The sequence below is a fragment of the Ceratotherium simum genome, chromosome 16 (assembly GCF_057802395.1).
Source record: "Ceratotherium simum simum isolate JZ-2026a chromosome 16, ASM5780239v1, whole genome shotgun sequence".
Classification (NCBI taxonomy): domain Eukaryota; kingdom Metazoa; phylum Chordata; class Mammalia; order Perissodactyla; family Rhinocerotidae; genus Ceratotherium; species Ceratotherium simum.
The window spans coordinates 55,688,819-55,756,328 of NC_141915.1; the positions used below are offsets into that span (position 1 = coordinate 55,688,819).

The window sequence follows — 67,510 nt, forward strand, 5'->3', positions numbered from 1 at the left end:
AGGTAGGTGCAGTGACCAGGATGCCAGTAGGGGTCGCAGGTTAGACGAACCCCATGGAGCGTCCGAGGGCAGAATCTCGCATCTTGTTGGCCCCCTTGGCAGCCTGGGGGTGAGGAAAGTGTGGCAGCAGTCAGGAGGCCCGTGTTCTGGGTCTGGACCTTCCTCTCGGCGGGCCTCAGTTTTTCCATCTGTAAAGTGGAGGGAGGTGGCCCAGAACCCCTAGATGGTTGCTAGGCAACTTCCCTGCACTGAGGTCCTGTGGACCTTTCTGACTAATACTGGAGGGAGGAAGCTGTCTTGAACTCCTTTTGGCCGAAGCACTTGGCCCAGCATCCTTAGAGAATGAAACAAAACGACCCCGGGGCCCTTTCCCAGACTTGACTGAGAAAACAGAGCCCATTGTCCTGCAGCTTAAGGGAAAGCCTTACCCCTGGGAGAAAGGAGGGTTCTAAATAAGGCTGCCCCAAGAGCTGTCTGAGTGGTGAGCGAAATGGAGACCCCACTGGGGGTCTCCCAGGGGTGGGCCGGGGCCTTGAGATCAGGGTCATGGGGCCCGGGTGATGGGTGGCAGCCTCCTGGGGTACAGCTTCTGCTCATGTCTGGAGAAGCCCAAGCAGGCCCCAGCGGGAAGGGGGAAAGCGTCGTCCTGCCCTCAGCAGCTGCAGGCCGTGGGGACAGGACTGGAGCCTGGACCACCCTCTTCGCTCAGCTGCTGGAGGCTTTCCTGTCCCAGTTCTTCTGAATCCTCCCTCCCCATCGGCTCCACATTCTGGGCCCAGAGAGAACAGAGTGAAGGCCCAGGGATGATGGAAGGCCCTGCAGAGATGCATGGGGGTGGGGGGGCACACCCAACCAGCCATCCCAGGACCCCCTCCAAGGAACAGGACCAAATCCTCATAGGTACAAAGACTCTCCCCTCTCCCACTCCCACCCTCTTGCTCTCTTCACCCCACCGCCAAATGATTACAAAACAAGACACAGGCATAACAACGATGCAGGACGTTCTCTACAAAAGTTATAATGAGCTTGCGGCGGGGGTGGGGCATTGTACAGTGGTGGGAATCTTGGAGCCCGCCCCACCCCAGCACAGGGAGAACCAGGAGGAGCTGAGGCAGTACATGAACAGGGAACAGCAGAGAAAGGGCAGCACATGGGGCTCCAAGAAGGTCGAGTCGGCACTTGTTGGGGGGCCCCAGGCCCAGACCTGGACAACAGAGAGGACAGGGTGGGCGCAGGGTGGTGTGGCAGGCCACCAAGCCCTCAGAGTGGGCACAGGGACCGCCTCCATCACCCCCCAGCTCTGGGCATGTGTGTGGAAGGGGGCCCACACACACAGACACACCAGAGGGAGGCCTGTGGCATTCTTTGGGGGTTCTCTTTCCTCTGCCCCTCACCAAGGAGGCCCAGCAAGGAGGTGGGAGCTGTGGCAGTGTTCTCAGTGGGAGCTGATGGGGGTCCACTACTGACAGAGGAGGAAGGGCACATCTGCGTGGGGGTGTGTATGTGTGCAGGCTCCTGAGTTACTCACCCACATCTGTGATCTCTGTCTGACTGGAGAGCTCTGAGGACACATGTCTGAGGACCCTCTGGGGCTGGCCTCTCCCCTGGTCTCACCACCATCACAGAGCAAGGACACATGCTGAGCTCTTGCTCACCCACTATCCATGCTGAACCATTCAGTGCCCACCTCTTCCAGACCTCAAGAGAAATCCACCAACCAACCCCAACACAGATACACATACACAGAGCCCTGGGGATCTGGGGACAACCTGCAGTTTAGACTGTCCACATCCTCAGGCTCGCCCAGTATCCACGTGGCAGGACTTGCCTATAGTAGGCTGGACACAGCCACGCCTGGTCTCCACCCGTCTCTCCACCCTTCTCGGGCCTGGGAGACTCTGAGGCAGTTGGCAGATGCCTTCTCCAGCCCAGAGCACGCCTGCCGGGCCTGGGGGCCATAATACTGCAGCCAGTTGCTCTAGCACCTTGCATCTATTGCCCTGACCCTCTAGGGTCCTGGGGAGGGCCAGCTGCACAGCCGAGTAGGGGGAGGGTAGAAGAGGACAGGGTGGGGAGGGCAGATTCAGGCTGGGTCCCGCCCCCCAGGTGAGCCCAGAAGGGCACCAATCACCCCCACCCCAGCACAGCCTGGCACTCCAACTCCCAGGCATGGCCAGTGGGAGAAGGAAAAGGGGGCTGGCCGTGCTCAGGGCAGGGGTGGGGACTAAAGTCAGGGCATTTGGCAGAAGAGTCTAGTGGCGAACCTCCCCTCTGAGGTGTATGGGCAGAGGGGAAGCAGCCCAAACTCTTCCCTTCACAAAAATGTAGGAAATGAGCAAGTCTCCAGTCTGAGCACACAACAGGATCCTCAGAGGAGGGGTGGGAAGAGACAATGGCCCCCGGGACAGGCTGTGCCGGTGTATGTGTGCCACATACACACTCTCATCAGCTCTAATGGGCACATCGTCTAGTCCCCAAGGCCCCAGGGCCCTGCCCTTCCTCTGGGGCTGGCCTTCCGTGAATGCACATGTCCTTTAGGGCCACTGAGATGGGAGTGGCTCAGGGGCTTCAAGAGCCCTCAGAATTGATGTTCCAGGACGCTCTCTTGTCCTGCAGGGTGCCTCCAGGCCACACCTTCTGCTGCAGGGTGTGGACAGGCTTTCAAGGGAGACAATCCATGTGGTCCTTGCTCCTGGGGAGGGGCTGGGGGGCTGCAGAGCTGGCGACTGTGAGGACCTCATGGCCCCACTGTGGGTTGTGGCAACTTGCAATTCATTTTGGTCCAGGGAGAGGAACCCCTGGTTATCTGCGGAGAAAGAGACAAAAACAGACCTCAGATAAAAAGGCCTTCAAGACATCATTTTAAACCAGGCCCGTTTTGACAACTGACCTTCTCTAGGTAGGGTGATGGTCAGGGATGGGGATACTGGCCTAGGGGTGCCCTCCCCATCCCCCAAACTCTTAACCAGACTGCCTCCCCACACCCACCCCTGCCTGGCCATGCAGGGTAAAGGCCATCAATACCGAAAGGGGGCTGCAGCATTTGCTGGGCTTGTGGGATGCCCTGAGGGAGGGTCAGGGCAAGGATGGGCCAACAGCACAGCCAATGTGGCAAGAGCCTTGAGCTTCCCACAATGGGTTCTTAAAACTGACAACTCTGGGGGCCAGCCCAGTGGCATAGCGGTTACATGCACGCGGTCTGCTGCTGGCAGCCCGGGTTTGGATCCCGGGCGTGCACCAATGCACCGCTTGTCAGGCCATGCTGTGGCGGCGTCTCACGTAAAGTGAAAGAAGATGGGCACAGATGTTAGCCCAGGGCCAGTCTTCCTCAGCAAAAAAGAGGAGGATTGGCACTGGATGTTAGCCCAGGGCCAATCTTCCTCAGCAAAAAGAGGAAGACTGGCACGGATGTTAGCTCAGGGCTGATCTTCGTCACAAAAAGAAAGACAAAAAGTGACAACTCTGCCCTCCAAGGCCACTATAGGCCCTGTTGAGAGTATTTGCTCATGTTCCTGGTTACAGGGTTCAGAGACCAGAAGCTAAAATATCTGCCTTGAGGGCTTGGGCAACTGGGGAGACAGCTGGCTGCCACACCCCCCATACCATGGGAGTCACCTTGTCCCCAGGCTCTAGAGGCACTCAGACCAGGGATCCAGCGCAGCTCTGCACAGAGCAGCAGGACCTTGGGTGAGCTACTCTAACCTCGGAACCTCCACTTGCTCACCTGTAAAATGGGGACGATACAGCCCCTGCACATGAAAATTGGGGAGGATTAGATGAGAGGACACGAGCAAGGGCATCTCTGGTACCCGAGAGCTGGGAGGGCTCAAAACATCCTGGCTGTGATTACTGCTATGACTGTATCTCACCCACACTAAAACACCTATTTTTCCACATTTTGATATCGCCAAAATCGAGTAGCATTTTACATTAGCAATGTAAACTGACAGCTTCTTTTTCCCACCTGGGGGTAAATAAAATAAGTGGGGCCTCTGGTAATTGATGGCGACTTAGATTTTATGAAATACGGTATTATCCCCCCTCCCACTCCTGAAAAGGCAGATCCCCACCCCACCCCCCAGCCCCTGCCCCAGGGCCTTCCAACCCCTATCTTCCCATCCCCCCCAGGCTCTGGGGACTCACAACTCTGTGTCCTCCAGGGCGGGCGGCCGCTCCAGCGCCTGTCTCCGCCTCCGCACGGCCCCCATGATCTTCTTGCGGGGCCCCAGGGGGACGCTGATGCTGCGGAGGTCGAGGTCGGAGCACAGCATCAGCGCCTCGAGGTCGATCTTCTCCTGCCGCAGGAGAGAGGCGAAGTCCTCCATGTGCAGGGAGGCCAGGAAGGTCTCCAGCGGGCTTGTCTCGGGCTCCAGGTCCTCATCCAGGCCCAAGTCCAGCTCGTCCCAGGGCAGCTCCTCCCCGCAGCTGCGGTCCTGCAGGCTGTTGGCACTGCCCAGGCTGTCGTCGTCCAGGCTGGGGGAGCTCTGCAGCCGACCCCGCGGCGTGCCCGCGCCGTCCACCGCCGCGTCCTCGCGGCCCAGCCCGTGCAGCCCGCTGCTCAAGTAGTTCCTGCGGAACACCATGGTGCCCAGGCCGGGGCGTGTAAACAGGGAGTCGTGGCCTGAGTCGGTGCTGACCTCCGAGTGGGCAGGTTCGACCGCCAGTGTGGCACGGGAGACGCTGTCCTCGTCGGACAGGAACATGTCCCGGAGCGGGGAGCGGCCCCACTCCTTGGGGTTGGCGTAGGTGCCCTGGCGCACGAACATCACGTCGCTGCCCAGCTGCAGCCCCGAGAGCGAGCGCACGCTCTTGCGGCCGTCCTCGGAGATCTTGAAGGTGCCCTCGCCACCCTGCTTGCGCCGCTCCAGCTTCCGCTGGATCTTGGTTTTGCCCCTGGCCGTGCCGTGCAGCGTGGCCTGCGAGTAGGGCAGCTGGCTGCCCAGCGCCAGATGCTGCAGCCGGCGGCTCAGGGAGCTGGACGTGAGGCTGGAGAAGCTGAGCGTGTCCGACCGCTCGGCCAGCTCGCGCCGGTAGCGCCGCTCCATGCGCTCGTGGTGTTTGCGCTGCATCTTGGCGCACTCGCGGATGCGCCGCTCCGCCTCGCGGAAGGCCTTGTCCTTCAGCTTGCCCACCAGCTTGGGGTTGAGGCTGCTCTGCTTGGCCGCGATGGAGTCCAGGTAGCGCACGCACTCCATGTGGCCCTTCATGGCGGCCATGTCCAGCGGCGTGTGGTAGTCGTTGTCCAGGCACCAGATGTTGGCCCCGAAGGACACCAGGAAGGAGAGGCAGTGCAGGTGGCCATTGGAAGCTGCCAGGTGCAGGGGAGTGTTGCCCCAGATGTCACACTTGTCCGGGTCACCTCTGCAGGGAGTACACGCGGGGAGAGGTGATGAGCCTTCGCAAGCTGGGGCAGGCAGTTGGCAGTGGCAGCAGGGGTGGGGAACTCCCAGCCTGGTTGAGCTTCCCACAGGCACACCAGAGGGAGCCGAGGGCCTGAGACCCCTCCTCTGACCCCGGGACACAGGCAGCCCTGAGCCACCAGACGGACCTAGAGTGAGCCCTGGGGAAAAATGGCCCCGGGCACGCAGGGGGTGGGGCGACAGAGAAGGCGGGGCAAGGGCGGGGCCTTCCCCAAGAGAACTGAGGGCTGGGAATGTCAGGGGATAAATATTTGATGCCCAGAGAGAAAGGAGTGAATTATTAATGGAGCCCAGCGGGGAGCTGGCCCAGAGAGGTGGTGGGCTAGGGCCGAGTCTGGGTCTCTAGGCAGGCGTGGTGGTGAGTGTGGCTACGTGTGCAGGAGTGACTGTAAAAGAGGACGAGAGGGTGGTGTATGCTGGGCCTGAGCCCTGGGTGAGTGTGTGTGAGGGTATGTGCCTGCGTGTCAGCGGGCACTGCCATGTCTGCAGGGAGCAGGGCCAGGCCTGGCAAGGCCGCGTGTGAGAGCAGGTGTCGGGTCTTGGCCTGGGCGAGGAGGGGAGTGTGGGGGCAGCCAGGACTGGTGGAGAGGAGGAGGGAAGTCTGAAACCTGGGCCCAGCCACCTTCCCCTCCTGGGGCTGCCCCATCTTTGGGAGCCCTGTGAGGCAGGCATGCTTGCGCCTGTCCAGTGCACCCACCCAGCCCCTCCAACACCCTTCCCAGCAGACTGTGCCCCCCTTGAGCATGCTCTGCTGGCTCCTCCAAGCTCTCCCCTCCCTCAGGGGCCTAGCTCAGTGCCTCTGCCCAGCGCTAATGAGGCCATGAGGCCACCCCGCAGGGCTGGAGGAAGAATCACCCCCTTGTCTCAACAGCTCCCCCCACAACCCCCTTTTCTCTTCCTCTACTGGTCGCTAAATGCAGCAGGACAACGTAGGAAGGAGCTACTCAGCATCTGACCCACACCCCATCAAACACCAACCCTTGCCCTCTGTAGGAGGTGGGGGATTTGGTGGTCCAAGGGGGCACCCTCTTCCCCTCCTCCGATGAATCTCTCTGAAGGGGGACAGGATGGCACAATCACTATGTGCCCTCTTGGCATGGGTAGGGGCCCGTCTTGGCCTCTTGGAACATGGCTCACCTGCCTGGTCTTAGGGGCTGCTCCCACCTGCTGCTGGAGGGAGGGCAAGGGGGGGTCCCCACCCACCACATGCTCCGGCCACAGGCCAGCGCCTGGCACCAGGGCCAGCTGGGCCCCTTCCCCTCCACCATGATTTCCCAGGGCCTGAGATGTTCATATTAACCCTCCTGGGACATCTCTTCCACTCCTTTTCCCTGTCCAGGCCACCCTGGTGTCCAGTTCAACCAGATTTCTCTTCATAAAACTGCTGGGGCTGGGGGAGTTGTGCACAGTGTCATTCAGCCCCGGGAAGCCCATTTCAGCGGCCCTGGACCCTGCATTCCTCAACTGCTACCTCCAAACCCCTTCCCTGGCCCTGACACCTGGGCTCTACCCACTCCTCCCCCCAGACAACTCCAAAGGGAGGGTGTGGGAGCCTGCAGTAGGGCAGAGGCACAGAGGGAGTTAATGGGATGGCTGAACCCAGTGACATTTGGTACTGTGGACATACCCATCAATCCCAGGAATGAGCGGGGAGAGAGCTGTGTGACAGCCAGCCTGTGGGGAGGGGTGGGTGCTGGCTGGGAGAGCACTTTGACCCCCAGGCTGCTGGGTGGGCAGTGAAGAGCCTCTCCTTTCCTAGCCCCACTCTGGCTGCAGATCCTCACTCTGCTCCTCACTCTTGCTTCTAGGTGCCCCTCACCGAGGAGACCTCTCCCACCTTCCCCTCACTCTGCAGCACACCGGCAATCATGGATCCCCAAATCCCTGTCCCTCCTCTCCCAGCCCCACATCCAGGTCACCAGTGTCACCGCCTCAGCTTGTGTCCCCCTCCCACGACTGCCAAGCTCCAAGGTCCCATCTTAGGGTCTGTCTGTAGGGAAGAGGGCGGCTGGTGGGTTGGAGGGAGATGCCGTGGGGGTCGGGGCGTTTCAGGGGCCTGGAGCCACCCAGAGACTCTCTTCCCTCTCCCCTGCTGGGCTTGGTGGGGGCAATGGGGGGTACTCACCCACGGCTCACGATGAGGCGCAGCGACTCCAGGTTGCCGTGGTAGGCAGCCCAGAGTGTCGGGGTCATGCCATCCTCATCCGGGGCGTTCAGCTCCTTCCTGGTGGCCTCTTTGAGGAGCTCCAGGTAGCCGTCCCGGGCCGCCCGGTGGTACTGGTCATTCATGGCTCCTGACTTGGACGGGGAGAGCAGGGGGCTCGGGGAAATGCCCCCCGCGGGGGAGATCGGCGGGGTTAGAGCTGAGGCATGGGGTTGGGGAGGGGCCCGGTCAGGGGCCGGGGCGGCCAGCCCCTGCTGCCGCAGAAAGACGATGCAGAGCTCCACAGCCGCCGCTACTAGGACATCTGAGCCGCTCAGCCAGCGGGCGGGGGCGGCGGGGGGGGTGGGGTGGGAATCTCCTGCTGCCCAGGGAACCGCCCCCGGGCTGCCCCTGGGTCCTAAACACCCTGCTCCCAAGCGCACAGAGATGACCCCCTCGAGGCCTCTCTCTCTCTCCAAAAGTGCCCACCCCAGGGCCCCGCCCCATGAGGGCCAGTCTGAAGACAGTCCAGGGTCTGCCCCGGCGCTGCGGCTCCCGATGTCTCCACTGGTCAAGGGAACGGGCCAAGGGCTGGAGAGGGGTGTCTGAGGGCAGTCCTTACTGGCAGTAAGGACCCGTAAGGACCAGTGAGGACCCAGCAAGGACCCCTGACAGTGGGCCTAAGAGGGATATGAGGACTGAACGCCAGACAGCGAGTAGGACGCGGCTGTCCTGGCGGCCACCTGCTCGCGCAGGGTGTGCAAGCCGCGCTCCAGCAGGGGGCGCAAGAAGACCGGGAGCGGACTCGGCGCGCCGCTTGGGAACTTCGTACCCAAGCCCACCTTAGCAGCGTCCAGTGGAGCAGAGGACAGGGGGGAGGGATAGAGAAAGAGGGAACTTCGGTCACTGTGAGAGAGCCGGGGAAAGGGGCACTAGGGTTCCCGATGTTGGGGCAGCAACAGAGGAGCACAAAGGTATAGGACGCTCCGGGGCTGGGAGCGCGTCGGGCGCCGGCGAGCCCTTGGGGTGTCTATTGAGCATTAGCTCTCGGGGCTCTGGGCGGATTGGATCGCGGGAAGCCAGGGCGTGGTGGGCGCTGGGGTAGGGTGCCCTCTGGGTGCCGCAGTGCGGGGCCGCGCCCGAGCCTGGCCGCGCTAGGTGACGGGGCGGCGAGGGAGGGGGCGCCTCTTAACGGGTAAATATAAATCTCACCTTATCTGGCTCCCGCCCGCTCTTCCCTAAATTCAGCTCGGAGAAAAGATGGATCATGTGAGTGGGACTGAGAGGTTTATGGAGCTGGGCTCCCGCGGCTGTAAATCACCCTGCCCTCCCCGGTATAAAGCGCCTGTCCAGCCCGGCGTGGGAGAGAGGAGACGCTTGCCGCCCTCTGACCTCCAGCTCAGCGCGGGCTCCCGGCCTAGTCAGGTGGGTGCCCCGGGCCAGACGGCGGACAGGTCGGGGTATTGGGGACCTTGGACGGGGTCCGACGGGGCTGCCGCCGCTTCTCCTATTCTCCCGTCGGGGGCAAGACCCGCATGGTGGCTTTTCTCTTCCCTTTCAGCGCTTCCTCCACCCCCCGCAGCCCCCTCCCTCCGAGTTAGGAACTCCCCGTCCCCAAATCTAGGGAGAAGACCCCGAAGGCTGACCTGGGGTCCTGTCCACTCCTCCTCCACAGTGACCTCACCAACCTCCTCCAGTCGCCACTGCCATGTCCGAGGAGCCGGCCACGGGCCCCCAGAAGAGCCCGCCGGCGCCGCGGGCAGGGCCCCGCGAGGTGTGGAAGAAGGGCGGCCGCCTGCTGTCGGTGCTGCTGGCCGTGAACGTGCTGCTCCTCGCCTGCACGCTCATCAGCGGCGGCGCCTTCAACAAGGTGGCGGTGTATGACACCGACGTGTTCGCGCTGCTCACCACCATGATGCTGCTGGCCATGCTCTGGATTCTCTTCTATGTCTTCCGCACCGTGCGCTGCCCCGACGCCGTCCCCTACCGGGACGCGCACGCCGGCCCCATCTGGCTCCGAGGTGCCCGGGGAGGTGGGGGCGGAGGTGGGGTGAACCAGGCAGGGAGCTGGAGGCTGGAACTCTTAGATGATTGAATTGCTAAGTGCAAGTCAAAGTAGAGAGGTGAGAAGTCGCCTACCACCCCACCCGACTCCGGAGGACTATGTGGCTGAGGGTGAGGTGGGCTGCAGTTGGAGAAGAGGAAGGGAGAGAGTTTTGGAGGAGGGATAAAGAGAGGGATGGAGGGGAACTTCTTTGCCCTGTCTAAAGACTGAAAAAGGGTGGTATGAGAGAGCCTTTGATGGAGAGCTGAAAACAGATGACAGCCAGGCTGAAAAAGCCCATCTAGGGCCCTTCCCTTGATCTGTTCAGCCCCAAAGAGATGGGGGCTCAATAGGACATCCATTCATCCACCCACTCAATCATATACTCCTCTTTTCATCCACCAATTCATCTTTCAATCCATCCATTCACCCATCCACCTATCCATCCATCCGCCTATCCATTCATCCATCATCCACCTATCCATCCATCCATCCATCGGTCCACTCATCCTCCCACCTACCCCATTCATCCATCCATCCGCCATCCACCCATCTAGCCATCCATTCTCAGATCTATAGGCCTCCTCCTGTCTCTCTGATTCACCCCGCAACCCTCATTCCCAGGTGGGCTGGTGCTGTTTGGGATCTGCACTCTCATCATGGATGTCTTCAAGACCGGCTACTACTCTAGTTTCTTTGAGTGCCAGTCGGCCATCAAGATCCTCCACCCTCTCATCCAGGCTGTGTTTGTCATCATCCAGGTGGGTGGGAAGAGTGTCCTTGAGTGCTTTGGAAAGGTGGCAACAGCTGGCATGGACTCAGGAGACCTGAGCTCCCCTCCTCTTCTACCCCAAGCAAACAAACAAAGTGGGGATAGGACTATAGTGTCGATCATGTGAGTCCATAAATCTGGAAGCACTTGGTAATAAAGTAATATCCAAATGAGAGCTCCCACTTAGCGGCCCTGCGATTTCATTTCAACCTTAGCAGTGCCAGTAGTTAACACCTAGGAGGTGTGAGTTGTGTGTCTGCCCTGTCTCCTAGAACCTGGCCTGCCCTCCCTGGGCGCCAGGGCATTAGAGGGCATTAGTCTCAGCCCCAGACATGGCTGTGGGCACAGCCAGTTTGGCCTCACCCATGGCCCCTATGTATTTGTTCAGGACATAGGGTATCCAGTACCTGGGATTTTTCAAACAAGTTCAAATATGTTTTTTTTCCATCTGTTGCATAAATAACACTGAAAGATCCTCTGATGGAGCTGAGGCAGGACTGATCTTACATAGGACCGGGACAGACCCCAGCCCTGTATCATGACCAGAATGACCACATGTATAGTTCCCTCTCCTGAGATATCACCCCGCTGCCAGGTTTCCACAACTCAACACATCTATGACTTTGGTTTTAATCTCAAATTTTATGGGTTTGAAGACTACTCAGGCAAAATGAAAATATAAATATTCCCACATCAACAAATATCATAGCAAGGATTTGTTGGTGGCCAGATGAGAGTGAGTCCTTGCAGGGCAGCAGAGGATGAAGATGTTGCCAAAGAGAGGTGAGGAGTCACCAGAGATTATTTCTACCTTGGACAAGACCTAGCCTGAGGCTGGCCATGCTCCCAGGAACAAATAACTAGGCAATCAAAACTCTACTTGACTGCCACTCCACAAAAAACAAAAAGCACCAAGACCAGAGAGTTTACAGGTGACACTTTGCCGACTTTTAGAAAACAGAGTACTATTTTATACGAATTATTCCATAGAATAGAAAGAGAGAAAACTTGCCATTTCATTTTGTAAAGCTCAGATAACCTTGATAATTTAGTATGAGGAGTCTTGAGTTAGAACACAATGCCGGGCATGGACATGGGCCCTCCGGAGTTTCGCCTGTCTGCAGAGTAAGTGACCTCACCATTGTCTCTCAACACAGACTTACTTTCTCTGGGTCTCCGCTAAAGACTGTATTCACATCCACCTGGATCTGACCCGGTGAGTGCCTGTTCCACAGCTCCATGTCCGTGATGCCACTGCTCACCCTGCACGAGAGATGAGGGCAGGGGTCCTCTTTTTGCCCTCTGGGTGAGGTTTCAGCCAAGACCCCCTTGTTTTGTCAACCTGATTTCCACCACCCCGTGCTGTGTGTGTGTTGTGTGTGTGCCCACATACACCTGCATGTGCTTTGATGGGATGGCTCGTGTAGTGCACTATACGTCCTTTCCTCTAGGAGAGGGAGCAGCAGCAGCCTGAGCCCCTGGACACCACCTGGTATCCAGGGTGGCATCCCAGCCAGGCTAAGTGTTCCTTCCAAACTCAGCTTCCCTGTGCACACAGGGCCCGACTGCTTTCTTGCATCTCAACACCGTCCTCCAGTATAGCTCCCCAATTCTCCACCTTGCCAGGGACCCAAGATAAGCCGGACTCTCATTGGCCTCTTTGCTCTCCCTCCTCAAACAGGTGTGGTCTCATGTTCACACTCGCCACCAATCTGGCCATCTGGATGGCAGCCGTGGTGGATGAATCTGTGCACCAGGCCCATTCCTCCACCAGTTCTGCCAGCAACACCAGCCACACCCGCCTCGCTTCTGACCGTGAGTCCTCACTTGGGATTGATCTTGGCCCCATGACTCCCGGGCCTCAGGCTGGGTGCTCTGTGGATTTGTAGAGTCAGTCTCCTGTGCCCTCACAAGAGAGGAAAGCCTCCTCCTGCTCCAGGCTCTGATTCTGAAGAAATTTAGGTGTAGGTGACCCAGGAGGAAGAGTATCGGGGGCGTCATCTCATCCTGAGGATGCAGCCTTGGTTCCACTGTCCAGGTCTCCATCCCACACCCCATCCCGGAAGGGACTTGGGCTCCAGGATGAAAGGGCAAGGATGATCAAGGTGGAGAGAGGGGAAGGGAGGCAGCATGGTGGCTCGATGGTGGAAGCATGGGATCAGACAGGAGAGCCTGGCAAGCAGAAGCTAGAAATAATAATCATGATGACAATAGTGACAATTTATTGAGCTCTATGTGTCAGGCGCTGTGCTAAGTGTCTTAAACACTCTATCTTACTTAACCCTCACAACTTCCCTATGAGATGTGTACTATTTATATTCTCATTTTACACATGAAGAAACTAAGGCAGAGAGAGGTTGAGTAGTTTGCCCAAGGTTACAGAGCTTGAAATTGGAGAACTGGAATCCATCTTTGCTTTTAACCAATATGCTATACTGAGGAAGAATGGGGTCCACAGTCCCCCTGGTCCTAGTTTTCTGGACTTCTCTAGGGCCCCCCACTAGCTAGGACAAGACTAGATGACTAAGTCCATCTGGACTTGGTCTGAAGACACACACACCCCCAGTATGGGCGAGTCCTGGAACGGAAAGCATGAGCCCAGCCCTCTGGGAGACCCCAGCCCAGCAGGACTGATAAAGGGTCACCTTGCACACACAGAAGGTCTCTGAGGATGGTTGAAACCAACCTGGGGAGGCGGACAACTTAACGTGCTGGGGCCACAGAGGTGCAGAGGGGCATGCTGGAGCAGTACCTGCCCCGGGGTTGGGAGTTAGGTCATTTGCCTTAGCTCTGCCATTATAACACACTTTACCTCATTGAGCCTCAGTTTCTTCATCTGCAAAACCAGCTGGGATAGTCTGTGGATCAAAAGAAATGTTTGCCAAGGTCCAAGGCAACCCACAAAGTGCACTCTGGTGCAGGACAAGATTCCCATCAGTGTGGTGTGAACTGAAGTGACAGGAGGCCATGGTTGAGACCTCAGCAGCAGCCGCTTTCTGGGCTGAGTCAGATGCTGGGGAGAGCTGCGAGGAAGCTTGAATTTTCAGGGGTTCCCAAGAGGGCTGCCTTCTGTCAGGACCAGAGCTTCGCCTATCTCCGGGAGCCTGAGGTCATTACTGGGAGGAGGGATGGGGAGTGTTTTCCTGAAGGAATGGAATGAGATGAAGTGGGCAGTGCTGCAGTTCAGATTTTTTTTTTATGGCTATTGTTGTTTTTACTGGCTATTGTTTACCCACGTGTCCCACAATCTCTGGCATACAGTAGATGCTCAGTAAAAACTTATGGCATGGATGAATGTGCCAGGCCTGTGTAGGCAAATGGGATACAGTGATGAATAGGGCAGACAGAGACCGTGCCCTTACAAGGGTCACAGTCTAGGGGTGAGGTTCTTCAGATGGGGCACCTCCAAGAAGGCGAGAGGGCAGTGCATCTCTGTGCCTCTCTCTCCACAGCAGAGCGTGCGGACAGCCACGTTGGAGGAGACTGCTCGTGCGACACAGCCGTCTGCCAGATCTTCCAGCAGGGCTACTTCTACCTGTATCCCTTCAACATCGAGTACAGCCTCTTTGCCTCCACCATGCTCTATGTCATGTGGAAGAATGTGGGCAGGCTGCTGGCCTCCTCTACCCATGGCCACAGCCACACCCCATCCCGGCTCGGCCTCTTCCGGGAGACCTTTATTGCCGGCCCAGTCCTGGGCCTGATGCTCTTCATAGTAGGGCTGGCCGTCTTCATTATCTATGAGGTCCAAGTGAGTGGGGAGGAGGGCAGCACCCAGCAGGCCCTGGTCATGTACTACAGCTTCAACATTGTCTGTCTGGGGCTCATGACCTTGGTCAGCCTGAGTGGCTCAATCATCTACCGTTTTGACCGCCGGGCCATGGACCACCATAAGAACCCCACGCGCACCCTGGATGTGGCCCTGCTGATGGGTGCCGCCCTGGGCCAGTACGCCATCTCCTACTACTCCATCGTGGCCGTGGTAGCAGGCACGCCCAGGGACCTGCTGGGGGCGCTCAACTTAGCCTATGCTCTGCTCATGATTGCCCAGCACATCTTCCAGAATGTGTTCATCATCGAGAGCCTCCACCGGGGCCCGCCTGGGGCCGATTCTCATGATACGCCCCCCAAGGAGCCCTGCCATGGCCTCACCTTTGCCAACCTGGATGCCCTCCACACCTTGCCCTCCTGCCCACCCACCCCCAGGTTGGCTGGCTCCAGCCCAGCAGGCCCTCCAGAAGCAGTGGCCATCATCTCGGCCCCCAAGGGGCACTGGAGAAGCCGGTGCCTGAAGGACATTTCTCTTTTTCTCCTGCTCTGCAACATCATTGTGAGTAACTGGGGGGAGATGGGAGTGGGCTGGGAGGAAGAGAAGGCCAAGGAAAGGTGCTCTTTCAGGTTTATTCACTTGGTCTTCTCTGTCTTGCCCCCAGCCCACTCGAGAATCTTACAGCTCTCTAGGAAAGGAGCAAGTTCAGAGAGGGTCAGGTACAGCCCCCGAGCAAAGAGCATCTCAGGGCACACAGAGAGAGTGAAATCCCAGCGTTCTGGCATCTAGGCAGTGGATGGAGCTGGAGGGGTCCCAGGGAATGCTGACATGGGGGCTGGGCGGAGGTGAGAGGGAGCTGTGAGAGCTGATGTGGAGGGCGGGGGCCCTCACCCCGGGTGGGAGGTGTGACAGCTCCTGGGAACTTGTGACCAGCCTGCTTCTTAGAATAATTGGAGCAGCACCAGGAAGCAGCAGAGACCAGCTCACCAGTAAGTGTGAGCAGTCTGTTAGCAGAGTAGAGCGGCGGGCTGGCAGGGAAGGGGAGCAGCCACAACAGCGGCCCCCTCCCCGGTGATTCAGCAAAGCCCCTTAAAAGAGAAACTCCTCTGTATAGCAACAGACTTCATCCAACATAGACCTGGCCTTCTGCCCAGGCCCGGCCTACAGCCTGGGAGTCACCTTTGGGGAGGCTGTTTTTGCTCCAGGTATCAGGAGTCCTGGATCAACTGCAACTCCTTCTTTTTATAGGACAGAAACAGGCTCAGAGAGGGGCTGTGATGTGCCCAAGGATGCAGTTAATTAGGGGTGGGGAGGGTGAGGCTAGCCTATAGCCTTTTTTCTTTGCCCACACCCCACACCGGAACCTTTTGAGCTCATAGCCAGAGATGAAGCAGGATTCCAGTTCAACCTCCTGCCAGACCTGGGAGGGGGAAGGGAGTGGGAGTGGAGCTGGAGAGCGAAGCTCAGAGAGGGCTGGGGTGGGGTAAGCTTCTGGCTGGATTCTGACCCCCTGCCCTGGGCTTGTCTGATTCAACCACCACCCTGCATATGTCTCCCTAGGAGAGAGCTGCCGATTTAACCATTTGTACCAAATTCTCATGTCATCTGTTGAAACCTCTTCTCCCCTCCCCCATCCCACAAGTGGGCCGTACTAACAGGGTGGGAGATACCATCACAGGGGAGCCCTAGCCTGGGGGTGGGCAAGTTCAGTTAGGCACAATTCCCTAGCTCCTTAGTGAGTGCCAAGCCCCACCCAAGATGCTATAAGTTCCCATTGAGCAACATGCAGCCCTCGCTGTCCACCAAACGAGAGAGCTGGGACCCCCATCCTGTCGCTCTCCAGCGAGGCCAACGGGAATGTCCCCCAGGTGCTAGTCTGGGCCAGGTGCTGACGCGCCCCCTCCCCCCACAGCTGTGGATCATGCCTGCCTTTGGAGCCCGCCCTCACTTCAGCAACACCGTAGAGGTGGACTTCTACGGCTACTCCCTCTGGGCAGCCATCGTCAACATCTGCCTGCCTTTCGGCATCTTCTACCGCATGCATGCTGTCTCCAGCCTGCTGGAGGTCTACGTGCTGTCCTGAAGCCCCCAACAGAGACACGGGGCAGCCCTCGGCTCATGGCACACCCAGAGACGCTCGGGAATGATCCCCAGGCTGGCAGTGACTGCGCCACATTACCACCCTTTCCCCGCTGGCCCCAGAGTGAAATTTTCACAAAAGTTATTTTTCCAGGATGAGTTTTTAAATCACAATCAGGACACACCCATCCACCCCAACATGACCCTGAGGCCTCGGGCCACCGAGGGAGGAAGTCCTCTCCCTCAGCACTTCTAGGACCAGGCAAGAGCTGGAAGTGTCCATGGCTCCGGCTCCACCCCTGATCCCAGCCCTGTGGCCTGGCCAGTGCTGCTGCCTGGAGCTGGGAACCAATAAAGCTGCAGTTCGCCCCCTGTGCCCCACTTCTTGTCTCAGCCGCCCCATCTGAGATGATCACAGGAGAGGTTCTTGGGAGTTGGAGCTAGAAGGGTCCTTGGAGATTTTCAGGCTCAAGCCTTTTGGTGGGTGAGCCAAGTCTGAGTTACAGACCAATTACAGACTAGTGCCTGGGTGGCTGGGAGGGGCCGGACAGAGTACCCAGGCTGCCACCTTCCTCTTCCCTTTATCCTCAAGTGACAAATACATAATTTGTGTGTTCCATGATGCATGAAAGGTTAGGAAGGTGTGACCTAGTTCAACTACCATTTTACAAAGAAGGAAACTGAGGCCCAGGGAGGTAAAGTGACTTGCCCAAGGTCACACAGCGAAACAGCCAGAGCCCTTCTACTAAGAATAATAATTCTCAAACAGCAGAACTTTTTTTTACCTCAAATAAAATATTTTAGGAACTCAAGTTTATAAACAGGGCTGTTCTAGTCTAAGAGGGGTTGGGGGATGCAGATATTCACCTCCCGGGCCTCCTCTTACCCACCACCCCCTTTCCCTGGGAGTCCCTGAGACTCTCCTCCAAAGCCCTAGGGCTTCAAATGTGCAAAAGGTATAGAGGTGGACGTAGCAGAGGGAGAGACTAGAATGTAAGACTGAACAGCGAGATTGAAGAGGAGGCCCCAACAGCTAGAAGAAGAGGAACTGGTGGCCAGCAGAGTCAGGTGAAGCTGCACAGGCTATGGTGGGCATTGGGGTCGCGGCTGGGGTGGGAGGAGAGCGTGGGAGCAGCAGCATCCGGAGCACAGAGGTTTCAGAAGAAAAGGTGGCTGGACCCTACCAGCCAAATGAGATGGGTGGGTGTCAGAGGCTGCAGGAGGAGCTGAGGAGGGCCAGAGGGGGACTTCCCACCCTATTGGCCTATTGCCCTGTCAGAATGGGGTGTCTTCCCCACTAAGTTCACGTTTGACTTAGGGAGAGAGAAGGCGCTGAGCCACGTGGGGTAGCAGGTTGCTGAGACGCCGCATCCCAGCCTGGTCTTAGGTGGGGTGCAGGAAGAGGCGACGCCAGACCTGGGGGCCATGTCCATTTTCTGCTTGGCCGCCAGGGGAAAGTGTGGCTCGAATCCCGCAAGGCTTTTTCTGTGAGCCTAAGGACATTGCACCCCACCCCTCCCCACCCCACCCCAGAGGCGGCGGGCCGCCAGCAGGTCCCCGGACCCTGAGGCTCTGAGCCTGCTCCGCCTCCGGCCCCGCCCGCCCGTCTTCGCTATTGGTTGCACCGTCCGGGCCAGAGCCCCCGGAGGGGTAATTAACGAAAGATTAATGAGCTCCCCAAAGTCAACAGAAAAATCGATGGGCCGGAGGAGGAGCGGCGGCTGCGCAGTCCCGCGGGGGGAGGGCGTTGGGGGCATCGGTCGGGGCGCAGGGGCCTCACCTGGACAGAAGATCCGCGCTGCGCCGCAGTCGGTGGTGAGCCGTCGGCAATGTCTGCCCAGGCCTCAGGTAAGGCTGCCCGGTAGCGCCATTAGGGCTGGGAGCGCCCTCGGACCGCTGGAGGAACATTGCCGGCGAGCCCACACTTGACACTCACACCTACTTCCCCCGCAAAGTGAGGCAAGGACTAGGGGCTGCAGGGATTGGAGCCGGAGGGCGGGATGACAGATGGGAAGCCAACCCCGGTGACCCGAACCCTGGCCCCTCTCTGCCCCCCACCTCGACCCGGCTCTGCGCCCCACCTCCTTTCCGCGGATGGTGGCACACAAAGGTCAGCAGGGCGCGCCCCTCCACTAGCCGGATCCCGGCGCGCACAGCCGAAAGAGGGCGCTGAGGCCAGGAAAAAACGAAAAACCCGGACGGCTGGGAAAAGGGGTGTGGGGTTGGGGCAGCCTGGAGGCCCGGTCTGTGGCATACTGCCCCAGGCCCCGCAGTCCCTCGAGTGGCTCAGAAAGAAATCCCGAAGCTCCTGGCCGGCGCTCAGCAGCCTCCTCCGGAGCTGGCCCTGCGCTCCTGGCCAGGTGCTGCGCCCTGACGGCACCCCAGCTTTCATCACCTGCCTCTAACAGCAACCTACAAACCAGTTTGGTGTCCGGGCCCTCACTGGGGCTGGCGTTGCACCGAGAGGCGTACTGGACGGAGGGCGGTGGATTCCTCCTTGTCAGTTCCGGGTGCCCTCGCCCTCTTCCCGAGACCCCTACAGTGCCCACCCCGGCACCCTCCCCCTGGGCGGACCAATCCGCCACTTTCGGGCTCCCTCTAGAGGCCGTTGGAGGGTTGGCCCCCCGGGGGTGGCCGGCGGGGAAGATAGTAAGGGCGAGGAGCCGGGAGAGAGAGTACCTGGAACCTTGTCCTTCCGTGTCCCCTGTAGGCTTGCAGTCCTAGCAAAAACCGCCCCTGGAATTCCCCAATAATCTTGACCCTTCCAGCCTCTCCAGGACCTCGAAAGAACTGGAAGGAAATGCACAGATAGCTAACACTAAGAGCTTTCTTTGTGCCAGACACTGATCCACATGCATTTACATAAATTAAATCATTTAATTTTGACAAAACCCCTATGAGGTAGGTATTATACATTAATTCCTTTGCTTATTCGTTCAAGAAATTTTTATTGACCATCTGTCATGCACCAGGCACTAAACCATAGTTGTACATCCGTTTTACAGATGAGGAAACTGAGGCACAGAGAGTCTAAGTAGCTTGTCCAAGATCACACAGGTAGTAAGTGCCAGCATCTGGGCTCTTAATCATTAGGCTATCCTGCCTTGAGAGGACAGGGAGATGCTGGGGAAGGCGAGATGGAGCAGTCACAGTTGGGAGAAAAGGAGCAGGGAGGTGTCCTTGTGAGCCTCAGCCTTGCTCAACCTGGGTGGGGGAGCCTGGGAGGAAAGATTAAGATCAATCTGGAAAGTCTCCTGGGCTAGGCCAGGATGGAAACGTTTAATGGGAAAGGTCTCTGTCCATGACTCTAGTGCTGAAAGTTCCCGGGAAAATGCCGAGTCAGTTGGCAAACACTGGTTGAATGTCATGCCTGTGCCAAATTTGGGGGTCTGAGTTAAGCTCCTCTGCCCTGGAGAAGCTCCTGGCCTTGAGGGGAGCCAGCCACACTCACAGCACCTCACCGGACAGTGCACTCCCACTCTCAATAGATGCTGGGGCAGAAAGAGAAGGCTTCCCAGGAGAGGCGCTTAAGGTGGGTGGGAAGGATGAGTGAGAGCCATGGTGGAGGTTAGCAGGCGAGGCAGAAAGAACAGCAGGCTCCAGGAGCGATGGCTGGAAGCATGAGATCATGCTAGAAATGTGGAGCCGTCTGGCTGGGCCTGGACGGACGTGGGGGCAGGTGCCTGGAGTGTGATGAGAGGGCTGGACAGGGAGAGGGCAGAACTGGAGCAAGGATGACAGGGAGGACTGGGAAAGAGGGGGAAGGGGAATCATTTGTAGAATCTTTAAAAGAGGATCAAGTTTGATTATTCCACTTACCCCAGAAGAGAATAGTAGAAGACATAAATATTGCGCAGGTTGCACGTGGGAGAATGGGAGGCTGGAGAATGGGAGGCTGCATTTTAGAGCCAGATGAGAGAGGGTCTTCTGGTGGTTACACAGAGGGAGAGTCTGAAGCTCAGAGTTCAAAGGGAGAGACAGAGCAAAGCAGAACTAATTAAAATAGAGCACGATGCTGCTGCAACAACCAGCATGGAGCTCAGCGGGGTACCAAGAGGGACACCTAATCCAGCCTTGGCATGGGGATTCAGGGGAGGCTGCTCAGAGGAGGTGGGGCTCTGCTGAGTCCTGAAGGACAAGCTCCAGTCAGCCAAGGGGCAAGGGGGTGGGCACTGTGGGCAAAGGGTGGGGTGTGGGCAGACAGGGAGGTGAGCAAAAGCAGGGGCATTCTGGGAACTGCAGCAGGATGGCACGGCCCGTGGGCAAGGGAGTGGGGTCTGAAGAAGGTGCTGGAGATGTAAGTCGAGGCTAGACCAGGAAGCCACAGCAGCTACCCTGCTTGGAGCACTTTATGCTCCAAGCACACACTGAACATTCACTGCCTTGTTTCATTTTGAAAGGCCATGCTAGGTAGTTTGGACTTTACACTGAGGGCAATTGGTTGCCTTTGCAGGGCTCACAGTATGAGAGAGGCACAATGGGCAGGGAGACCAGTCCAGGAGAGAGAGAAGGGGCCCTTGGCTATGGTAGTAGTTGAGGTCAAGAAAAATCTAAGAGCGGTTTGGGAGCTGGAACGGACAGGCTTGAGGCCTGAGAGAATCAGAGATGAGGAGAGAGACAAGGACAGCTGGTCCCCTGCTGGGAGATGTGGGAATGGAGACGCCACTCACTGAGATGGTGAACTTAGGGAATGGGCCTCCTACAACCTGGAGAAGGAGGACAGTGCGCACTTGGAACCCTGAGCTCAGAGCACTAGGGATGCAAGGACAGTGGCAGGACCAAAGGAGAGCGCCCGGGGTGGCAGAGGGTGGCAAGGGAGCCTCCGAGGTCGCTCAGGAGAAGCCTCCCCACCAGGACAGCACCCAGAGCCAGCGGGGCTGTCTAGCTCTCTAGTGCAGCTCAGTCCCACAGGAATGAGTACCCAAAGGGCCTACAGGAGGAGTGTGCTGGCCTCCAGGCCAGGTCCCTGAGCTGCAGGGATAGGAAGACCCAAGATCAGGGTCCAACAGAGGGGTGACAAAGGGGTGGCCTGAGTGAAAGCTTGGGGAAGTTGAGGAAGTAGCAGGAGACATTCAGGGAAAGAAAAGAGTCAAGGATGGTGTTCCCCATGTTGTGCTGGGCGTTATGGGACATCTAGGGGTCGCGGGGAGGGTGCAGATGGAAGTCAGTCTGTCACAGTCAAGGGCATGGCATTCATGCTGATCCCAACCTCTCCCAGGCAGACATTGCAAATCAATCCCAGAACTTTTCCCCTAAACCTTTAATGTGCATTAAAATTAATTTTGATTATGTAAGTAATGTTAATTACATAAGTAGTGTTAAAAAAAAAAAAAAAAACTAGAACATTAAACCACTCCCAGTCCTAGTACCTTCCTCCCTTCCCCAGAAGAAAATCCTGTTGTAAATCTGGTGAGTATCTTCTAGACCTTTTAAAAGTAATTTTTTATACACACTTTTGTGCCCATAATAGAGTATTATCTCAGATCACAGCATTCTTTCCCACCAAGCCCACATTCAGCCTCAGGATCCTTCTCAACACAACTCTCTAAGCAATCATTACCCAACTAATCAGAGTCAGAACAAGAGAGGACACCCACTTGCTCCCCCTGACTTCAGGAGCGAAATTCCTCCCAGAAGTCAGCAGGGCACAGCTGCCTTTTAGTGGCAAAAAGTCACAGCCCAGGGAACTGCCCAGTGGCCAGGCACTATGTGGTTGCCCCTGGCTCCCTTGACAGATATTATTATTCCACCTTGGGACCAGGCACTGAGACAGGAAGCTGGGCAGGGAGGGGAGGTGGTCCTCAAGCCAGTCAAAATAATCCCTATGTTTATGCGGAGCACAAGGGGTTTCCATATTCCCTGCTCTGTTTGAATCTCCTCAGGTCCTATAATGTAGATGGGGCAGTTGCTGTTATTTCCAAAGTCCCAACCAGAGAGGTTGCATAGTTTGTCCTAGGTCACACAGCAGTTAGGGTCAGGAGTGGGACTGAACCTAGGACAGCCTGGCAACCAACCAGGACCCCTTCTCCCTCCCCAGCCCCTACTGAGGCTCCACCGGTGGCCTCTCTAGAAGCACAGGAGACTGGACCAGCCCCAGCCAAAGAGAACCAAGTGGAGATGGGGGCTGAGGAGACGGGGGCCCCTGCCTCGCCCCACCAGAAGTCCTGGCTGGTGCGGCATGTCTCCCTGCTGCTGCGGCGGGACCGGCAGGCCCAGAAGGCCGGGGAGCTCTTCTCGGGGCTCCTGGCCCTCAACGTGGTGTTCCTGGGCGGAGCCTTCATCTGCAGCATGATCTTCAACAATGTGGCCGTCACGCTGGGCGACGTGTGGATCCTGCTGGCTGTGCTGAAGGCCCTCTGCATCCTCTGGCTCCTCTACTACGCCACAGGCACCACCCGCCGATCGCACGCTGTGCTCTTCCGTGACCCTCACGCGGGACCCATTTGGGTGCGGGGTGAGTGTCGAGTGCTGGGTAGATGGAGAGGGTGGGGAGGGACAGCCCAGTCCAGGGGAGGTGCCAACGGCCCCCTGGCCTGGCCAGGCTCCCTGGTGCTCTTTGGCAGCTGCACCGTCTGCCTGAACGTCTTCCGCGTGGGCTACAACGTGAGCCACATCCAGTGCAAGTCGCAGCTGGAGCTCATCTTCCCTGCCATCGAGATCGTCTTCATCGGTGTCCAGGTGACAGGCCTCTCCCATCCGTGCCACCGGGCACACACTCCACCTACCCATGCTATGCGCACACACACGCTGACCTGTGCCTAGAAACAGCCACATAGGCAAATACCTACATGGCCCAGGGTGTGTACACACTACCACAGCTCCTCCACAAATGTCTGCCTCCCGTACCCACATCCACACATACTTGCATATACCTGCATCAGCGCACACACCATGTCACCGAAATGCAGACTATTAATACATCTGCCTGTACATACTTGTATATGCCTAAATCTGCAGCCCAGATATGCAGAGCTACTCACAGCAATGGATATCCAACTCCCTCCTGAGCTCCTGTTCTGTACCGGGCACTGTGCTAGGTGTTTCATCTGCATCGTCTTCTTTATTTTCCCAAAATAAACAGGGACTGCCCTGAGAGGTAAGCATTTTAGCCCCATTTTAGAGCCAAAGAGACTGAGGCCCAGAGATATTTTGCCACTGGCCCAAGACCACACAGCAAGGAAACAGTGGAGCCAGGATTCCAACCCAGGCTTCCTCACTGTCTTTTCCATTGTAAATATCTACACGCAACTGGGGCACAGCCCACGGTCCCACCCCGCAGCCCCTGGGCTCAAGGCCTCATCTCTTTCAGACCTGGGTGCTCTGGAAACACTGTAAGGATTGTGTTCAGGTCCAGACCAACTTCACTAGGTAAGATGGGGACCCCTTCTCTTTCTCTAACAACTACAGCTTCCCTGGACAGGGTGGCCCTGGGGCTGTGGGTTAGTCTGGAAAAGCATCCCAGGTAGCCCCGGGCTGCCTTTTCTGAAGTCCTAATGCCAGATGAGATCTGGCTTTGGGAGAGAATGGTTGCCCTAAAAGCGGTCATGGTGAGGTTCGGGTCCCCGGGGAGCCGGCCAGGCTGTGTGGGCAGAGTACGGCACCTCCTCCAGGTGTGGCCTGATGCTGACCCTGGCCACCAACCTGCTGCTGTGGGTTCTGGCCATCACCAACGACTCCATGCACAGCGAGATCGAGGCCGAGCTCAGCGCCCTCATGGGGAAGCTCTCAGGTACAGATGAGCCCAGGACCCCCCCACCCGCAATATGTGCACACACATACACACACACCCCTGCGCACGCCCCCTCATGCCATGCTCCCTCAAACAGGTGAGGCTCGGTAAGGCTCTAGAGTTGGGAGCAAACTCTAGAGGCCAGATCATGACGAATCAGAAAACTGACGTCCTGCTCCCATTCTGTGCCTGCCTCATCAGGGGCTGGCACCCTGCAGCCTGCTCCAGGCATCCATCTAGCTGTCAGCAAGCTAGCCACTAATCCTGGCTGAGCTAGTCACTGATGAGTCCAGCTATGCACCCCACCCCTGGTATTTGCATTTTACTTTCAAGAAACTAAAAAGCCTTTAGGACTCAAAGGAATGTTTTCCTAACACAGTTGTAGGTACCTGGACATATCAAGAGGGACAGGAGATTTCTGGGTAGAAAGAACTCCCCGCACTGTCCCGCATGCCCAATCCCCGCCTGTACAGTCTGGCCCTTAGAGGCGGTATCCCAGAAACCTTCGTGGGAACATTGCTGTCTGTGGGACTCAGCCACACCTGGATGTATTCAGCGCCCCCCCCAGGTGGCATCACCATCCTGACCTGTGTACAGCCAAGCCCTCCCAGCACAATCATGCATTTACACACCCACTGCATAAATCATGGCACTCCTGTGGACTGTGGGCATTCTTTATGCTCCAGACATTTTTCAGAAGAGCCATGCAAAGAGAATTTTTGGCTAGTGACTTCATGGATTCTTTTATTATTAGAAAATTCAAACATTCATATAGATGAGTGGAAGAACAAGATCTATCCATCACCCAGACATAATCATTATTGACATTTTGCAACATTTATTTCTGTTTTTTTGCTGAGTTATTTACATTACTGAGATCATGGCATTCATCTCAAAACATTTCAGTATGCATCTCTTCAAAGTCAGTGTATTACCTTACACTACCACAATGCTATTATAATTTCCAACAAAAGTCCTTAATATCATCGCCACCCTCTTTATCCATCTATACTCAGCTTTCTGCAGTAAGCTAAGTATCTAAGTCTCTTTTTTCCTAATGACATTGAGACTTGTCAGGCTGCTTCCTTGTGGTGGCATTTGAGCTGTTGCCCTCTCCCCTGCTTTTCCTAGAAACTGGCTGTAGAGACTAAAGTCTTGACCAGATTCAGGTTGAGCGTTTTTGGTGCTGGCATTCCACGGGTGATGCTGTGTGCTTTGCAGGGCACCTCATTGCAGGGCAAGGTGTCTGATTACCCCACTGCACATGCTGCTGAGGGTCCAGGTATAGCAGCCAGATCCTCCCATTATAAAGTTACAGGTCTCCCCTTGTGCCCAAAAAGTAACCTGGAGAGTAGAGGTGGCATTTGGCACCAGAGACATCATGCATTAAATGCTTTACATAAGCTTGGCACCTGAAGTCTTGAATCCCTTTGTAAAGGAATGATCATCCTGTGATTTCTGATTTCTATCGCTGGGCCTCAGTTCCCATATCTGTAAAATGGGTAGCTGGGTCCCTTCCACCTCTGGCATTCTCCAGAAGGTGAATGGGACTGACTTGTCAGCTGGTTTCCTCAGAGCAAGGCCCACCTGCACGTCTGTCCCCTCTCGCCCTGCCCCCTCCCAGGCAATGAGACCAATACCTGCCTGTGCCTCAACGCCACAGTGTGCAAGGTCTTCCAGAAGGGCTACCTGATGCTCTACCCCTTCAGCACCGAGTACTGCCTCATCTGCTGTGCTGTGCTCTTTGTCATGTGGAAGAACGTGGGCCGCCGCCTGGCACCCCACACAGGCGCCCACCCCGGCACCCTGCCCTTCTGCCTGCACGGGGCCATCTTCGGGCCACTGCTGGGCCTGCTGGTGCTGGTGGCAGGCGTGTGCATCTTCGTGCTCTTCCAGATCGAAGCCAGCGGCCCCACCATCGCACACCAGTACTTCACCCTCTACTATGCCTTCTACGCGGCCGTGCTGCCCGCCATGAGCCTGGCGTGCCTGGCGGGCACGGCCATCCACGGGCTGGAGGAGCGAGAGCTGGACACGCTCAAGAACCCCACCCGCAGCCTGGACGTGGTGCTGCTGATGGGCGCAGCCCTGGGCCAGATAGGCATAGCCTACTTCTCCATCGTGGCCATCGTGGCCACTCACCCCCACAAGCAGCTCAACCGCCTCATCCTGGCCTACTCGCTGCTGCACATCCTGCAGCACATCGCCCAGAACCTCTTCATCATCGAGGGCCTCCACCGGCGCCCGCTCTGGGAGGCAGCTCCCGAGGGCCTGGCGGGGAAGCAGGAGGCAGGGCCACCCCGTAGGGGCTCCCTGCTGGAGCTGGGCCAGGACCTGCGGCGGGCCTCGCGCGCCTATATCCACTCCTACAGCCACCTCAACCACAAGCGGCGGGCGCTCAAGGAGATCTCGCTCTTCCTCATCCTCTGCAACATCACAGTGAGTGGTGGGCGGGAGGCGTGGGGGCAGAGCTGGCCAGGCAGCCCCAGAAATCCTCGAGGGCTCAGGAAGGAACGGATCAAGGCGCATTCATTGCATATTGACTGTCCCAAGAGCGACTGGCTTGTCCCTTTGATTGCCAAGGACACATGCCCGTTTCCAACTAGCTCACTGCTACTTGAGAACAGAGTCCCCCAGCTCCCTGCAAAGTGCCTGGCATGAATGAATGTGCTAAGTGTGGAGCTAAGTGCTCTTTACAAATAACCATGTAAGATTTCTACCCTCAGGAAGATTCCTGTCTAGTTGGGGAGACACTGGGGGACCAATTAGAAAATTACCAAATAATTAATCATCCACTGAATTCAAAGAAAGAGATCAGAAAGTGCCTGGTTTTCTAAAGGCTCTCTAGTGGAAGGTGTTGACGACAATTGCTCAGTGTCTGGCGGCTGCTAAGCCCCAAGTCTACCTCCCTATGTAATAGCTCCCCCCTCGCTGGATCATCACGGCAACCCCATGCAACAGGCACTATTAATGTCCCTCTTTGACAGATGAGGAAACTGAGGCTTAGGTTGTTTGACCTGCACACGGTCCCATGCCCTGGGACCAGTCAGGGTTGTCTGAGCCCATGTTGGTAACGACTGCTCTGGAAACACCTCAGGTGCTGAAACCTCTGGCCCCGGCAGAGCATCAGTAATAAATTGGCCCTAAAGTGCAGTAGGAGCTCAGAGAAGGAAGCATGGGCCCAAGTGGCCAAGGAAGGCTCCATGAAGGTTTGATCTGGACCTCGAGAAATGGGCAGAATTTGGACAGAAGGCGAGGCTGGGGTGGAGGGTGCAAAGAGTCATAACTAGCAGGAGAATGAAGCTAGAGCAGAAGGCGGTTGAGGTCAGGGCCCAGGGAAGCCCAGCTTGATGGGGCAGGCTGTACCATGCGTGGTGGCAGCCCACGTCTCATGATCTATCTGGAGGTCAGGCTGGCCCCAGGCAAGCCAAGAAGTGTCTGAGGCCTTCTGCTGTAGAGGGGGAACATGGTGGGAGAGGGGCTGGCCCCAGGGTGAGGGGATGCTAGGTTGGGGGATGTGCTGGAGGAGCTGCAGGTTCTGGGGCCTGCCTCCGCTGAGCTGAAGGCCTTGGGGCATGGGAGAGCCCCCTGCCACTCAACGCCCTCCTCTCCTCCCCAGCTGTGGATGATGCCCGCATTTGGGATACACCCAGAGTTTGAGAACGGACTGGAAAAGGATTTCTATGGCTACCGGACATGGTTCACCATCGTCAACTTTGGCCTGCCGCTGGGGGTCTTCTACCGCATGCACTCTGTGGGGGGGCTGCTGGAGGTCTACCTGGGGGTCTGAGGCTGCCCAAGGAACCCACCCCCGGCAGAACCTCAAAGTGCCAAGGCTGGGGGGAAGGTAGCCCAGAGCATTCCAGGGCGCCCTGGACCAGCCTGGGCCCCCCAAAGCCTCCCCCTCCCCAACGCCTCACTGAGATGGGAGGGCACTGTCTGCAGCCCAAGACCAAGGGCAGCGTCTGGACACTCAGCTCCTGATGCCCACACCCAGGACTGGGCACACGCCTGCCCCCCGCTTACCACCACAATCAGAACTACCCAGGATGCACCTCAGGAGGCCCCCCACAGCTACTCTCTAGGAGGGTCAGTCCTAAATAACTGAGTCTGGGGAGTTTGGAGAGGGGAGCCCCTACCCAGCCAGGCCTCAGTGGTCTGCCTCCTACTGTGGGAAGGGCACACGGTCCAAGCCCAGCCCAGGACATCCTGGGAGCTTGAAGCTCAGCAGACAGCCCTGCTCCTCCCTCCCCACACGCCCTGTCTCCTAATGAGCTCATTAATTAGCTGCCAGGCAGGGTTCAACAGCTGTCTCCCTCTGCCATAAACCCTGTTTGTTTGATCGATTACATTCGGGCTTCGTGGCATTTGTTCCCAGGAACGGAGCTGCCACTCCGGGTATGGTGGGAAGGGGCAGTCCTCCTGGGCAGGGCTATGGGGCTGGGACAGCCCCGTTCTGAGTCAGGAAGGGCCTAAACCAGTCCTTCCCTTGTCTGCTACACGGGAGGAGGTGGAAGAGAGGGGCTGGGGCTCTCATCCCCCGCCCCTCGCCAGCACACCTTCCCCTCAGGACAGAGCACCAGGTAACCTTCTGCAGCTGGCTCACCACAGGGGCTGTAGCATCTGGCTGACCAGTCCCCAGGCCTGCTGGATTCTCTGAGCCATCAGGTGGAGAGGGCAGGCACTGACAGCCCATTCATCTCCTGGAGCCCAGTGCAAACAGTGGGCTGTACCCAGAGAGAGGCCCACGGTGAGGCCCAGGCAGGGCAGCACTGGCCCCTGCAGGCCAGGCTTTCATGAAGCTAGGCACTGGCAAGCACAGGGCCATGGACCCAGAGACCCCCATACTGTCTCAAGTGCTGCCTGGAGCCATGCAGGAGGCTGGGAGGCAGGCCCCTCGCCTCTCCTGCGTGGGCTCTTCATCTGGGTGGCCACAGCCCAGAGGGCCAAACCCTGGGTGAGAGAGTCCAATTCTCCACTTTTACCCAAGAAAATGACAAATGCCAGTTCCCAGTCATGCGCTGAGGGCCCTCTGGGGACTGCCTCTGGGAGGCAGAATCCCCAGCTCCACTGAAGCCAATAGCCATGGCCTGACCCCCTCCCCTCCAAGCACAAAGAGCCAGGGCGTGGAGAGGAGAGTTTTATTGTGTAAGAGATTGTACAGAGCAAAGATTGTACTGACACAGGTAGGTTGAGGGAGACCCAGAGGCCAGAGCCAGCAGGACGGAGGGGTGGCCTCCTGGCCCCCCTTCCCCCAGTCATCCAGGCAGTGGGCGGGGGCAGGGAGGACTGTACAGCTGCCCTTGCTCTCCTCATTCCTTTCCCCCCGTTACTGGATAAGAAGGAGCCAGCTATATCTATATCCATTGACCTGGGAGAATATAGCAGGAGACCCTCAACACCCTACTCCAAACCCCTAAAATGCATGAGCTCCCCTAGTCTGGCTTTTGCAGTCTGCCAGCCCCCAGCCTCCTCCTCGAGCAGCCTGGCCACGCTCCTTCCTCCCACGCCCCTTCCTCCCGCGGGCCCTGGCAGCTAGCCAGGCCTGACCAGGTGATTTCAGGTTGGGAGGGTTGGAAGGGCTCCCCTCACCCTGCCCAGGTGCCACAAGGGGTGGCCCAAGGCTCCCTCTTGGGCAACCCATTTGGGCATAGTGACCTGTGGCATCTGGGTGTGGGCAGCACAGGGGCTGGGTGGGGACTGAGGGGCAGCACAGAAAACAGGTCTTGAGGGGGAGCAGAGTGAGATGGGGGCTCGGGCTGGGGCCTGCAGCCCTGGAGACGAGAAGCTCCTGTGAGTCCAGCCTAGTCGGGGGGGCAGGTCAGAGCTGGTCCCCACTGTCCCAGCCACAAGGGGCCTCCAGGGCCTGCTACCCAGGACTCGGCCACTCTGCCAGCCACCAGCCCTGATCGTAGTCATTTAAAGCTCAGAACGGTGGGTTGGGGGAAGCATCAGAAGGACAAGGGCCCCCGCCCTCCCCTGGTCCCTGCCCCTTGCAGGCTTCCATCCTCATACTCGCTGTATCTCAAATAGCTTCACGTCGGTGTCGTACCAGACAGGTGGGTCCACATTCCTGCAGAGGGAGTGGGCTGTCACCCAGGTGCTGCGAGGCCTTGTCAAAAGACTGAGGAGGAGCTAGGCGGAAGCCCAACCCCTTCCACCCTGATGTCCCACCCCGGGCAGTGGGTGCCCACCCTCAACCAGACAAGGCCACCCTGGTTGACTGTCTTGACATTAAGCCCACTACGAGGTGGGACCCAGAGCCACGACCCCCGCTGAGCACCACTGGGCAGACCCTCAGGTGGACACCAGACCCACTGAGGCTGGTAACTGTACCCCCACCCCGCGGGGCCCACCTCAGATAGATGACGCCCCACATGTAGGTGCGGAACCACATGGCCGTGCCCGAGTTGGCCTGGTACTTGCGGATGAGGATGGGGTGGGGCACGGGCAGCAGCCCCACCAGGGTACCGTGCTGCAGGAACCTCAGGATCTCCGACTCGTCTGTCAGGCCCCTGCCAGGGAGAGGGGTGTCTCCAATGTGATCACGTGGGAAAGCCCACCCTGAAGATCAAGGGGAACATGGGGCTCACCCTGCACCCCAGATGCCCATGCTCACGGTCTCACCCCCACTCAAGCCTGGGTGGGCCCCTCCTCAGAGCCCACCTGCCCACCCCTGCCCCCAGCCTCACTTGTCAATGCAGATCTTCTCCACCTGGGGAACCAGCACCTGGAGCAGCCTCATGATGGTCTGCAGCGGAAGCTTGGACTTCCAGGAGAGGACCTGGGGGAGGGACCGGGGCTCCTGGGGCTGGGAAAGCAGCCCCCAGGGGCTATGGGACAGGCCTGAACCATGGGCTCCCCACAGCAGGCAGCGTCCCCACCTACCACAGCAAGGGCCTGGCATGGGGCAGTGCCCAGGAACAGTGATCTATTCACAGTCAGGGCCTCGCACTGAGCACGTACGGCATGCCAGAAACTGTCCCCTTTACGCTCACAATGGCATGGTCAGGGAGGGACGTTAATTACCCCACACAAGTGCAATTAGTGGTGATCTCAGGAAACATATAAGGGAGTGGGCAAGTGATTCGGGGAAGGAAGCTGGAAAGGGTGATTTATTAAGAAAGTTAGCACTGTGGACAAGTGAAGCTTAACCCTGCAGGAGAACTTTGGACAGTGTAGACACAGGAAGCAACTGAGCCAGAGAGAGGCCAAGGTCACCTAGCTAGAAGGACTGACTGACCCGAGCCTGGCTCCCAGGCCAGTCCTTGGACTTGGACACATTCCCATCCGAGCCTTTGCTGACCTGTTCCTCGAGCCAGGAGCCCCTGACCCGCCCCTCCTCCGTGCCATCTGCCCGAACCCTCACCCACTCCGATGTTGGGCTCCACTGCCCACTGGCTGACGAGTTGGATGGTCGCCGCTGTTCCCGCCACACCTGGCTGGGCTCCTGGTTCCCAGGGGAAGGAATAGGAGTGAGGGGTGGAGGGAGTAGGTACAGGGTGGGGACCGAGGGCAGAGAAGCATCCCCTCTTCCCAGTCCCTCCCCATTCTGGAACCTGGGAGGGCAATAAGGTCTCTCTACTGGCCCATGTTGGTGGGGGGGCTCACTCCCAACGGAGGGGACAGCCCAGCCCAGCCCAGCACCCTTTGCCCTGCGCCCCAGGCCCTGCCCAACCCAGCCCAGCCCAGTGACAGGTTTAGGGCCCGGGGCTGACTGGGCAGGCGGGTAAAGGCCAGCCCAGCCTCAGATAAGGGTGATGGATGAGGTGTCTGAAGACCAAGGGCTTGAGCTCCTGACCAGTAAACAAGGAAGGGGTACGTAAAAGCCTCCCCCGAAAATCAGCAGTGCCCACCCTGATGCCCTGGGCACTACGTGCCTACCCCTTTACCACAGGTGACCCCAGAGTGCCCTGGCCCAGCCCACACCCTGGAGGCCAGGGAGAAAGGGAATGCCCAGCCTCACACCCCTCCAGGAGTCCCAGTCGCCCACCTCCACAGCTGGGCTGCTGTCTGCTGAGCTCTGTTGGGACGCAGGCTCCAGGGATCGCAAGGTGCCATCCTCTGACACCTGGGACTTCTCTGTCAGCTTGTCGATGCCTGGGGCAGGGGCCCCAAGTGGGTGTGAGGACACCTGCCAGACACCAGCTGGAAGAGCCTCCCTCTTTCCTCCACCCACTTAAGAGATGCTGTGCCTGATCTCCCCACACCCAGCCCCGAGGCTCGGTCCCCCCGCCAAGCTCCCCCTCCTGGGCCCCCTCAATACCTCCAGCCCCACCCCTATTGCCCATCCCCATCCCCTCAGCTTCCCAACTCAGGCCATGCCTTTGCCAGAGATGGGGGTGACACTCCAGGGACCCAGCCCATCCCCCAACCATGCCAGTACCCACACCCCCCTGCCACCTGCCAGCGCCAGACCTGGGGTGGCCACCAGGCTGGTCTTGAGGGTGCCTGGCTCGGCAGGGGCGGCAGGGCGGGAGCCCTCCATGGAGGCGCCCTCCTGCGAGCCAGTGCGGGACAAGGGCTCCGGTGTGCGTCGCCGCCGCTGCAGCGCCTTGTGGATGGCAGGCGGGTCGGTGGGCAGGTTGGCCAGCTGGTGGAAGACACTGCGCTTCCGGATGATGGCGTAGACCAGGTTGGAGTTGCCTGTGGGGAGGGACGAGCCTCGCCTCAGGGAGGCCCCCACACCTCCTCCTCCAGGAGGCGGACTTCCTGGGAGGGGGAGTTGGGAGGACCGGGGAGCATCTATCCCAGGGGAGGAGCTGGTAAGGGGCACCCAAGACAGGGGGCCAGGCAGACGCGGTGTGGCCACTGTAGCTCTCCCAGGATGTTCAGAGCTTCTGGCTCAGCTCCCCGCCATGCCCCTCCTGGGCACCTTCCAGACCCCCTCACCATCCAGCACTAAGCGGTGACACCTGGCAAAGGGAGGCTGGCCCAGCACGTCAGTGTCCACCCCAAGCCAGCTGTTCAATATTTTGACTCTTCCTGAGCTAGGACAGCAGAGAGAAAAGACAACGTGGCGTGTGCCTGTGCTCCGTCACCCACGCTGAATTCCCTCGTCTCTGGGGGAAGATACAGATGCTTTCCAGACCTTCAGTGCCACGTCCACCTCTCTGGTTCCTGCCTCTCACCACACTGTCCTGCTTTCAGTTCAACATCTCAACCCAGGGCCTTTGCATATGTTGCCCCTCCCTCTGAAATGCTTTTCTACCCCACCTCATCCCCATTCATCCCTCATAGATCAGTGCAAATATTACTTCTTTTGGAAATAATAATAACTGCTAATATTTAGGTTGCTAGACACTGTGCTAAGTGCTTTTTTGGGGTCATTTTACTTAATCTTTCCAACACCCTCTGAAATAGGGACTCAATACTATTGTTATGACCATCTTACAGATGAAGAAACTGAGGCTCAGAGAGGTTAAGTTATGTGCCCACTGTCACAGAGCTAACAAGCGGCAAGGCCCTAATTTACACCAGGCAGTCTGGCCCCTGTGACACCCATCAGAACCATACCACCCTGAACTTGCCTCTCATCAGATTTAGGATGACCTGTTTGTCTGGGTGTGCATCTGTTTAAAGCCTCCCTCTGTGCCTCCACTCCCAGCTGTGAGCTCCACGAGGCAGGGAGCACTCTGCTTTGCTCCCCACTGTATCCCCTGCACGCAGCACTGGGCTTGGTACACAGCGGGTGCTCAATAAATGCACGCTGAACAAACTGGGGAGCAGAGGGCTGTGCCCTCCTTAGACGGGAAGGTGCCCTCACCCACTGCCCACCCTGATTCCTGCCCCCGAGAGCAGGCCCGGGGCTTGGGCTGGTGCCTCACCGTCGAACTGGTACTGGATGATGTTGTTGAAAACCTCCAGGAGGAAGAAGACCAGGTGGTGGTTCTGGGCGGCAGAGAAGAGGAACCAGGTGGTAGAGAAGGCCTCCAGCAGGTGCAACAGCTTGTTGGCGGCCACCATGGACAGGCTCTTGAGGTAGGGGGACACTACAGAGGAGGCGTTGGCTCACTCCTGGGCCCCCACCCGCCGTCCTTGCACATCCTGGGCCTGAGCAGGACAAGATGCCCCCGCTCCCAAACCCTCCCTGCCCCCTGCCTGTGAAGTCCCCCGCAAAGCCAGGAAGACCAAACCGCCGGAGGCCAAGACCACACTGGCCATGCCTCCCGCAGAGCCCCAGGAGGCCGCTGGGGCTCTACCCTCGTCCCTCCACTGTGTGGACAGCCATACTGTTTATAAAGCCACTCACACATGCCATCTCGCCCACTCCTCCCCACACCTCTGAGGGGAAGGTGGGACACAGACGAAACCATTCCCATTTTACAGACAAGGAAACTGAGGCTCAGAGAGGTTCGTAAACTTGCCCAGTTTCCCAGTTATAAAATGATTGGCGGGGTTACAAACTCAGGATCTTTAAGTCTTTCTAGAATATCAACTTGATAGTCTAGATACAATTAAATCCATTTTTTTTTTTTTTTGCATAGCCTGTGAGGGGGATCAGAGATGAAATGCCATGCACAGCTTGAAGTCACATAGTGGTCTGTGTGCATTTTTGCCTCATGTCTTTCTCCGGCTGGGGCAGGGCGATGGCTTTCTTGGTCACAGATACATTCTCAGAGCCAGCCACACTTCGCCAGTGCTCAGTTAAGATTTGTGGGATGGAGCCAATGAGTGACCAAGGACTGGAGAGTCGTGGTTCTAGTCCCAGAGCTCACGGCGTAGCTAGAGGCACCCCGAACCGCCCCACCCACCCTGGAGTCCAAGAGACCACAAGGAGGGTCCACAGTCCCTCCCACCCAGGACCATCCTCTCCAAAAGGTGGCCATGCTGAAGTCATCCCGCCCCAGCCCACGGCCACCCACCTTGCTGGGCGCAGCACCCCAGCCAGCCTGAGCCCTCCCGCTGCCTCTTCCAGACAGCTGTCTGCACTCTGGGCTGGTGGGAGGGGCACATCCCAGTACCCCAACTGCACTGGTCCAAACCTGCACTGTCCAATAAGGTAGCCACGAGCCACATGTGGCCATTAAGCACTTGAAACATAGCTATTCCCGAGACGCACGTGTGAAATACAAGATTTTGAAGATGGGGTGCAAAAAAGAATATAAAATATCTCAATAATTTTTTATATTGGTTACGTGTTGAGATGATGGTACTCTGGATGTAAATTTAAAAAATTAAATAAAATATAAAGTTATTGTCACCTGTTTCTTTTTTTTTTTTTTTTTTTTAATGTAGCTACTAGAAAATTGACCAGTACATAGGTGGCTGGCGGTATATTTCTATTGGACCGGGCGGGTTTGAATCAGGGAGCAGGCAGCAGGTCAGCCTGTGGCCTGGCGCCACCTGGTGGTGAGTGCAAAGAAGACAGGCTCCCGGCCCTCCTACCGTTGACCACTATGGTGAGCAGACAATCGAAGAGGGGCTGCAGCCGCTGGTGCCCGCTGGTGATGATCTTGTGGAATACCTGTGCAGGGAGGCAGAGGGACGGCCATAGGGTCCCCGCCGCCTCCAGACTCAGACAAGAGGACATCACGCCCATGCCCCCAGGTCCTGGCGGCAGGAGCCCCCTCACCACAATGAGCAGGTCCGCGTGGGTACCGGTGAAGACTGGGATGTCCATGGGCACGCGCACTGAGTAGGGCTTGTTCAGCCGCACCCCGAAGTTCCGCTCCCCACTCAGAAGCAGCAGAATGAAGACGCCAATGTGCATGAGGCCCACCCGAGCTGCAGCACGTGGCATGGGGGGGTCACCACGCTGGGCGGGGAGGGGAAGTAGGGAGCCCAGGGCAGAGACCCATCTTGGGGGGCCTGGAAGAAGCTCTTTTCCTGGGAGGTCAGAGACCCAGGCTTGAGGCCCTGGGAGGCAGGACAGATTGGCTGGACCTGCCCCCCCCCCCCCCCGGAGAGGAGCCCCCCAGGATCCCCTGCCCACCCTGGCCTTACACTGATCAGCTCGGGCATCGTTGAGGAAGTAGAGAATGGGAACCAGGATGTCCAGCACATCACTGCTCTTCAGCACAAAGAAGAGGAATTTCTGGGGGGTGGGGTAGGGGACAGGTCGGGGGTCAGAGGGAGGGCAGCTCTGCCCCACCCTCTCCCCTTCCTCAGAGTCTCCCCAGATGCTGTCTCCATGCCTGGGCTATCCAGACTATCCGCTCCCCATTTCAAAGCAGACCGCTGCCCGCCAGGCTGGGCCCTAAAGCTGGCCCACCTTGTTGAAGTCGCAGAGCTTCCAGAAGAGGACCAGCAGCTCCTGGTGGAACTGGATCTTCTTGGTGGAGTTGGGCAGGTAGGTCTGGAGCAGGGGGTTGGACAGCAGCCGGGCTATGCCCTTAAGGATGAACTGGAAGTCCTGGCAGGGGGAAGAGCAGGGGCCTGTCCAGTCTGGCCCCTTGTGGCTCCGCTTCCCATGCCAGGGCCCCCAAAATGCCTCCTCACTCCCTCAGAGCCTAGTCTCACCTCTAGAGCCTGAGGGGCCCAGACTCCAATGTCATCAATAGCTGTCCTGGGCCAGGCCCTCAGGAAGCTGAGTCCAGCGCAGGTCGGAGAGCCCCTTACGCCCCCGCCAGACCACAGGCTCCCCTGTGCCCGAGCAAGGCTGCTCCTACTGACCCCCTCACATACATACACACACACACACACACACACACACACACACACTGAACTGGGCCCCTGCCCACCTGGACTCCTTGTTGACAGGTGCCATCCACCCCTCCCCATCGCCCTGTCACACGTGAGGAGCATTCCACCATTCTCAAAGAGCTGCCATCCACTGAACACCTACTGCACACAGGGCTGCACTCGCAATTAATCCTCACACCCAGGCAAGAAAGCAGTTACCGTGCCCATGTTACAGCTGCAGCAGTTAGAGCTCTGGGTCACAAGAACCTCCCCCAAGGTCATAAGACACATGAACTCAGGTCTGCCTGGCCTTTAAGTCCACTGTCACTCCCCCTCCACTAAACCTGACATCAGAGCTGCCTCCTCGGAAGCCTTCCTGGTTACCCCCACCCAGTTGAGGCCATCAGCCCTTTTCTGCGTCTCGAAACCCTCACAGTCCTGCCATCACTGTTTCACCTGGGGTGGCCTGAGTCCACAGGACCATGGTTCCTTCACATAGGGGTCAAGACTCCCTTCACCCCCTCTCATCTGCATCCCCTCACCTCTGCAAGGCCGTAACCATTGTGGAAGGGGAGGCATCAAGAATCCACAGGAGCAAGAGCAGTGCTCAACTCACCTCCTCGCGATGGATGCGAGACAGGTAGTTCACAAACAGGTTCTCGGGGGCTGGAGGCTGCAGAGGGCGGAGCCCGAGGTGAGCAGGTGCCCTCACCCCTGCCCCTAGCCCGGGCCTAGTTGGGGCAGCAGTGCCCCTTCCGACCTCAGATACCCCCAGGCTCACCAGGAGGTGCCCACTGGGTATCCCTTGCCTGGGCTCTGCTAGAGGGTGTGTCATCTACCCACAGCCTGGCAGGGCGGCTGCCCTCCCCCTCCCATCCTTACATCAGCATCGTCCATGGCAGTGCCTGTGGTGGTGCCGTCCACGGTGGGGCTGGCGCTGGTGGCGCTGTCATGGTCCAAGGTGACGATGAGCACCTGGGCAGCCTCCTCAACCAGGGGTTCCCGGTAGTCGGAGAAGAGCAGGTGGTTGTAGGGGATCCCATAGCCCACAGGGTCATAGGCACACACGGTGTTGAGGAGAGAGGTGAAGAGGGGCAGGGCGTGTCTGCGGCGGAGAGGAAGGGCGGAGATGCAGAGACGCCACTGAGCCCAGCCCTCCCTCCGTCCACCCTGGCCGGACCACGTGGGCAGGTCAGCCAAGCCACCCCCTCATTCAACAAGTGTTTCAGTGCCAGGCCCTGGGCTAGGGACTGGGGAGCAGACCCAGGAGCTCGTCCCGTCTGAAGTAGAAGAGATCCCTTCCTCATCTTTGCCTGCATCCCAGACCTGGGCCAGGCTGGGCCGAGGGCAGAAGGAATTTATTACCAAGAGCGTGATGGCCAGTCATGAGGGGCTCTTTGTAGGAAATCATGTCCACACCCCTTAGATTTTTCCCCCAGGGGTAAAGCCTATTTTTTCCTCTTATTATTTTAAAAGACTTTATTTTTTAGAGCAGTTTTAGGTTCACAGCAAAATTGAGAGGAAGGTACAGAGATTTCCCATATAGCCCTGCCCCACACATGCACAGCCTCCCCGACTCACACCCTCACCAGAGGGGTACATTTGTTACAACTGATGAACCTACACGGACACACCTGTATCACCCCAAGTCCACAATTACATCAGGATTCACTCTTGGTGCCATCCATTCTATGGTCTGGACAGATATGTAATGACATGCCCCTCAGGATCTTGAGGGGCAGGTACCCTCCCTCGGGGCTTCAAAGAAGGGGTTGGAGGCCCACAGGGAGGTGGGCTTCCCCTGGGGAAGCAGAGCATGTGCTCAATCACCCAGCTCCCAGGCCACAGAATGGCTCCATTCAGAGATTTGTAAGATGTCAGGGGTCAGGCTCCTCATCTTACGGATGAGGAAACTGAGACCCCTCGAGGCGAAGCAACTGACAAAGGATGGCTGTTTGCCTGACAAGGCTGGTGAGAAAGAAAACCCTGGCCAGCCTTGGACTCTGACTGGTGGAGGGGGCCTCCCTTCTCTTCTGGGGAAAAAAAAAGGATTGGGAAGGCGGCCAGGAAAACCTGAAGGATGAGGCGTGCCATGTGGGGATCAGAGTCTGGAAGTAAGAGGGTGAACCACGACCCTTAGGGGCACTAACTCCTGTGCTGCCAGCACGGCCCTGGGCACAGCTGGAGCACATGTACCAGCTCCAAACACTCAATCTCGCTACGTGACACCTCCATGTACTCCCATGAGCCTCCACAGCCCATGTACGCCCCTATGTGGCCGGGCTTCCTCATCCTTCAGGGTATTCATTACGCCCCCTCCCCACCCACTGTCTAAACTGCACTGCCCCATCCAAGACACATGTAGCTATTGAGAGTTTAAATTGTGGCTGGTCTAAATTGAGATGTGCTGTAAGTGTAAACTACACACCAAGATTTTGAAAACTTAGCGTGAAAAGGAAATGTAAAACATCTCAATAATTTTGTATAGTGATTACATGTTAATGCTGATATTTTGGATATATTGGATTAAATGAAATATATTATTAAAACTAATTTCACCTGTTTCTTTTTACTTTTTTAGTGTCGCTACTAGAAATGTTTAAATTGCATATGTGGTTTGTATTATATTTCTACTTGACAGCGCGGCTCTAGATGGAGGACCCAGGCAGGAGTCACCAGGGCCCCCCAATGGGACACTGGACAGCGCCAGCATAAGGTGTGGCGAAGTTACAAGTCATAACCACCAGGGGGCAGCACCTCCCCTCAAATAAGACTCTTGGGGCTGGAGAGCGGCCTCAGCTCTGGGCTGCCTAGAACCGGAGGCGGCGAATGGAAAGCAAGGCCAGGGGCCCCTCACCTGTTCTCTGTGGAACAAAAGAACTGCACCCACGGGTTGGTGCTGCCACTGTCCGGAGCTGGGGGCAGGTACATGGCCTCAGAGAAGCATGTCAGCAGCAGCTTCAGCAGCTCCATCCTTGGGTGGGGGGTTATGAGGGGAGGGGTTCAGTCCTCCAGGAGGGCGTGCCCACCCTGCCCAGCCCCAGCGCAAGTCCATGAAAAGAAATGACCCCCTTTTATCCCTGTGAGGCTGAAGTGGGGTCACGAGTATAGGCAGGGTGTCCTTGGAAAAAAACCCATGCATGTTTCCCTCTCTGAGCTGTGCAAGGGCCAGGCTGCGGGTCCAGCCCCGCCACAGACTCTGGGCCCAAGCATGGCTCACCGGTTCATGTCGTGGACGTAGTTGGGCTGGGGGGAATGAGCAAAGCCCACCCCGGCCTCCCAGATATATTCACAGCTGTCCAGGGAGTGGACGTCCTCTGCTGAGTCCTGGGGACAGGGTCAGGAAGAGATCAGGCTGCAGATGGCCAACCCAAGCCCCTGCCCCCATCCCCCCCCAGGGGGCAGAGACTCTCATATTCTCCTAAAGACAGACCCTCAAAATGCCCCAGGTACTAATGCACAAGGAAGAAACGACTGTTCTCAACCTCTTGAAAGCTAATTTTTCTTCAGCCTGGTCCTTTTACTTGCTAAGCCCAGCTTGAGACAGGGCGAGATAGGGAGGGAGCGGAATGGAATTGGGTGCCCCCAGTGGTGCGTGGGGGTGGGGGGCAGAGAACACTCAAGGTCGAGTCCATGAGCCCACAGGAAGTCAGAGGGCCGGGCCTCCTGTGTCCAAGCCCCACACCCCCACCCGCTGCCAGACGAAGACAATGGGTGCCTGTGCCCAGCCTCCCGGATGCAGGGGGCAGGGCGGCACACCAGCTGGCTCCTCTCCAGCTGTGCCAGGCAGCCCAGCTCTCCCAGAGCGGCCCCTGCCCTCGCAGGATCCTGCTCAGGGGAACTTCAACCGCCCTAACCCAGGACTAGAGCCCTCCCCGGCTGGGGGTGGGGGTTGGCGGGCTCTCACCACAGTGCTCCTCCGGTGGCTCTGGACAGTGAAATCGGGGCAGAAGAGCAGGTCAGCAATGGCCAGGAGCAGGGACTCAGCCAGGGGCCGGGCATTCTCATCATCGTCCTCTCCCTGCTTGAGACACAGCACCCACAGGCCATCTCAGTGGTAGCTGGCCAAGGAGAGGTGGCCCCTGGACTCGGGGACGGGCGGTGGGAGAAGTACGAGGTCTGGGCCCAGGCAGCCACCCATGGGCATAGGGATGAAGGGAAAAGAAGTAGACTCCCATCACCCCAAACCTCCCAAGGCAGAAGAGGGACAGAGCAAGGCTGGGAGCAGCGAGGAAACCTCCCCCCTGACTGGGAGGGGCCACGCTGTGTCCCCTAAACTCCAGAGCCTCAGCGGTGCTGGGAATTGCTTGGAACCGCTGGGCCCCGCCCCTTGGCCATTTGCCTGGAGATAAACGCAGGGAGGGGGTGGGGCAGGCGGGAGAGGGAGAGGGCCGGGCGGCCCTGCCCCCATCTCTACCCAGCTGTGGGCAGAAAGAAGGAATGGAGGGCTCAAGAAGGAGGAGTTGACCCCCCTGCTCAACCCCCACTCCTCTTACCCCTGCACTTCCCAAACTCCAGAAGAGGTCTGGAGGAATGTGGCTGGCCCTGAACCAGGGTTCTCTTCCTCTCACCACAACTCCACCCCCCCACCCAGCCCTGGCCAAGCCCACAGACCCCTCCTCGCCCTGCCCCAGGCACTGTGGACCAGAAGAAGCCCCTCCAGTCAGGGTCCTCAAAGATGTAGGGCAGCACGCGGGTGAGAAGCCGGCTGCAGTTCAGGACAATCTGCTTCTCCTTCTCCGAATGGCAGCCGCTCTCAGCTCCCTGCACCAGCTTCTCGACGGCCTGTGGGGATGGGCAGAGAGGCACTCTGAAAGGGTGGAGAGTGGGGCCCTGGCACTTGTAGTCAGGATGGGCACCCCAGGCTTCAGAGGGGGAGAGGCAGCAAGGCCACCTCTCCCGACAGGGTCAGCCAGGTCAGGGGGACAGGACATGGGCCAGAGAGCATCCCTAGAGCATCACAGGAGTGAGAGCCTAGCCCACTACTCACTGGCTGAGACCTTGCTAAGTGACCACCCCTCTGAGCCTCAGTTTACTCATCTGTAAAATGGTGACACTAATAGTACCATCCACACAGGGTGAGCTAAATGAGCTGACCTGTGGAAAGTGCTCAGCAAGGTCTGGCCCAGAGGAAGCCTCACAGATGGCGACTGCCATGATCACTTTCTCCCAAAGCCCAACTAGTGGGGAGAAGTGTGTGAAGCCTCCGGACTGCCCAGACCTGGGCAAGTGGGACATCCTGGGTGCCTGCCCTCTCGGACGGCAGCGCTGGGCCAGCTTCAGCCTCCCTGGGAGGGTGGGAAACGGCTCAGCTGGGCGTGGCAGCAGGGGGCCGGGCACCGCCTCACCTTGTAGCACAGAGTGGCCAGGTTGGAGGGCGACTCCTCTCGCACAGCCCGAATCTCCGCCGCCGGCACCAGCGCAAAAACATCCTGCACCGAGGTGGCTGTGTCCACCCAAAACTGGTCCCAAAAGGCGTCATCGGTGGCTTCTACGGGCTGTGGGGGAACCCAGCATCCAGAGTTGCACAATCCCTTGCCAACAGGCCCACAGTTTGCCCAACCTGTAGCCAGGGGAGCCCCCCAGGGGGAAGCTACCATCCCCCTGCTCCATCCCTGCTGGTGCCCAGGAGTCTTCCCACGTTGGGGACAGCCTTCAGCCACCATGAGGCCAGCACAGGCAGGCTGGGGACACTTGGCACAGATGGTCAGGGGTCTGCTGGGCACCGAGTTCAGCAGCCAAAGCCCAGTCCAGTCCCTGAGGGACTATGTGACCCTGAGTAACTCACTGTCGTCCTCTGGCAGGGCCTCCCCACTTGGGGACCTCCCCAGGCCACACCGCTAGGTCAAGCACCCAGGGACCAGACCCAGGCTGTGCTCAGCAAGGTCTGGGAAGAAGACAAGGGAACATGTGCTCACTTCCACTCACCCCAGCTGCCCCCTCATCCCCAGCCTCCACCCTCTCCCGCACACTCAACAGATGCCAAATCTAAAGGAGCTGACCCCCATGCTCTCTGCCCGCACCTGCTCCTCTCAGTGCCCACAGTGGCGGTGGGGGCACTGCACTTCAGGCCACTCTTGCCAGGGCCTCACCTCCACACTGGCCCCAACCCATGTTCAAAGCACAGCGCCCAAGGCACTGCTCCCTCAGCACAGACCTCTGGGGCTCCCCACTGCCTGCAGGAGCCTGAGTCCAGAGCCCAGCCAGACGGTCCGCCAAGATCTTACCTAAAGACACCTACATGCATGCACACATGCACACACACACAGTTGTATTTCCTATCCCCACGACACAACCCTGCGATATCTTCTTTGCCTTTGCTCAGACTTACCCCCTTCCCAGCATGCCCACCCCTTCTAACACATTTCAAAGTCCCACCAATCCTATTGAGACAACATGCCATAAACACACTTATGCCTTCTAAATCATACAGACAGCCATACAGGCAACCAGTTTGAATCATAAACTCCACTTCGAGAAACGCTTCCTCAGGAAAGGATCAGAGATGTGCATGTATGAGGATGTTTACTGAAGCGTTATTGTTGATAACAGTGAAAAGTTGGAGTCAACCTAAATAACCAACAATCGGGAACGCTTAAAAAGTAAGGCACATTCATGCGCTGGAATATTATGCAGCTATCAGAAGCACATTTTCAAAGAATATTAATGAATCGAAAATGCTCACAGTAAAATGCTATGTGAAAAAGACAAGATATAAAACTAACTATAGGATGATCACAATTCTGTGTAAATTACATAGTAACAAAAGCCTAGAAGAAAATGACAGCATGTTAACAGCAATTCTCTCTCCCAGTAGTTTTCTTTTTCTTTATATTTTTCTGTAAGCGCATGTAGTACTATTTTTTTCTTTGAATGTTCATCTGTTGAGGGGCCAGGGTGTCCGAGGCACTGTTACCCTTCTGAATAGCACTTTCTGCAAGAGACCCACCCAGCTTGCTCCAATCAACCCAGCCTTCTCCCTTCTCTGAAAGGCCTGATAACAGGGCCTGCTACCACCACAAATCCACACATAACGTGCACGACTCTTATCATCAGAAAAAAATACATATCTTGTTAAAAAATAATTCTGTTCTCTGAAGCTACTTCTTCAAAGAAGTTTCCCAGAGCTCTGGACTGCCGGGCTTAGAACCCTACTCCCCACCCCACTCAGTCAATCATCATAGCCCCTTACTCCAAGGCTCAGCGCACTTGCCTCCAGGCCCCATTAGTCCACCAGCCCCTCTGCCCTGACCTTGCAGTTAAGACATACGGCAGGGCCGGCCCTGTGGCTTAGTGGTTAAGTACACGCGCTCCGCTACTGGCGGCCCGGGTTCAGATCCCGGGCGCACGGATGCATGGCTTCTCCGGCCATGCTGAGGCCGCGTCCCACATACAGCAACTAGAAGGATGTGCAACTATGACATACAACTATCTACTGTGGCTTTGGGGGAAAAAATAAATAAATAAAATTATTAAAAAAAAAAAAGACATACGGCAGATGCTCAGCCAATGTTTGTTCAGCTACAGGCTGTAATTAATCCTAGAGACCCCTTCAGCCTGGTCACTGGGCAGGGCTGAGCACCAGTGGGGTGCATAAGGCTGGGGCCGAAAGCCTCACTAAGGCCCAGGTACACCCTGGCCCACTCCCCAAGCAATGCCCCCTCCGAGCTACAGGCAGCACGTGGCCATGGCCCGCAGCACAGGCCTGGCACCAGGGCCTGCTCAGTCCCAGAACTGGTAGAGCCAGTTAGCAGGGGGAAAGGAACAAAGGCCAAAGGAGGGGCCCTGGGGCTGGGGTTTGCTGGCCCTCAGGCCCACAGCCAGGACAGCCTTCAACACTCACTCGGTCCAGGGGTACCACACCCAGTGTGGGGGGCTGGGGTGGGGAAGGACATCCCAGAAAACACGCAGAGCCCCCCCAACCCTGGGAAGCTCTCATCTCTGACACTTTCCCCACCTCCCAGGTAGCCACTATCCCCTTAAAGGGACAGAAACTTGACCGAGCACCAAGTAGACTTGACCTCGAACCTAGTTCATCAGGCAAGTGTCACCTAGGGACTGAATTTGAAACGAGGAGAGAGACTTAGGAGGGAACTTAGTGGGACCAGGTTAGCCCAGCCAGGAAGCAGAGGAAAATCCCCGCTATGGGAGCTGGCCTTGAACTTCAAGAGTGGCGACTTTCACCTCCCTCACCCCGAACTCGGGCCTCCCCTCCTGGTCCCACTGTGGCTCCACACTTCAATTTGGTGACCATTACCTGACCATACCAGGCTAGTCTGATGCTACAGGTATTGGCCAGGGTCACTGGAGCCCCTTAGGCTTCTGAGGGGAGGGACATGGCTTAGTTCCTGCCTCAGTTACCCCAGCTGGGCTCCACCCAACCCAAGGAAGTTTCCAAAATCTAAGCCAGTTTCTTTGAAAAGAGTATTTTTGCTGGAGGCAGCAGGCCCATGCTGCCAGGGGCATAGGGACTGAGCTACCCCCAGGGAAAACTCAGATATGCTTACCCCAGCTTTGCAGGACACACTCAGCCCAGACCCCCCACCAGCCTGGGGGACCAGCTGCATCTTTTGAACCTCTCTGGGGAGAGGAGGGAAGGACTAGCAGTGCTCTAGCCTGCTAAGGGTGACCTGTTCTGGAGGACCGTGTCACCACAGCATTCACACACACATACACGTGCACATGTAATGTAAACAGGGACCACCAGGCCTCCTCTGGCCCAGGGCAGAGAATCTCCAAACAGGCAGCATGGAGGAGAGGGGCCCAGGTCCAGGAATGTATCCCCTCCAGAGCCCCACCCACCCTGCGAAATGCTCAGGAAACACAGTCAAAGCTGCTGGCCCTCAGGACCAGGGTCAGGCCTAGTCCAGGGCAGGAAGAAAACAGGATGCAGAGCAGGAAGGCGGGGAAGGCCGAGCAGTGGCAGCTCAGGCCCAGGCCACGGGAAAAGGTGCTGGGTTGGCTTCTCTGCTGCCCAGAGCAAAAATCTGTGTTCACAGCACAGCCTCTGAGGGCCTGGGATTGGAGGACACCCTGGGGACAACTGGCCTCATTCTCCTTGGGGACAGCAAGTGGTAAGGTCTGGAATGACCATCTGGGATCTGGTGGTCACTTCCAAGTTGCCCGAGCCAGAGCACTACATAGTTGCCCACTACACAGAGCCCAAGGCTTCAGCCCCTGAGAGTCTCTCTCTCCAGGCAGCCCAGGCCCCCTCCCACCTGCAGGGCCCCAGTGCTCTCCGGAGGGAGATCCAGGCTGGTCTCTGGCTCCAGTCCTGTCCCAAACCAACTCATTGTCCTCAGCTGGGAAATGGGACAGCACTGTCTCAGTCAGCTCTGTCATAGGACTGCAGCCAGGGAAAGACAGAGGCACACTGTATTTTGGGGAGGGGGCTGGAGCAGGGAGGAATCTAGTCCACCCAGACCTTTTGGGACTCAGCTGAGCTAGCCCTGCTGGCCCAGCAAAGGACCCTGGCTGCTGAGCCAACAGCCCATAGCTCATTTCACTAACAAGGTGTTTCCCTCCCCAAGTAGGTAAACCTGGGAGCCTCCCCTCCCTCCTCTCCTGTGGCTCCACATTGAGAGCTGGCCCACCTGCCACCCACAGACCTAGAAGCCCAAAGAAAGCCAAGTGCCAGAACTAACCAGGAGCCATGGGGGAAGTGGCGAGAAGCAACATCTGGTTTCTATCAAACGCCTCTCAGCCGGGGCTGGACTCTGCAGAGGCCCTGGGCATTTGGGTATCTCTCGTGGGAAGGAGAGAGTGTGGTCTGGCCTCTGAAGCTATGACCAGCTGGCTGTGGGGAGATGGCTCCCTCAATCCCACTCTAACTGTCAAGAGCAAAGGGAGCTGGGGGTGGTGGAGGTGGTGGTGGGGAGTGGTAAGAGGAAGGTCCCAGATGACAGCAGGTCCTGACTCCCTTGGAAGTGAGGGATCCAGGGAGTCAGGGCTGGGCATCTCCCAGGCCAGAGCGGCCTGGTTCAAGGGGTGAGGAGAGAAGGGGTGGGCAGGGAAGCAGCCTTGCTGGGGCCATGTCCTGTGTGTTGGGGGCAAAGAAGTAGCCTCTGTGCCACTTGTGGACTGAAGGGGATGTGCAAGCATGGATTAGGCTTAAAGACACCCCTAAGCCCCACACCAGCCAGTCAAGGGCAAACTGGAGGGTTCTTAGCCCTGACCTGGAGAAGAGAGGGTACCCGCAAACACAGCCATCCCCACCGCTGGGCCACAGAGAAGGAGCCTCCTGGAGCAGTGGTCCCCAGCTGGGAAACTGGACTCCATGGGCCTGAGAACAAGTCCCCTTGCCAGGCTGCAGTGCTGTTCCCCACTCTTTGCATGTACCCAGGAAGACCTGGGCCTTCTCTGGCTGTGGGCATCAACCTGGGCCCAGCCAGGCCGCTGCCGCCACGTACCAGCTGTTTCCCGGACCCAGGCGGGCGCTGTCCCGGCTTTGTTTGCATTGAGTCAGCCGGGTCTGTGCGTCCCGGACCAGCGGGCACAGAGGGGCAGAGAGAGGGACAGGGAGGTGGCTGGGTGAGTGGGGGCGGGGAAGGCTGGAGATGCGAGGCTTAAGGGGCAGAGGGGGGCGTGCAGGACAGAGGGCGGACAGCAGCGACGTTGGCTCAGGGAGTAGGCACACGTCAGCCTAAGGTGGCAGCAGCGGCTGCGGGGAGAGGGATGTTCCCGGGAGAGGAGGCTGGGGGTGGGGGGCTAGGGGATGGAGCCCTGGGATACAGGCCAAGGGCTCCCGCTCCGGCCCTGGCTTCAGCGTCACCCTGGGGCCAGCCGGTCCCTCCAAGACCGGACAAGCCAAGTTCGCGCAGCCCCCCGGCCCTGCCCAGCCCCCAGCCCGGCAGGTGGGTGAGGAAGCCGGGGCCCCGGGCGCACCTGCGTCTTGGTGGTGAGCTGGATCACCGCCTTTCGGAAGTTCAGCTTGGAGTCGGCCGACCCCATATCGTTGGAGCCCGCTCCGGCCCCGACCCCCGCCCCAGCCCGGGCTCGGAATCCAGCTCCAGCTCCAGCTCCAGCTCCAGCTCCAGCTCCAGCTCCAGCTCCGAGGCCCCCGCTGCTCTCGCAGGAGCAGAGCGGCGCACCCCGCCCGCCGGCCCAGCGTCGGCCCCGCCCTCCTGGCCCCGCCCCCGCGTGGCTCCGCCCTCCGCACCTGCCGCGCCCCGCCCAGTCCACTCCCTGCGCGGGAGTCTGCAGCTCGCGTCAAGGCAGCAGGGCACCCCTCTGCCCTTCTCGGCCGGACCCGGTGGCTCCGCGCCCTTCCTCCTGTGTCCGAGCTTTGCCTCCGCTCCATCCCTTCCATTTCCACCCAGCCCCCAGGGCCCGCAGTCCCCCCACCCTCCCGCCCCTTGCGCCAATCCTCACCCTTCCTCCCGACCATCGCTGGGCCCGCAGCTTCTCAGCCAGCCCTCTCCCTCCTTGTCAATCCCTGTCCTCCTCATTCTTTGTTTTTTTTTCTTCTGAGCATCTGCTCTCTTGGTTTCCCTTTTTCTGACCAGTCAAACCCACATGTCCAGGCAGCCTCGCTGTTATTCCAGCCACAAGCCCCAGGCTCAGCCCTCCTTTCTGTGGAAGGGAGGCGCTGACTCAGGGCCCCTGCTCCAGGAAAGCGGCTCCCTGGCCTGATGAGAACGGAAGGTCCCTCCGCGTCCTACAACTCCTTTCTGGCCGCCTGCCTTCCCTGAGAATCCTTTTAGGTCCATCCGTTTCAACACATGTGTTCAGGGACTGGTATTCACCAGCGCTGTGTCAGAGACTGGAGGCCTAGGGGGCTTAGGTCACAGGGCCTGCCCTTTACAAGCAATTAGCTATGGAGAGAAACAAGGAAAGAATCAGCCATGATTCAGCCCAGTGAGCCTTTGATAGAGGCTAATTAATATTATTATTATTATTATTATTATTATTATTATTATTATTATTATGTGACGGCAATACCTCTGAGGTAGGTATTATCCCCATCTTACACTCGGGGAACCTGAAGCTCAAAGCAGTTAGGTTATTTGCCCAAAGTCACACAACTAGTAAGGAACAAAGCCCAAAAAGCAAATCTAACTCTGGCCCCAAAAGAGGCTGCACTTTTCCCACAACATCATCTTGCATACTATGTCTGGAAGCTTCTGGAAATCCTAGATGCTTCAAAAGTACTTGACATTTAGCTTCAATAGGAATTCCACAGGTGAAAAATGAAGCGTGCACCATCTAGGCAGCAAAAGGGTGGCACAAAGGCAGGGTAGGACAGGTGTAGAGGTAGGGAAGAGGGGGACAGAGATGTCACCACGTCACCAAAGGAGCTCTGTCCTTGCTCCAGAGGTAGCTTTTCCCTGCCCTGGATGAAATCCTGGGCAGGCTCCATGGCTTCTCTAATCACTCTGAGATAACGAATGAATAGTACTTTTATTTGGCATTAAAAAACAAAAAATCCAACACTCTACAAATCACCCAACCCCAGTCCAACCCAGAGTGACATTAAAAACTCTGAATCTTAAACATTAGGGAGATGCAAATTCAAACCACAAAATGATAACCATTACATACCTATTAGAATGGGTTAAAAAAAATAAAACCTGAAAGTACCAGATACTGGCAAGGACGGGGAGCATTTATACTTTCTTATGAAGTTAAATATACAATTACCATATGACTCAGTAATCCCACTCGTGGTATTTACCCAGGAGAAATGAAGACATATATCCACACAGAAAGCCTGTGTAATGCTTATAGCAATTTCATTCATAATCACCAAAAACTGGAAACAACCCAAATGTCCATCATCTGGTAAATAAACAGATTGTGGTTCATCCATACAAGAGGACTAATACTCAGCAAGAAAAAGGAAGAAACTATTGATATACGCAGCAACAGTGTGAATGAATCTCAAAAGCATTGTGCCAGACACAGAAGGCAACATACTGTATTTTATCATTTATGTGATGTTCTGGAAAAGGCAAAACAATGGGGCAGGAAACAGGTCAGTGGTGGCCATGGGCTGGGATCAAGATGAGGGGATGGATTATGAAAGGGTATGAGGAAACTGTTTGGGGTGATGAAAACATTCTGTGTTTTGATTGCAGTAGTAGTTCCATAACTATATGTTTGTCAAAGCTCATGTAACAGTATACCTAAAATGGGTGAATTTTACTGTATGTAAATTATAGCTCAATAAACTTGACTTTGAAAAAAAACAAAAACCAAGAGCAGGTGCTAACTGGCCATTCCAAAGGAGTAATTCTGAGCCCTTTGGTCTTGCCCATCACTCATAGCCATTTCTGTGATTTGCAACCAGAAACTCCAAGTGGTCCCAAAATATTACCGGTCCCTCATGGACCTTGCTTTTTCCATCAGCTTTCATGGGATGAATTTAAACGAGTCCATTCATCCTCATCCAAGCTCAAGAGGTCTGCTCCCATTCATTGGGCATTCAGCTCCTCGGAAAATCTTAGTGTCCGTCTCCAGGAAATCTTACAAGATCCCTGTGCACTCTCTCCACCATAGTAGGGAAAAAATATTAACATTGTCTTGAGGAATGTGACCACTAACACTTCTAGGTGGAAAAATACCCATTTATCCCCACCATTTGTTTACTGTCTCTAAGTTAAACTTAACATCCTCCCTGATTCACAAATGATGTTTTTAAAATGCTGTTAGTTATTTTTCAGTGAGGCATACTGAAGTGTGTAGAGGGAAAATGGCCTAATGACTGGGATTTGCTTTAAAATACTACAGCAAAGAAAACAAGAAAAAGACATACAGGCGAGATGAAGCAAATGTGGCAGAATCCTGGTAACTGTTGAATCTGCATTGGGTATGTGCAGATTCATTGTACTATTCTCTCTACTTTTGTGTGCACTTGAAAACTTTTTTTTTTAAAGGTAAATGCTTTTTTTTTTTTTTGAGGAAGATTGGCCCTGAGCTAACATTTGTTGCTAATCTTCCTCTTTTTCTTTTTTCTCCCCAAAGCCCCAGTACATAGTTGTATATCCTAGTTGTAGGTCCTTCTAGTTCTATGTAGACCGCCGCCTCAACATGGCTTGATGAGCGGTGAACATGTCCATGCCCAGGATCCAAACCGGCAAACCCAGGGCCACCAAAGTGGAATGCACAAACTTAACTGCTGTGCCACCGGGGCGGCCCCCTGCACTTGAAAACTTTTATAGTAAAACTTCTTGGGGCTGGCCTGGTGGCGCAGGTGGTTAAGTGCGCACGTTCCGCTGCGGCGGCCCGGGGTTCGCCAGTTCGGATCCCGGGTGCGCACCGACGCACCGCTTGTTAGGCCATGCTGTGGCGGCGTCCCATATAAAGTAGAGGAAGATGGGCATGGATGTTAGCCCAGGGCCAGTCTTCCTCAGCAAAGAAGAGGAGGATTGGCATTGGATGTTAGCTCAGGGCTGGTCCTCCTCACAAAAAAAAAAAAAAAATTTTTTAAGGAAAAAGACTGGATATATACAAAAAAAAAATTAGTAGTAAAATATAGCTTTTGAAAGTTTAAAGAAATTACTTATCCCTTATTACTTTGATGATTTCCTAGTAGGTTTTTAGCTATGATTTACCGTATGGAAACTATGCTGTGTCCTCCTTTTATGCCCAGCATAAAGGAAGAGTCGCCAGTCCGTGGCTCCCATGGCCCTCCCTGGAGCCCTTTTTTCTGAGTTCAACCACCAATCATGCAACAAACATTGACTCAGCACCTACCAAGGGCCAGGTACCTTGCACAGTGCTAGGACCTGAGCTAGAAAGGCAAGTTCCTACTGCTGAGAATGAGGGAGACATATAGGGCAACGACACAGGCAAGAGAGTTATGGGGTTGAGGGTGCGAGTGAGTCTGTCCAGGGCCATGGTGGGAACACGGGAGGAAAGACTGGACAGAGTAGGGGAGGCTGCACTGAGGTTTGGAGGATGACTGAGAGTATCAGTCAGGGTCCCAACAGGAAAGAGATGGAAGATTCAGACAGAGCAACTAAAGAGAGTTTAATCAAGGAGAAGGGAAACCAACAAGGGCTGTGAAGCACTCTGGGGCTAGAAGCCGTGGGGAGCCTCAGCCATCCTTAAGCCTGAAGGCGCATGGGGAGGAATGGTTGCCAGAACCTGGAGAAAGAGAGCCCGGTAGGAGAGAGCCGGTGGGGTCTGGAAGGGAGGGAGCTGTGGGGTAGATACCCCACCTCCACTCTTCTCCTGCCCCCCGATTTTCTGCTGATACTTCCCATCAGTGGGCCCACAGACAGCAAGAGAGCAAGGGAGCCCATTGATGCAGCCCACAAAAGCTTCAGCCTCCTGGGCGCGGAGCAGATGGAGATGGAAAGCGATCTGAAAGGGCAAATGGAACATGTCCAACATCCAGGTAGGGGGAGCAAGCGGAAGGAAGGCCCAGAAGCTTGGTACGTCCAGAGAACAGAAACACCTAGCTAGGGTGACACGTAGAGAATCAGAGATAAAGCTTGAGAGGTGTGCTAGGACCAGACCATAAAGGACTGAATACATGCTGTTAAGGAGATTTTATCTTATTCTATGAGCAATGAGGAGCCTTTGAAGCAGGGGAATAATGTTGTCGAATATCATTATGTCTTAACAAAGTCATTCTGGCCGTGGCAGGGAAGACGCAGTGACCTGAACACTGGGAATCCAGCTGGGAGGTGAGAGATGATGAGGGCTGAACCGAGGCAGTCATGGTTGGGATGGAAAGGAAGGATGCAGGTGATGGTGGCGAGGTGGAATCTTGGAATTTGGTTGTCGGTTTGATGTGTGTTCTAGGTACTATTGCTGTGTAACAACCTCCCCACCAAACTTACTATGAAACAATAACCATTTTTTTAAATAATTTTATTTATTTATTTTCCCCCAAAGCCCCAGTATACAGTTGTATGTCATAGCTGCACATCCTTCTAGTTGCCGTGTGTGGGACTCGGCCTCAGCATGGCCGGAGAAGCGGTGCGTCGGTGCGCGCCCAGGATCCGAACCCAGGCCGCCAGCAGCGGAGCGCGTGCACTTAACCTCTAAGCCACGGGGCGGGCCCAATAACCATTTTATCGTAAATTCCATGGTTGGTAATTCAGACAGGACTCAGCTGAGGTGGCTTGTGTCTGCTCCACGATGTCTGGGGTCTCAGCTGGGAAGACTAGAATGGCTGGGGGAGAGGTTAACTTGGAACAGCTGGGAGCTGGACTCATCTGGAGGCGTCTTCACTTATATCTGGCGCCTGGGTTGGGAGGACTTGGAGGCTGGGCTCAGCTGGAGCTGAAGACGGAAGCACCAACATGGGGCCTCTGCGTGTGGCTTGGGCCTCTCCCAGCAAGGACGCTGGGCTCTGAGGCAGCGTCCCAAAGGGTGCACGAAGAGGGTGTCCTGAGAGAAAGAGGAGGAAGCTGCATGGCCCCTTGGTATGGAGCCTGGGAATAACACATAAAGTTACTTCCACCCTAGTCTATTGGTCAAAGCAATCATAAGCCCACTGGATTCAAAGGAAGGGGACATATACCCACCTCCCCATGGGAGAAGTGTCAAAGAAGTTGGTGCCGTGTTTAAAACTGCCACATTGTGGGTGATTCTGTTCTCCACACTTCCTCCTCCCAAGCCCAGCCCTTCTCTCTCCTGACCTTTGTCTCTAAGTCTCCTCATCTCAGTAAATGATATCTTCCAGGTGCTCAAGCCAGAAATCCAGTGTCACCCTTGATACCTCTCCTCTTGTCACCCCCACATCCAATCCATCACCAAGTCCTGATGATGTTATCCCCTGTATATATTATATTATATATACATGTGTATTATATTTTCTACCTCCCTCATCTCCACTGCCCCCACCTTGCCAGGGCCCCCATCATCTCCCATCTACAACAGCCTCCACTCCTGCCCCCTCTAATCTGTTCTCTGTAGAACAACCTAAGTAATTGTAAAATGCGGCTCACAACACTCCCCCACTGAAAACACCTCGGAGGAACAATCCTCGAAGGGCTGCACAGTGACTTCCAAGGCCCTGCCCCATCTGGGCCCTGCTCCCCCTCCCCCGAGCCCCTAGTTCCACCCACACTGGTCTTCCTTCATTTCCTCAAACCCCCTAAGCTCTTTCTGCCTGGGATCTATGTACAGGCTGCTCCTTGCCACTCTTCATGTGGCTGTCCCCTTCTCATCCTTGGGGGCTTATTGTAAAAGTCTCTTTCCCTGAGAGATTTCCCATCCACAGCTGTTGTTATCTTAGCCTCCAGTGTGTTTCCTAAAACTTTTACTACCATTTTAAATATTTTCACCTTTTTATTTGGTTTACGTCTGTCTCTCCTACTGAAATGCAAGCTTCATGAGAGCAGGTACTGGGTCTGTCTTGGTTCCTGCATCCCCAGCACCTAGCACTGGCCTAGCACCCAGCAATTTTTCAGTGGACAAACAAATGAAGATCACTCCTGGGTGGTCACAGAAGGTGGAGCCACTGTGGTAGTCCACTTCAGTCAGTAGGAATGACACATTTTCACCAACTGTTTTTCGGATTCATTTTTAAGCTCTTTCAGGAGGCTTTCAGGTGGGGCAAGCGGCTCTGACCTGGGGCGGAGATGCAGAGGAGGGCAAAGGAATATGGTTCTGCCACTGGTTTTAGAGCATTCGTTTGCTCATTGATCGGGCACCTGCTATGTGCCAGCCAGAGTCCCTGCCCTCAAGGAGCTCTCAGTCTGCTGAGGGGCAGGTGGATCCCAGGCAGTGGGGCTGCATGCTGTGATGCATGGAACCCAGCCAGCTGGCAGCGAGCAAATGTGCCTGGAGCTTCTCTACAGGTCTCTTAGGCCCATGTCTGGGGCCTCGACTGCAGGCTTCACCTGCTCCTGTGACACCCCCCCCCCGCCCCCCAACCAGGAAGGTAAGGTCCCTGGACAGGGCTCCCCAGCCTCTCAGGAGCCCTGCCAGAAGAGGGGTAGTGATGCGCAAGGAACAGATCCTCCAGGTAAAAAAGTTATAATAATAATGATCCTAAAAGCAAACACTGAATAGTGCTCCTATGGCCCAGGCACTGTTCTAAGCACTTGGCCTGTGTTAACGCATGGAATTCCCCCAACGAGCCCATGAGGAGGTATTAAAGGGAGCACAGGTGAGGACACTACTCAGCATAAGCATCCTAAAGGTCACTCCACTGATGACAGGCCTGGAGGGTTTAAACTGCAGGGATTTGAGGTAGACATAAAGAAGCACTTCCTGACCACAAGGACTGTGAGAATCTAAAATAATTCCCCTTTCAGAGCAGACAGTTGTCTGGGACACGCTCAGATGGTGTACGGGGGAACGGGAGATGGACACCAGATGACCTCACTCAGTCAAATGGACTGAGCGCCTTACACTGCCAGGCGCTGACCTCAGACTGGTGGAGGGGACAGATGGGGCGAGATCATTCAGTGCAATGTGTGCCCAGAGCTGGAATGACGCGTGTGGGGACAGGGAGGGCAGCGCAGCCTTCAGGGGTGGGGGCACCCGAGGGAGGTGTCCTGGTGTCTCCTGATCCCTTGACTTCAATCCAAGAGGTACAGCGTGTGGGGTCGGTGGCTACCCTGAGGGCCAGAGGCGCAGCTGGGCATCCTGCCCCTCCCCCAGCGTGACTCGTGTGACTGGGAGTGGCCGGGACCCTCTAACGTCACCACTGCCTGCGCATGCGCCGTCATTTCCGGTGGGCTGGGCTGGGGGGCTGGGTGGGGGAGCGAGGCTGTGCGGCGGGCAGTGGCGACTGTTCTGCGGCGGTCGGGTCAGGGTCCCCAGCCCCGCCTCGCGCTGAAGCGCGCTCGCGGGGAGGGCGTTTCCATCGTGGAGTCCGGCTCCGAGCGCTCCCGCAGTTCTGTGTCTCTCGTCTGATCTCACATCCAGGATCTGGGCTTGTATTTCCGGGAAGCTCGAGTGGGAGCTCGGGAAGCGCTCTTGGTCACCGCAGTGTGACACCGACCCCAGGGGAATCATAATGCCCAAGGCTTGGGGGACATCGAGTCCACGAGGGCTCCGGCCGTCAGCGTCCAATCTTAATGCCCCGAACAAGGAACACCACGAAATAGGTCTGCCTGACACACAGATGAGGTACCAGGCTCTGGGGGTTACCAAGGTCACGTAGTTTATAGTCCCGCACCCCTCCCCCAGCACAGCTCTCTACCCTGCTTTGACTAAATTAGAGGGAAAGGCCTGAAATGGATCCCAGGGCTTGTGGGCTGGTAGCTCAGGGAAGCGGAGGCATTGCCTCCTTTGAAGGCAGATCTGATTTTCCTCCTCATGGGACAGTTTAGAAAATACAAAGTCTGCCTTGAAGGCACAGGGAGTGGTCCCACTGAGCCAGAAGCCTAGGTTCCCATGAACCAAATCAGGCAAAAGGCCAGCACAGGCCCGGTGCATAGCAGGCACCCCCATTCCTAAGCCAGCCACAGCTCTGGGAGTCACCCAGGCCTCGATCACCTATCCCCTACAGAGGGGGTCAGGGAGGCTCCAGCAACCTGGCAGAGTTGGTTGCCCAGCTTCAGCCCACCCTGCACCCCACACCAGCCTTATGGGACGCAGGGGCCATCGAGCCTGAATCAACCCTGTGCTCAGGCAGCAATGAGAATCCAGCCATGGTGACATGCTTGTCCCTGCCAGGTGATGCTTCTGGGGCAGAGGGAGGGGGAAGGTGGCTATAGGAAAGGAGGGTAATTTGGGTAGAGCCATGCTAAGCCTGTGGCCAGCGTGGCAAAGGCCAAAGGCTGAGAGATGACCCGGCAGCTGGATATTTTCAAACACGGGAGTCATCTAAGTCGTGATGACTGAAAGCATCCTTAGCTCCAGGAGTTGGAGATAAATCTTCAGGTTGCGGGGGTAGGGTTGTGTTTCATTGCTCTGGCAAGAGGGGGTCCCTGCTAGCATCCTCACTGCCCAGTCCCTGGCCCTCAGCACTTTGCCCTGCTCTCCTCTAGAGACGTCCTAAACTCCCTGGAGTGGCCCTGGCTGCTGTGGGTACATTTCTACAGAGCTGCAGAAGGAGGAAATGAACAAATGGGGGGGGGGGCGGCGGGGAGGAACAGAGACTGAATCTGTGAACATTTGGTAGGCTTGGGGTCCTGACCAGATGCCTCTGGCACTCAGCCCCCCAACCTGCTTGTCCATTAGACTCATTTTGTCCCCCTCTCAGTAAATGGCATCACCATCGCCCAGTTGCTGGAGCCAGAAGTCTAAGGCGTCGCTCTGACTCTTCAGTCAATTCTTCTGTACATCTTAGTTCTACATCCCAAATATTTCTCAACTCTCTTCATCTCCACTGCCACCAGCCTTGCCCATCCGAAGTGACTTCCCTTCTAGATGATCACAAAAGCCTCCAAACTGGTCTTGCTTCCCCTCTTGCTGCCCTCCAATCCCTGCTCCAAAATTGCCAGTGATATTTTACAACTGAAAATGAAAAGCCTTTTTTTTTAAAGATTTCATTTATTTATTTATTTTTCCCCCCAAAGCCCCAGCAGATTGTTGTATGTCATAGCTGCACATCCTTCTAGTTGTTGTATGTGGGACGCGGCCTCAGCATGGCTGGAGAAGTGGTGCGTCCGTGTGCGCCTGGGATCCGAACCCAGGCCGCCAGCAGCGGAGCACGCCCACTTAACCGCTGAGCCACGGGGCCGGCCCATGGAAAGCCTTTTACTGGTTCTCTTTGTCCAATAAAAAAATGTACAGCTGTGGGGGAAAAAAAATCCCAACTCCTTCTCATGGCCCTAACTCCAATTTCATCTCTCCCTTATCCACTCTACTCTAGCTACACTGGGCTGCTGTCAGTTTCTAATATATATCAAGCTCTTTCTGCCTTAGGGCCTTTGATCTTGCTGTCTCCTCTGCCTGGAACACTCTCCCCCCAGAGCTTGGCATGGCTGGCACCATCTTATCCTTTAGGTGTTAGCTTAGCTGTCACCTGAGGGAGGCCTTTCCTGAACGCTGAATCTAAACCTTCTCCCAGAGTCTCTGGCAGAACCCTGTTAATTTCTTTCATAGCACATGCTGCAGGTTGTAATAATTTATTTATCCCCACTAGAATGAAAGCTACACAAGGGCAGAGGCTGCCTGTGTCTCAGCCATAGGGTGTTTTTTCTTCTTCGTAAGTAAACTATTTTACTGAAGTATAACATACATCCAGAGAATTGTACACATCGTAAGTGTATAGGTCGATGATGTTCACAAATGAATACACCTGTGTAACCAGCATCCAGATAAGGAAATAAAACACTCTTAGCCCCTCAAAGTGCCCCATATGACTCCCCAAGGCCAAACACTATCCTGATTAGATTAATTTTTGCCCGTTTTGAACTTTATATAAATGGAATCATGACCCTCAAAGATGTCCACATCCTAATCCACAGAATCTTTGAATATGTTACCTTGCATGGCAAACAGGACTTTGCAGATGTGATTAAGTTAAGGACCTTGAGATGGGGAGAGTATACTGGATTATCCAGGTGGGCTCAATGTAATCACAAGGGTCTTTAAAAGTGGAAGAGGGAAGCAGAAGAGGTCCAAGTGAGGCAACGTGAGAAGGACTCGACCTCCTGTTGGTGGCCTGGAAGATGGAGGAAGGGAGCCATGAGCCAAGGATTGTGGGCAGCCTCTAGAAGGTGGAAGAGGCAAGGAAAGAGATTCTCCCCTGGAGCCTCCAGAAGGGAATACGGCCTTGCAGACACCTAGATTTCAGCCACTGAAATGCATGTCAGACTTCTAACCTACAGAACTATAAGATAATAAATTTGTGTCGTTTCAAGCTGCTAAATTTGGGGTAATTTGTTACAGAAACAATAGGAAACTAATACACGTATTTACTCTTTGTGTCTGGCATCTTTCGCTCAACATTTTATTTGTACGGTATAATATTTCGTTGCATGAATACACCACATTTTATTCATTGACTATTGGTGGACATTTGGGTTGTTTCCAGTCTGGACTATTATCAGTAGTGTTGCTATGACCATTCTTGTACATGTCTTTCAGTTAACATCTGCACATATTTCTGTTGCACATATATTTGAACAGAATTGCTGGGTTATAGGGTCTGTGTTTATAGTGGATGCTGTGATGCATCCCCAGACTTCTCTTCAGGACTGAAGGACCTGTTCCTCCAGCTGCTAGGAGAGCTGCTGACAGATAGTCCTCAGCTTCAGCCCCCTCTGAGAAGAGAGGAGCTGAAAAGAGCTCCTTTGCCCAAGGTCACACCTGCTTCCCAGGGGCAGCCTGCATCCATTCAATGACTGGTTGGTATGTGTGTGGGGGGAGGAGGATATAAAGGCCCTCCCCTCACTGCCACTTAGAATAGCTTTGAAGGGTTGCCCACAGATTCAGAGCTGTCCAGGAATCAGGGGAGGCTTTTGTCGAGGCCACATCCCAACCCAATTTCTCCCTCTGCCAACCCTGCTTTCTTCTCTTCCCCCACAGGTGTTGATCCTTCTAAAAAAGTTGAACACCTTGTCACCAAATGGGTCATTTGTGAAGTGCCTGATCAAGTCTTTTGCCCACTTTTCTACTGGATTGTCTTTCTTTTTCTTGGGGATTTGCAGATATCCTTTCTCTGTTTTCTGGATACACGTCCTTTGTTGGATACATTTGCCACATATATTTGGAGCTGGATATACTCAGGGTGCCTCAACAGTACTGGCACATTGTGGGTCCTAATAAAAAGAGTTACATGAGTGCTTGAGTCTGAAAACGCCTTTAAGGAAAGAATGTGTGGATGAGTGAAACTATGTTTGGTTTTAATGGGTATAATTGGATATAGGATATGGATCCCAAAGAGAGGGAAACAGGACCGTAAAGGGAAGGGCTCAGAATGCAAGTAACACGCCCTCAAACTTCGCCACTCCTGGCCTGAGGTTTCCGGCCACAGGCATTGAAACACTCAACTTCTCAAAGGTAACTGTAAATTCATATTCATTCACTCGAAGAGGGTCCATGGAAGGTATCAATGGGCCAGCCTGTTCTAGGCACTGAGAAACTAGCTGTGAACAAGAGAAAGATCCTTGCTTCCAGGAGATCTAGAGGGAGAGAAACAAAACAACAGGTAAACAAAATAAATTAATTTCAGATTGAGCGGTAAACTGAAGGAGTCGAACATGAGGGAAGGTGGGGTTGATCCAGCAACAGCCAGACCAAAGCACCAGAGAGATCCCGCCCTCGGCCCCGCCTCCAGCTTTGCATACATCTCCTGATTGGTCGGAGGCGGCCGGCCCCACCCCGCGGAGCGGGCCGCTTGGGAAGCGCGGGGCGGGCCCGGCCAAGATGCAGCGGCGGCTCCCGGTGTCGCCGGGCGGGCGTTGGGCAGAGCGGGCCGGAGCCGGGCAGGGGGCGCCCGCTGCGGCACCCGCGCGCTCCTAGCGCCCCAGACCTCCCGGCGGGCCCGGGACCTTCTTGCTGCCGTCCTATCCGCCGTCCCCGCCCCTCCACCCTTTGTGCTGCCGCCGCCCAGTGCCCTCCGCTCCGCAGGACCCTGGCCAGGCCAGACCGCGGTGGCGCGCCAGCCCCGCGTGGGCGCCTGATCAGCGGCTGATGGCTAGGGGGCGCGGCGTGGGCAGGGGCGCTGCAGCCCGAGTCCGCGACGCGGGAGGCCCGACCCGCTTCCGCCGCATTGTCCCGAGCCCCGCGCCCCGGCCCTGAGCTGCGCCGCCGCAGCGCACACCCGCCGCCCGCCGCCCGCCGCCCGCGGGGCCATGCGGAAAGCTGCCGGGATGGAGGACTTTGTAGAGGAAGAGGAGCCCTGGTATGACCAACAGGACCTGGAGCAGGGTGAGCACGGGGGAGGGGGGCAGGAAAGCGGGGTCCGCCCCGCGACCCCTGTCCGCTTCTCCTTTGTTGGGCGTATCACCCCGGACCTGGACCCGACCGGCGGAGACCTGCAAAAGTCGGGGAGCGGTCTTCCTCTTTCCCCTGACGACAGGGGCATACTTCACCCAGCTCGCCCAACCCATCTTAGAGGCCAGAACTGCCCAGGCGCCTCTGGGATTCTTAGGGTCCTGAGTACTGGCTGGAAGTCTTCGGAGGCCAGGAGGTGACTCCTTCGTTGGGTTTTGCTGGGAGGGGTGGGGCGTGTGTGTGTAGGGGGAAGTTATCCCATTCCAAATCCAGCGGCACCCTTCCCTGCCAGGATCCCTGAGCTCTAAGATTCTCAGAAAGTTTCCCCAACTCCCTGCCCATCTCCCCAGGGAGGGGATGGAGGTGCGGGGACCTTGCCGGTGGAGAAGCAGAGACTCCGCGTCTTCAATCTGCCTTCCTGAGGGAGGAGCCCCCTGGCCCTTCGCCTCCCGGCCCGCTCCCAAATGGCTCATGGTTTGGAGGGCGTCAGATTTGGGAATTCTGAGCAATGCGCCAGATTAGAGCCTGAGTAAAGAGGGAGCCACCTCCCCCCCCTCCCCATCTGAGGGCAGAAAGGGTGACTGGAAGGGGGTTAGAAGCTGGTGATGAGGTGGCCGAAGTGACATCACTCAGAATAGGGGGCGGGGCTGTTAGGACAGGAAGGAGGAGGAGGCCTAACAGGGTCAGGGCCAAGGCCTGCTGAAGGGGAGTCAAATCCACCTGCCTTCCCAAAGCGCCTCATCCTTGGGTGGTCAGAGCTGGAGAGGACAAGGAAACATGTCCAGGAGAAGTGACCACAGTCACCCAGCAAACTGGGCAGGTGTGGACACAAGTCTGGTTCAGTGCGTGCTGACACCCCCTCCTTTGGGTTTCCATCCACCAGGCACCCCCAACACCTGGCTTTGCCCTCATGTGAGACATCTACCCGGATCCCGGGCCCTTTGTTTCCTGACCCTGATCCAAGTCCCTAAGTGGCCAGAGTTGCTGGTAGATGAGGCTCTGTCCTTGTGCTCAGGACTGTGGGTTAATCAGAGCCCCTGGGGGACCAGTGTGAGACTGGGGGTGCTGGGCTGAACTCTGCCGTACTCTATGCTCTGGAGTCTCCGCTCAGCCTCCCTGCCTAGAGTGAGATGCCCAATATTGGCATGCCCCTCCCCCATCCTAGGCATTACCCCCAAAATTTTGCATCCCACAAACACCTATCAGGCTCCACTTAAGTGTCAGACACTATTCTGGGAGTTGGGAATAGTCCCAGCCCTGGCCCCGCTAGGTGCGCCCTGGCAGGTGGTGGTGGGCCTGTAACTGAGTGTAGGTGAGAGGATGCAGTGAGAGGGCTTCATGGAAGAGGTGGGCCCAGAAGGAAAGATTGGAAGCTGAGTGCCTCCGAAGATGGCCTCCCGGGAGGCAGATGCTGATACTGTTGCTGTCTCATTTCGTTCCCGCACCCCTAAGAAGTCTCTGGCACCATGCCCAGCCCAGATGTGGGAGGAAGGAGCCAGGGAGTAGGGATGGAAGGTGTGCTGCTTCCGTAGAGGGAGAGGTGTCGAGATTCCAGCTGAGCTGGGTGGCCATGCTCTGGGACCAGGGTGAGGGATGGGCCCAGCAGCCCCCCGCTTTTCTGGCCTTGCTAGTCTGCAGCAGTGGGCCTCACCTTGAAACCCCAATAGTAGCCAGAAACAAGGAGGGATACCAGAAATGAGACAGTCTCAGAAGAAATAGAGCTTTTGACCAAAAACCAAATGTCTGCTCGCCTTGGGCCAGTGCTGTGCTGAGCCTGGGAACATGATCTGCCCTCAGGGGACTCTACATTCCAGCAGAGGACGCAAAAATGGGATCAAACTAGCTACTGTCACAAGGGATAGGGGTTCTGTAGCAGCCGTTGGCGCAGCAGACAGTGAGAACAGAGGCGGGAGGGCCTTGTGCTGTGAGACTCAGAAAGGCTTATGCAAAGGCCTCTCCAAGCTGGAGGGTGAGTAGGGGCTCCCCGGGCAGAGGAAGGAAGGCAGGCATTCTAGGTGGAGGGGACGCTTGTACCAAGGCATGGAACAACGTGAAAAGACCACATGTGACTGGAAAGTAGGAGTTATCTAGAGTGCTAGCGGTGGGGGTCGAAGTCCCAGGCATGCGGCTGGCAAGGAGAGCTGGATGGGGGAGTGAGCATGGGCCAAAGGCTGGCCACATTGGGGATCAGGTGCTTGTTGCATCCACGTTCCCTAAACCCACTCCCCAAATTCTCTCCTGCTCAGCTGCTCCCTAGTTGCCTCTGAGTGTCCCAGGAAGTGGTTTGCTCAGCCAGCCCAGTCTCCCCTCGGTGTCTGTTTCCCTTTGCCTGGAGGGCAGACCTGACCTCACTTTCGGAAGCTTGGCCATCGAGATCCTGTTTGACTTTGATGCTCTTCTGTCCCAGTGGAGGGAGGCAATTGGGGCAAGCAAGGTCCTCAATTCCCGCTGTGTCCCTCTGCCCACTGCCACAAGCACCTGTAAAAATAGAAAAAGCCGTTAATTATTAAGCACTGGCACTCTCTCTCCCCGTCTCCCTCCCCCACCTCGGACCAGGCGTGGTGGGCCCTGTGGGTACCTCTTTCCAGGCTGAGAGATGGCTGCTGAGTCACAGATTTGAAGTCCTGGGTGCCTGACCTTGAGTGTCAGCCTCAGGGGAGAGCTCTAACATGGCAAGGGGAGGGAGGTGATGACCCCAGTTCTCTGGACCCAGAGTCCCTGACATTGGTTCCCCGGGAGGCTGTGAGCAGGACACCTGCAGCCCTGCCAGGTGGCAGACCGCCTCCTTCCCCGCCGTATCTCTGTCTCTTCTTTTTTTTTTTTTTTAAAGATTTTATTTATTTATTTTTCCCCCCAGAGCCCCAGTAGATAGTTGTGTGTCATAGCTGCACATCCTTCTAGTTGCTGTATGTGGGACGCGGCCTCAGCATGGCCGGAGAAGCAGCGCGTCGGTGCGAGCCCGGGATCCGAACCCGGGTCGCCAGCAGTGGAGCGCGCTCACTCAACCACCAAGCCACGGGGCCGGCCCTCTCTGTCTCTTCTTCCCTGTGCCTGTCCCCTGCCCCTTTCCCACCTCTCTGCCCTGGAGCCTATGGGGCCCCACCGCGACCCCAAACAGTGAGGAACAGTGGGATTTCAGGGTTTCTTTTCTAAGACATCCTGATGGCTCCCAGCCATTCCCTCTCAGACCTCTGGGGAATTGCTCATGGGCAGCACCTGAGCAGGCATTCAGAGGGCAAAACTGCCGAAGCCTCTACAGGAGACCCCAGAAAACTCCAGGGTCCAGGCAGCGGAGGTGCCAGTTCGGACTCAGTACCTTCCCCGACTTGGTCCAGTGTGACCACTCATCTGGCCATGACAGGCTGTTTATTACTCTGGCTTCTACTTCTGGCTTAGCCAGCTTTCCCATTCTCCCACTTCCAGCCTCCCTCCATCTCTGGACCAGGGTGAGCTGCACCCTACCGGAGCCATCACCAGCCCTCAGCTAGCTGATGTCCTTTCCCCAACACTTGGCTCCACTCAGTCCCCTGCTCTGCAGCTTCTAGACTTCTCTCGTGATCCCTCCTGGCAGCTTTGACCAGCTTAGCTTGCATCGTGATCCAGTTTCCCTGAGACAGTCTCTGAGATTCTCCCCCACCCCAAACAGCTTCTATTGTGTTCCCTTCCTTCCCATCCCTGAATCACTAGGCGACCCAGGTCGCATTCGCTGCCCTCGCAGGACAAGCTTCAATGTCCCTGGTTTATAGTGTGACTTGCAGCTGCCCCCACCCGCTGGCAGTAGGAAGACACACGCAGCTCACATGCTCACGTGGAAGGAAAAGCATAAAGTGCAGTTGTTGTTGGCCCTTCTTCACTCCGCCTCTGAGCCTGTGGCCTTGGACTCTAGGTTAAGCTGCAGGGGCTCCACAGAGGCCACCCAGGGACCCTGTCCCCTGATGCTGATGTAGGAGGTGTTATCAGTAGCAGTGGCCTCTTCACAGACCACCTGACAGTTCCCAAGGGAGAAAATATTGATGAGTATGGCCCTCTGTTCATCATTTTCTTTTATACCTGAATTATTTGATAGTATTTGGGGATAAGCCGAATGCTCGCCATCCCATTTGAGAATAGGAAGATGGCGTGGCTCCCTCACCACGAACTGGGAGTGGTCTTGCTGGGCTCCTGAATTTCCACCCAGCACCCAACATAACACAGGGCTGCAGTTCTGTGATCCTAACATCAAACTTCACACTTTGTAGACAGATGCCTCCAGACTTGCCCAACTTATAGTTAATAAATTCATACGTCAAGTGTCCTCATTCCCCTACTAGGTTTGTGTTAGGTAACTAGTTTTTCTTGACATCATCAGAAAATTCATTGCTCAAAGCTAAGGGTTCTTCTCTGAGATTTATATGATTCAGTATTTTTTCAGTGGCTGAGGTAGGTGCCCGGGAAAGCGGCTTTTATTTTTCCAAGCTGTTATGGCAGCCTTGCTCCAGGATAGGAGCTCTGCACTCCTTCTCAGCCAGGGAAGGCCTCCGGGTGACATCTGGGCACAGGGCCCGTCTCCCAGCTTAGGCCCAGCCTGGATGCTCCACTCTGGCTGTTTCAAAACCTCACCTCTCTGCGTGGGAGCAGACTCCAGGTTTGTTGCTGACCAGCGACTTGGCCTTTTGTCCAGGCCTGGTGTCTGGTCAGGCGCATCTGGCTTTCAGAAGGCGATGTCAGTCCTACCCCAGCTTGGCTGAAAGAAAGCCCAAGGCTCTGCTCTCAGATGCCCCCCAGAGTCACTGCTCTCCAGGGCTCTTCCAAGAGGAAAACCCTCACCCCAGGCCTGTCCTGGCCGAGCAAGGGGCTCAGCTGAAAGCACTGTATTTATGAAACTTGCCAGGGGGTGGTATAGAGACTGTTTGTCCCCTAGGCATCCTAGAACAATCTCTGTCTGAAAAGGGAAGGCGGTGAAGAGCTGGATCCCTGGACCGCATCACATCAGCCCCAGTACGGTTGCTTCCATGCATGTGTCTTCATCCAGATTGACACCACCAGCCTAGATTGAGGGCTGTTTTAAGAAACAGCCTCTGGGGCCAGCCCTGTGGCATAGCGGCCCCGTGGCGTAGCAGTTAAGTGTGCGCGCTCCACTGCTGGCAGCCCGGGTCCCGACGATCCCAGGCACACACTGACACACTGCTTGTCAGGCCAGGCTGTGGCAGGGTCCCACACAAAGTGAAGGAAGATCTGCCCAGATGTTAGCTCAGGGCCAGTCTTCCTCAGCAAAAAGAGGAGGATTGGCATGGGTGTTAGCTCAGGGCTGATCTTCCTCATAAAATATAAAAATAAATAAATAAATAAAAAATAAAAAGAAACAGTCTCATGATGGGAAAAAGACCCAAGCTTTCCTGGACAGCATTTTGGCAGAATGAATCAAATAGGCCTTGGTAATTCTGTTTCTAGGAAAGCATCCTCAGGAAATAGGCTGTGATTTGTGCAAAGATTTTTGTACTATGAAGTTAATTACAGTTTCATTTTTAATAGAGAAAAAAATTGAAAACACCCTAAAAGTCCAACAATAAATACTATTTAGGGATGGTTATTTAAGGACCTGCATACAATAGAATATTCACCTCCACTAAAAACGATCCTGTAGATCAATGTTGACACAGAAAGCTATGCCATATTATTAAATGAAAAGAGCAGGTCCAGGGCCGGCACCGTGGCTTAGACGTTAAGTGCACACGCTCCACTGCTGGCGGCCCAGGTTCGGATCCCAGGCGCACACCGACGCGCCGCTTCCTTGGCCATGCTGAGGCCGCATCCCACATACAGCAACTAGAAGGATGTGCAGCTATGACATACAACTATCTACTGGGGCTTTGGGGAAAAAATAAATAAATAAATAAAAATTTAAAAAAGAAAAGAGCAGGTACAGAAAAACGTGATTCTGTTTACACAGAATTGTATCTATAGCTGTTGTAAGCACAGAGAGCTGTTTAGAAGGGTGGGTACCAGCATGTTGACAGCACCTTACTCTAGGTGGTGCTTTTCCTTATACTCCGTCTCTCCCGTCTCCTCCCCCAGTGTGACTTTAATTACTTTCAAATGGCTACGTTCTTTCATAACCATGTGGGGCCGCGTCTGTTGTTTATGGAATTCCCATTTATAGACCTAAGAATATATGAGGTACATTTTCAAATAACTTTTTGTCACCGTTTTTTAACCTTTCTGTACTGTTTGTTTACGTCGTGTGCCTTAACACAAACCTTAAAGCTCTTTTGTTTTTATTTTTTATTTTTTTTCCCCCAAAGCCCCAGTAGATAGTTGTATGTCATAGTTGCACATCCTTCTAGTTGCTGTATGTGGGACGTGGCCTCAGCATGGCCGGAGAAGCGGTGCGTGGGTGCGCGCCCGGGATCCAAACCCCGGGCCGCCAGCGCTCGCAGCGGAGCGCTCGCAGCGGAGCGCGCGCACTTAACCGCCAAGCCACAGGGCCGGCCCCGAAAGCTCTTTTAAAAAGCAATAGCCTTGTGAACTCGGCCTGAGCCCATCTAAGGACCTCTTTAAGGGCCTTGCTCCCCACCACCAGTCTCAGCTGCCTAAATCTTTTTTTTTTTTTTTTTTGTGAGGCGATCAGCCCTGTGCTAACATCTGCCAATACTCCTCTTTTTTTTGCTGAGGAAGACTGGCCCTGGGCTAACATCCGTGCCCATCTTCCTCCACTTTATATGGGACACCGCCAGAGCATGGCTTGCCAAGCAGTGCGCCGGTGCGCACCCAGGATCCGAACCTGTGAAACCCGGGCCGCCGCAGCGGAGCGCGCGCACTTAACCGCTTGCGCCACCGGGTGGGCCCACAGCTGCCTGAATCTTTTTTTAACAGCTTTTTTGAGATATAATTCACACACCATATAATTCACTCATTTAAAGTACAAAACAACTCAGTGTTCTTTAGTATATTCACAGAGTTGTACAATCATCACCACAATCAATTTTAGACCATTTTCATCACTCTGCCTAATTCTTTTTAGAAACAAAGGGAATATGGGCCGCCCCGTAGCTTAGCGGTTAAGTGCGCGCGCTCCGCTGCTGGTGCCCGGGTTCAAATCCCGGGCGCGCACCGAGGCACCGCTTCTCCAGCCGTGCTGAGGCCGCGTCCCACATG

General features: G+C 56.2%; 5 protein-coding genes across 9 annotated transcripts in view; 3 read left to right on the forward strand and 2 right to left on the reverse strand.

The window, feature by feature from the left end:
• Positions 1-998: 998 nt before the first annotated feature.
• USH1G (USH1 protein network component sans) lies at positions 999-7,845 on the reverse strand. 2 transcript variants are annotated; one of them, XM_004432732.3, is made up of 3 exons: positions 7,546-7,843; positions 4,144-5,361; positions 999-2,806 (listed from the first exon to the last, which is right to left on the reverse strand). In XM_004432732.3, exons 1-3 carry the CDS (start codon positions 7,707-7,709, stop codon positions 2,803-2,805), a joined length of 1,386 nt encoding a protein of 461 aa, XP_004432789.1. In that variant the 5' UTR covers positions 7,710-7,843; the 3' UTR covers positions 999-2,802. The 2 variants fall into 2 exon arrangements, with proteins under 2 accessions (XP_004432789.1, XP_087297673.1); XM_087441547.1 differs by lacking the exon at positions 999-2,806 and having other exon boundaries at positions 4,140-5,361; positions 7,546-7,845.
• Positions 7,846-9,241: 1,396 nt separating this feature from the next.
• OTOP2 (otopetrin 2) lies at positions 9,242-16,485 on the forward strand. Of its 2 annotated transcripts, none has more exons than XM_014789431.2 (6): positions 9,242-9,584; positions 10,232-10,368; positions 11,537-11,595; positions 12,061-12,194; positions 13,832-14,709; positions 16,061-16,485. In XM_014789431.2, exons 1-6 carry the CDS (start codon positions 9,272-9,274, stop codon positions 16,229-16,231), a joined length of 1,692 nt encoding a protein of 563 aa, XP_014644917.2. In that variant the 5' UTR covers positions 9,242-9,271; the 3' UTR covers positions 16,232-16,485. The 2 variants fall into 2 exon arrangements, with proteins under 2 accessions (XP_014644917.2, XP_087297675.1); XM_087441549.1 differs by having other exon boundaries at positions 13,835-14,709.
• A 1,522-nt stretch (positions 16,486-18,007) lies between these two features.
• Positions 18,008-28,308, forward strand: OTOP3 (otopetrin 3). 2 transcript variants are annotated; one of them, XM_004432734.3, is made up of 7 exons: positions 18,008-18,075; positions 22,265-22,681; positions 22,769-22,905; positions 23,537-23,595; positions 23,838-23,956; positions 25,581-26,395; positions 27,576-28,308. In XM_004432734.3, exons 1-7 carry the CDS (start codon positions 18,057-18,059, stop codon positions 27,744-27,746), a joined length of 1,737 nt encoding a protein of 578 aa, XP_004432791.1. In that variant the 5' UTR covers positions 18,008-18,056; the 3' UTR covers positions 27,747-28,308. The 2 variants fall into 2 exon arrangements, with proteins under 2 accessions (XP_004432791.1, XP_087297674.1); XM_087441548.1 differs by lacking the exon at positions 27,576-28,308 and having other exon boundaries at positions 25,581-27,422.
• Positions 28,309-29,083: 775 nt separating this feature from the next.
• Positions 29,084-47,639, reverse strand: HID1 (HID1 domain containing). Of its 2 annotated transcripts, none has more exons than XM_087441550.1 (19): positions 47,465-47,639; positions 41,929-42,078; positions 41,195-41,365; positions 40,488-40,604; positions 39,801-39,907; positions 39,438-39,554; positions 37,463-37,685; positions 37,197-37,253; positions 36,171-36,311; positions 35,903-35,993; positions 35,532-35,683; positions 35,345-35,423; positions 33,784-33,948; positions 32,375-32,602; positions 31,950-32,056; positions 31,326-31,406; positions 30,649-30,740; positions 30,313-30,471; positions 29,084-30,029 (listed from the first exon to the last, which is right to left on the reverse strand). In XM_087441550.1, the coding sequence occupies exons 1-19, from the start codon at positions 47,528-47,530 to the stop codon at positions 29,966-29,968; spliced, it is 2,367 nt and encodes a 788-aa protein (XP_087297676.1). In that variant the 5' UTR covers positions 47,531-47,639; the 3' UTR covers positions 29,084-29,965. The 2 variants fall into 2 exon arrangements, with proteins under 2 accessions (XP_087297676.1, XP_014644716.1); XM_014789230.2 differs by having other exon boundaries at positions 40,488-40,601; positions 47,465-47,638.
• Positions 47,640-59,848: 12,209 nt separating this feature from the next.
• The window catches only part of CDR2L (cerebellar degeneration related protein 2 like), a 13,661-nt gene continuing 5,999 nt past the window's right edge, over positions 59,849-67,510 (forward strand). The window contains exon 1 of the mRNA XM_004432736.3: positions 59,849-60,310. Within this exon, the coding sequence (XP_004432793.1) occupies positions 60,235-60,310 (76 nt within the window). The 5' untranslated portion in view covers positions 59,849-60,234. The remainder of the gene's footprint in view (positions 60,311-67,510) is intronic.

Bases quoted from the DNA above. Each gene is read 5' to 3' on its own strand.
- USH1G (XM_004432732.3), bottom strand. From the start codon at position 7,709: ATGAATGACCAGTACCACCGGGCGGCCCGGGACGGCTACCTGGAGCTC. The intron at 5,362-7,545 runs GTGAGTACCCCC...TACTCCCTGCAG, and splicing joins CGCCTCATCGTGAGCCGTGG to AGGTGACCCGGACAAGTGTG.
- OTOP2 (XM_014789431.2), top strand. From the start codon at position 9,272: ATGTCCGAGGAGCCGGCCACGGGCCCCCAGAAGAGCCCGCCGGCGCCG. The intron at 10,369-11,536 runs GTGGGTGGGAAG...CTCTCAACACAG, and splicing joins CTGTGTTTGTCATCATCCAG to ACTTACTTTCTCTGGGTCTC. The intron at 14,710-16,060 runs GTGAGTAACTGG...CTCCCCCCACAG, and splicing joins TCCTGCTCTGCAACATCATT to CTGTGGATCATGCCTGCCTT.
- OTOP3 (XM_087441548.1), top strand. The intron at 22,682-22,768 runs GTGAGTGTCGAG...TGGCCTGGCCAG, and splicing joins GGGACCCATTTGGGTGCGGG to GCTCCCTGGTGCTCTTTGGC. The intron at 23,957-25,580 runs GTACAGATGAGC...GCCCCCTCCCAG, and splicing joins CCTCATGGGGAAGCTCTCAG to GCAATGAGACCAATACCTGC.
- HID1 (XM_087441550.1), bottom strand. From the start codon at position 47,530: ATGGGGTCGGCCGACTCCAAGCTGAACTTCCGAAAGGCGGTGATCCAG. The intron at 37,686-39,437 runs GTGAGGGGCCCC...TCTCCGCCGCAG, and splicing joins TTTTGTTCCACAGAGAACAG to ACACGCCCTGCCCCTCTTCA. The intron at 35,424-35,531 runs GTGAGGGGGCTC...CTCCCTGCACAG, and splicing joins ACGCGGACCTGCTCATTGTG to GTATTCCACAAGATCATCAC.